At 41.4% G+C, this 71,388-nt stretch overlaps 5 protein-coding genes and 1 non-coding gene across 6 annotated transcripts in view; 1 reads left to right on the top strand and 5 right to left on the bottom strand.

Annotated features, from left to right (window-relative positions):
• Positions 1-19,720: 19,720 nt before the first annotated feature.
• LOC113130756 (serine/threonine-protein kinase WNK2-like) lies at positions 19,721-41,669 on the bottom strand. Its single transcript, XM_026307595.1, is given in 30 exon segments — positions 19,721-21,777; positions 22,509-22,813; positions 22,934-22,978; positions 23,864-23,962; positions 24,113-24,331; positions 24,427-24,659; positions 24,765-25,354; positions 25,483-25,547; positions 25,673-25,730; positions 26,159-26,479; positions 26,481-27,031; positions 27,181-27,342; positions 27,434-27,476; positions 27,671-27,841; positions 27,935-28,051; positions 28,143-28,305; positions 28,398-28,447; positions 28,759-29,454; positions 29,631-30,050; positions 30,207-30,323; positions 30,549-30,581; positions 31,096-31,218; positions 32,692-32,948; positions 33,227-33,494; positions 34,030-34,249; positions 34,488-34,576; positions 34,966-35,123; positions 35,608-35,828; positions 36,297-36,469; positions 40,330-41,669. Coding segments are annotated over 30 exon segments (6,945 nt in total). The 5' UTR covers positions 41,005-41,669; the 3' UTR covers positions 19,721-21,474.
• Positions 41,670-43,787: 2,118 nt separating this feature from the next.
• LOC113131035 (ninjurin-1-like) lies at positions 43,788-50,223 on the top strand. The gene is made up of 3 exons (XM_026308072.2): positions 43,788-44,110; positions 46,860-47,097; positions 49,362-50,223. Exons 1-3 carry the CDS (start codon positions 44,054-44,056, stop codon positions 49,502-49,504), a joined length of 438 nt encoding a protein of 145 aa, XP_026163857.1. The 5' UTR covers positions 43,788-44,053; the 3' UTR covers positions 49,505-50,223.
• A 96-nt stretch (positions 50,224-50,319) lies between these two features.
• Positions 50,320-54,169, bottom strand: card19 (caspase recruitment domain family, member 19). The gene is made up of 6 exons (XM_026306346.2): positions 54,074-54,169; positions 53,493-53,632; positions 52,662-52,818; positions 52,476-52,538; positions 52,285-52,350; positions 50,320-52,098 (listed from the first exon to the last, which is right to left on the bottom strand). Exons 1-6 carry the CDS (start codon positions 54,078-54,080, stop codon positions 51,989-51,991), a joined length of 543 nt encoding a protein of 180 aa, XP_026162131.1. The 5' UTR covers positions 54,081-54,169; the 3' UTR covers positions 50,320-51,988.
• On the bottom strand, positions 50,944-51,071 carry LOC113131089 (U6atac minor spliceosomal RNA). The gene has a single exon (XR_003295757.1). It is a non-coding gene; the product is annotated as a U6atac minor spliceosomal RNA (small nuclear RNA).
• A 578-nt stretch (positions 54,170-54,747) lies between the features above and the next one.
• LOC113130057 (protein bicaudal D homolog 2-like) lies at positions 54,748-65,100 on the bottom strand. Its single transcript, XM_026306345.1, has 8 exons — positions 64,618-65,100; positions 61,495-61,707; positions 60,702-60,854; positions 59,968-60,429; positions 58,288-59,280; positions 57,744-57,895; positions 57,021-57,252; positions 54,748-56,035 (listed from the first exon to the last, which is right to left on the bottom strand). Exons 1-8 carry the CDS (start codon positions 64,849-64,851, stop codon positions 56,033-56,035), a joined length of 2,442 nt encoding a protein of 813 aa, XP_026162130.1. The 5' UTR covers positions 64,852-65,100; the 3' UTR covers positions 54,748-56,032.
• A 3,682-nt stretch (positions 65,101-68,782) lies between these two features.
• LOC113130839 (transketolase-like) overlaps positions 68,783-71,388 on the bottom strand; it is an 8,434-nt gene continuing 5,828 nt past the window's right edge. The window contains exons 10-14 of the mRNA XM_026307767.2: positions 70,800-70,930; positions 70,593-70,676; positions 70,358-70,451; positions 69,736-69,858; positions 68,783-69,054 (exon numbers count right to left, since the gene is read on the bottom strand). Of these exons, the coding sequence (XP_026163552.1) occupies positions 68,867-69,054; positions 69,736-69,858; positions 70,358-70,451; positions 70,593-70,676; positions 70,800-70,930 (620 nt within the window). The 3' untranslated portion in view covers positions 68,783-68,866. The remainder of the gene's footprint in view (positions 69,055-69,735; positions 69,859-70,357; positions 70,452-70,592; positions 70,677-70,799; positions 70,931-71,388) is intronic.

Raw genomic sequence — 71,388 nt, 5'->3', positions numbered from 1 at the left:
CACTCACATACAAGCAGTCATTACCAGCCTTGTAGACAGCAGCACCAGCAAGCTCTCAGCCTAATGGTCAACCGGCAGCAAGCCTCCACAGTCAGGCTTACCCAGCAGTCAGCAGTCCACTGCTCTGCGCTCACCCAGCCAGAAGCATCTACAGCCACCCTTGCACAGCGGCAATCTTCATCCTAGAGCACCATGATCACTCAGGTACAAGCAGTCATTACCAGCCTTGTAGACAGCAGCACCAACCAGCCTACAGCTCAATGCTCAACCTTTAGCAGGTCTCCACAGGCAGGCTTACCCAGCAGTCAGCAGTCCACTGCTCTACGCTCTCCCAGCCCCAATTATCCACAGCTAGCTTTACACAGTAGCAATCTACATCCTAGAGCACCATGGGCACTCAGGTACAAGCATCAATTACCAGAGTACCATGGCCACTTAGGTACAAACAGTTATTACCAGCCTTGTAGACAGCAGCACCAATCAGTCTGCAGCCCAATGTTCAACCGGCAGCAGGCCTCCACAGGCAGGCTTACCCAGCAGCCAGCAGTCTACTGCTCCACACTCTCCCAGCCACAAGCATCCACAGCCAACCTTGCACAGTAGCAATCTACATCCTAGAGCACCATGTGCACTCGGGTACAAGCATCTATTACCAGAGTACGTACAAGCAGTCATTACCAGCCTTGTAGACAGCAGCACCAATCAGTCTGCAGCCCAATGCTCAACCGGCAGCAGGCCTCCACAGGCAGGCTTACCCAGCAGCCAGCAGTCTACTGCTCCACGCTCTCCCAGCCACAAGCATCGACAGCCAGCTTTACACAGTAGCAAACTTCATCCTAGAGCGCCATGGTCACTCAGGTACAAGCATTTATTACCAACCTTGTAGATAGCAGCACCAACTAGTCTACAGCCCAATGCTCAACCGGCACCAGGCCTCCACAGGCAGGCTTACCCAGCAGTCAGCAGTCCACTGCTCTGTGCTCTCCCAGCCCCAAGCATCCACAGCCACCCTTGCACAGCAGCAATCTTCATGCTAGAGCACCGTGGTCACTCGTACAAGCATCTATTAACAGCTTTATTGGCAGCAGCACCAACCACTGTACAGCCCAATGCTCATCCTGCAGCAGGCCTCCACAGGCATGCTTATCCAGCAGTCAGCAGTCCTTTGCTCTGTGCTCACCCAGCCCCAAGCATCCACAGCCAACCTTACACAGCAGCAGTCTTCAGCCTGTAGCCCCATGCTCAACCAGCAGCAGGCCTCCACAGGCAGGCTTACCCAACAGCCACCAGTCCACTGCTCCATGCTCACCCAGGCACAAGCATCCACAGCAGTAATCTTGATCCTAGAACACTATGGTCATTCAGGTACAAGCATCCATTACCAGTCTTTTATACAGCAGCAATAATCAGCCTATGGACCTGTGGTCACTCCTCCACAGTTCAGAAGTTGCTTGGAATTCCATCTTCATACAGACAGAAATATTTGTTATTTCACGTAAACACCAGCAACAAGTAGCCAAGAGATTCGTGATCACCCAGTAGCAGATCTCCACAACCAGGCTCACCCAGCAGTCATCGGTCCACTGCTCCATGCTCACCCAACCACCAATAATCACAGCAGCAATCTTTGTCCTAGAGCAGCATGTTCACTCAGGTACAAATATCCATTAACACCCTTGTACACAGCAGCAATTACCAGCCTATGGACCCTTGGTCACTGAGGTACAAACATCCATTCCCATCCTTGTACATAGCGGCAACAATCAATCTATTGACTAATGTTCAGTCAAGTACCAACATCCATTACTTGCGTTGTACACAACAGAAACAATCCATTTGTACACTAATGGTCAGTCATTTACAAGGATGTATTACCAATTTTGTACAAGTAACAATTTGTCATAATCGTCACTCTGGTACAAACATCCATTACCAGCCTTGTCTACAGCAGCAACAATCAGCCTGTGGAGTATTGTGCACTCAAGTAGAAACATTCATTACCATCCTTGTACAGAGCAGCAATAAGAAGCCTATGGACCCATCGTCACTCGTCCACAAGTTGCCTGGAGTTCTATGTTCATAGACCGAAGTATCCATAATGCTCCATGCTCACCTAGCCACAAGCATCGACAGCCAGCCTTACAGAGCAGCAATCTTCATCCAAGATCACTATGGTCACTCAGATACAATCATCCATTACCAGCCTTATACACATCAGAAACAATCAACCTATGGAGTAATGGTCACTGAGGTACAAACAACTATAACCAGGCTTTTATATAACAGCAACAGTCTATGCAGTAATGGTCACTCAGGTATAAATATCCATTACCAGTGTTTTACACAGCAGCAACAATGAGCCTATGGATCCATGGTGACTGAGGTAGAAACATCCATTCCCATCCTTGTACACAGCAGCAACGATCATTTTATGGACTAATAATCACTCAGATTTGAGCATCCATTACCAGCCTGTATACAGCAGCAACAATCAGCCTATGCACCCATGGTGACTGAAGTACAAACATTCATTACCATCCTTGTACAGAGCAGCAACAAGAAGCCTATGCACCCATCGTCACTCATCCACAATTTGCCTAGAGTTCTATGTTCATAGACAGAAGAATCCATTATGCTCCACGCTCACCCAGCCACAAGCATCGACAGCCAGCCTTACAGAGCAGCAATCTTCATCCAAGATCACCATTGTCACTCAGGTACAAACATCCAGGTACAAACATCCAATACCAGCCTTGTACACATCAGAAACAATCAACCTATGGAGTAATGGTCACTCAGGTACAAACATCTATTACCAGCCTTGTACTGATCATCATCAACAATCAACCTATTGAGTAACACCTAGTCAAGTAAAACCTTCCATTTCCAGCCTTGTACACAGCAGCAACAAGCAGCCTATGGACCTATGGTCAGTTACAAACATCTATTACCAGCCTTCTACTCAGCAGCAACAGTCAGTCTTTGGGATAATGACTACTTAGGTACCAACATTCACTTCCAGCCTTGCACTCAGAAGCAACAATCAACCAATGTAGTAATACTCACTCAAATAACAATTTTTACCAGTGTTGTACACACCAGCAACAGTTAATCTATGGAGTAATAGTCAGTCAAGCAAAAATATCAATTACCAGCTTTGTACTCAGCAGCAACATGCAATCTATGTACTAATGGTCACTCAGGTACAAACATCCATTACAAGCCTTGTACTCAGCAGCAATTCGGCCTTTGGACTAATATTTACTCAGGTACAAATATCCATTACAAGTCTTGTACACAGCAGCAACAAGCAGCCTATGGACCTAATTTCACTCAGGTAGAAACATCCATTACAAGCCTTGTACTAGACTTGTATACAGCAGAAACAAGTAGTCTATGGAACCATGGACACTGAAGTACAAGCATTCATTACCAGCCTTTTACACAGCAGCAACAATCAGCCTATGGACCCAGGGTCACTCCTCCACAAGTCAGAAGTTGCTTGGAGTTCAATCTTCATACAGACACAAGTATCCATTATCACACATACACAGCAGCAACAAGCAGCCAAGAGGTCTGTGCTCACCCAGTAGCAGATCTCCACAACCAGGCTCACCCAACAGCCACCAACCCACTGCTCCATGCTCACCCAGCCACAAGCATCCACAGCCAGCCTTACACAGCAGCAACAAGCAACCTACAGCCAAATGCTCAACCAGCAGCAGGCCTCCACAGGCAGGCTTACCCAGCAGCCACCGGTCCACTATTCCACGCTCACCCAGCCACAAGTAATCACAGCCGCAATCTTGATCCTAGAGCAGCATGGTCACTCAGGTACAAGTATCCATTAGCAGCCTTGTACACAGCAGCAACAGTCAACTTATGGACTAATGGTCACTCGGGTACAAATGTTCATTACCAGCTTTGTAGACAGCAGCACCAATCAGCCTACAGCCCAATGCTTAACCTGCTGCAGGTCTCCACAGGCACAGGCTTACCCAGCAGCCAGCAGTCCACTGCTCCACTCTCACCCAGCCACAAGAATCCACAGCCAGTTTTACACAGCAGCATGCTCACCTAACCACAAGAATGAACAGCCAGCTTTACAGAGTAGCAATATTCATCCTAGATTACTACAGCCACTCAGGTACAAGCATCTATTACCAGAGCACCATGATCACTCATATACAAGCATTCATTATCAGCCTTTTAGACAGCAGCAACAACCAGTCTGCAGCCCAATGTTCAACCGGCAGCAGGCCTCCACAGGCAGGCTTACCCAGCAGCCAGCAGTCTACTGCTCCACGCTCACCCAGCCAGAAGCATCCACAGCCACCCTTGCACAGCAGCATTCTTCATCCTAGAGCACCATGGTTACTCATGTACAAGCATTCATTACCAGCCTTGTAGACAGCAGCACCAACCAGTCTACAGCCCAATGCTCAACCGGCAGCAGGCCTCCACAGACAGTCTTACCCAGCAATCAACAGTCAGAAACAATCAATGGAGTAATTTTCAGTCAAGTAGAAAAATTTATTACCAGCCTCACACACAACAGCAACAATTGACTTATGAACTAATGATCAGTCAGGTGCAAATGTTCATTACCAGCCTTGTATTCAATAGCAAGTCAGTATTTGTACTAATGGTCACTCAGTTACAAACATCAATTACCAGGTTTTTATGTAGCAACAACAATCAGCCTATTGACCCAATGTCACTCATCCACAAGTCAAAAAGTGCTTGAAGCTCCATCTTCATACAGACAGCTGTCATACTATACAACTGTTTATTATCAGCCTGTCCCTCACCAGCCTTGTATTCAAGAGGCAACAGTCAGTGTTTGGACTAATGCTGACTGAGGTACTAACATCAATTACCAGCCCTTCTACTCAGCAGCAACAAGCAGCCAATGGATTAATGGTGAGTCAAGCACAAACATTTATTACCAGCCTTGTACTCAGCAGCAACAAGCAGCCTATGGACCCATGGTCACTCAGCTACAAACATTCATTGCCAGCCTTGTACTCAGCAGCAACAAATAGCCTATGGACTAATGTTGAGTCATGCACAAACACCCATTACCAGCCTTGTACTCAGTAGCAACAAATTATGTAGTAGTTAATCAAGTAAAAATATATATTAGCAGTTTTGTATACAGCAGCAACAATTAACGTACAGGGTGATAGTCAAGTAAATACATTCATTACCAGCCTTCTTCACAGCAGCAACAAGCAGCCCTTGGATTAATAGTGAGTCAAGCACAAAAATATATTACCAGCTTTGTACTCACTACAAACAATCAACCTATGGATTAATGCTCAATAAAGTACAAACATCCATTACCAGCCCTGTACACAACAGAAATAATCTATTTGTACACTAATAATCAGTCAAATGCAAGGATCTATTATCAGTTCTGTACACATCAATAGCAATCTATGCTATAATGGTCACCCAAATACAAAAATTCATTATCAGCCTTATATACAGCAGCCACAATCAGTCTTTGGAGTTTTGGGCACTCAAGTAAAAACATCCATTACCAGCCTTGTACACAGCAGGAACAATCAGCCTTTAGACCCATGGTCACTGAAATTCAAACATCTATTACCAGCCTTGTACACAGCAGGACCGATCAATCTATGGACCCATGGTCACTCTGATATAAACACTCAATACCAGCCTCATGCACAGCAGCAGCAATCTATATTAATGCTCACTAAGGTACAAGCTTTGTCTACAGCAGCAACAGCTATGATATAGATTAATGCTCACTCAGGTACAAAGATCCATTACTAGCCTTTTACACAGTAGCATCAATGAGCCTATGGACCCATGGTGACTAACATACAAACATCCATTACCATCCTAGTTCACAGCATCAACAATCAACTTATGGACAAATAATCACAGAAGTTCAAGCATCCATTACCAGTCTTGTACACAGCGACAACAATCAGCCTATGGAGTAATGGTTATTCAGTACAAACATCCATTAGCAGTTTTGTACACAGCAGCAACAAACAATCTTTGGAGTAATCATGACTCAGGTACAAACATCCATTATCAGCCTTGTGCACAGCAGCAACAAGAAGCCTACAGACCCATGGTCACTCATCAACAATTTGCCTGTATTTCTAAGTTAATAAGGACACAAATATTCATTATGCTACATGCTCACCCAGGTGATTCCAGCACCAGATGAAAGCTTATTGGTTGTTGAATCAACACAGGGCATTTGCATCACTGTAGATGCAAATAATGAGGATCTATAAGGGAACTAAGAAAAGGGCTCATATTTCAACAAGGGTGTGAGGTGTGCGGGTGATTCCAGGACCAGATGAAAGCTTATTTGTTGTTGAATCAACACAGGGCAGTTGCATCAGTGTAGATTCAAGTAATGAGGAGCTATAAGGCAAGCAACTAAAAACAGGTTATAGGTGAAAAATAACTTGAGGTGAGAGTGTGATTCTTGGAATAAATGTAAGGTTGTAGATTGTTTGATAAATGGAGTATTAGCACTAGCGTTAATAAAGTTGATAAAGACATATATATATATATATATATAGTAAAAAGGAAATTCAAAGAATTTCCAGTTTGATATGAATGACAGAAGCAAACATAACATTGAAATGTTGATTTTAAGTTCTGTATTGTAACTTATGAAATGAAAATGTAGAATTTGGTACTGGTAATTGGAATTTCCAGATTGTGAGTTATGAAATGCAAATATGGAATCTGGCAGCAGTCATTGTAAGGTCTGTATTGTAAGTTATTAAATGAAAGTGTGGAATCTGGTAGCTATAATTAGAATTTCCAGATTGAGTTATTAAAACAAAAATATGGAATCTTGCAGCAGTCATTGTAATTTCCAGATTGTGATTTATTAAATGATAATTTGGAATTTGGTAGCTGTATTTGGAATATCCGGATTGTAAGTCATGAAATGAAAATGTGGAATTCTTAAGCAGTAATTGGAAGTTCCAGATTGTAGTTTTGTAATTGGCAAATTGGAATTTGGCAGCGGTAAATCAGATTTCTGGATTGTGAGTTACGAAATGAAAATGTAAAGAAAAGGTGGATTAGATAAAAGCTGATGATATCATTCAGTACATCTTTTTTACAGTAGTCATTTTGACTATTCATAAGAGGATTAGTAGTTTCCTATGGTCATAGTAGGGAACGTGAGCTGGAATTAGACCATGAGGAGACAGGTTAGTTATATTCTACTGATGATGTGTTGTTGCAATATTAATGCTTATGGGCCGAACAACAGTGCAGAGTACCTGGCCTTTTTGGAGTCTCTTGTGGGGCTGCTGAAAGGTGCTCCTACCGAGGACTCCATAATTCTGTTGGGGGACTTCAATGCTCACGTGGGGCAGCGACAGTGAAACCTGGAGGGGCGTGATTGGGAGGAATGGCCTCCCCAATACGAACCCGAGTGGTGTTCTGTTGCTGGACTTCTGTGCTAGTCACAGTTTGTCCATAACAAACACCATGTTCAAGCATAAGGGTGTCCATCAGCACACATGGCACCAGGATGCCCAAGGCCGGCCGGAAGTCAATGATCAACTTTGTAGTTGTGTCATCTGGCCTTTGGCTGTAAGTTTTGGACACTCAGATGAGGAGGAGCAGCGCTGTCAACTGATCACCACTTGATGGTGAGTTGAATCCACTGACAGAGAAGGTAGCGGGACAGACTTGGCAGGCCCAAACATACTGAGGGTTTGTTGGTAATGTTTGGCTAAACCCACTGTCAGGCAGGACGTTAACTCATACTTCTGAGAAAGCTTCTATCTATTTCCTGGGGGAGGCTGGGGACATTGAGTCCAAATGAACCATGTTTTCCATTTCCATTGTCAATGTGATGGCTAAGAGCTGTGGCCATAAGGTTTTGGGTGCCTGTCGTGGCGGCAATCCCCGAACCCGGTGGTGTACACCAGTGGTAAGGGATGCCATCAAGCTGAAGGGGTCCTACCGAGCTTGGTTGGATTGTGGGACTCCTGAAGCAGCTGACATGTACCGCAGGGCCAATCGTGCTGCGGGCCAAGCGTGCTGCAGCCCAGGTGGTGACGGCAGCCAAACCTCGGGTATGGGAGGAGTTCGGTGAGGCCACGGAGAAGGACTATCTGTTGGCTTGAAAGAAATTCTGGCAAATCGTCCAGCACTTCAGGAGGAGACAGCAGTGCTGTACCAACACTGTTTACAGTAAAAGTTGGGAGTTGCTGACCTTGACTTGGTATGTTGCTGGATGGTGGAATGAATACTTCGAGGATCTCCTTGATCCCATCAACACATCTTCCATAATGGAAGCAGGTGCCGGGGATTTCGAGGCTGAGCCATCCATCACCCAAGCTGAAGTCACTGAGGTAGTTTGGCAGCTCCTCAGTGGCAAAGCACCAGGGGCGGATGAGATCCGCCCTGAGTACCTTAGGGTTAGGTTTAGAGTTGGGGTTGGGGTTTAAAATGCCTCTCTGGGCCTTGTGGCACAGGCCTATGGAGGTTCATCAGATCCAGCTTTAAAATAGATGAAAACTAAGATATGAAAGAGAGTGAATAAGAGGAGAACTGTTATCCCAATCCTGAGTAAACCAAATAGAACCATGTACCCTTAATCCTGTTTGGATGGAAATAATTACAATTCTGGTGCTGACCCTGCCTGGGATCGAACCCTATAATGCTGTGTGCCAGTCCCAGGTCCCAACCTGTTCGCCACGGCCTGTGTATTTGGGTGTAGTGTCTAAAACAAAAACTTGAAAAGAAAGGGGGGTGGGAAGTGGTTAAAACTATGTACCTGTAGAAGGCTCTCTTCAGCCCTAATATTGAACTGGGTCACCGCCTATACCAGGATCATTAATTTAATCCAAAATTAAAATTTAAAATCACACACATAGTTAATTAAATAAATAAGTTATTGAATATTATAAGTGCTTGAATGTATGGAGGGGGCGCCACCATTTTGTGGTGACCCCCTTATCTTAGTGCTCAAAATTACAAACAAGAAAAAGCAATCTCACAAAATGCAAACCAGCATGCCAGATCAAGCAATTCATAAACCAAGTTAGAAGGTTAGTAATTAAAGAGTGCCTTTATAATTTTTTTTATTTATTTATTATTTTATAGATATATATTTTTTTATTGTTTTTTATTCCACATCTGGGCAATAACAGCCTGAAACATCAAAAAAAATTTTTATAAAAAAAGATGGCTGCATTCCCTTATGTTTGATCCTGGGAGAGGTGGGTCAGCTTCCAACCTGGGAGACTAGATTAGAGTCCAAAATTAGGGTTAGCAGAGAGACAGGTAAAAATTGAAGTTAAAATAGAACTATGGTTAGGGTTAGGCATGGGGTAGGAGTTAAAAATAAGTGAAAATAAGGGTTAGGGTTAGGGTTAGGGTTAGGGTTAGGGTTAGGGTTAGGGTTAGGGTTAGGGTCAGGGTTAGGGTTAGGGTTAGGGTTAGGGTTAGGGTTAGGGTTAGGGTTAGGGTTAGGGTTAGGGGTTAGGAGTTAGGGGAATTCCTATCCCAGACCACATTGTAGCCCAGGACAAGGATGGGCACTGTCCTAACCTGGCTAAGGAGCCCCTCCTCCCTCGGCCCACCCAGGCACCCAGGTGATTTTTTGGGTTAGGGTTAGGGTTAGGGTTAGGGTTAGGGTTAGGGTTAGGGTTAGGGTTCGGGGGTTTATGGGTCGGGTTAGGGTTCGGGTTCGGTTAGGGTTGGGATTCGGGTTAGGGTGTCGGGTTAGGGATTCGGGTTCGGGTTTCGGTTTAGGTTAGAGGTGCGGTTCGGGTTTAGGGTTCGGGTTAGGGTTAGGTTCGGGTTCGGGTTCGGGTTCGGGTTAGGGTTCGGATGGTGCTCTAGGATGAAGATTGCTACTGTGTAAAGCTGGCTGTTGATTCTTGTGGCTAGGTGAGCATGCTGCTGTGTAAAGCTGGCTGTGGATTCTTGTGGCTGGGTGAGCGTGGAGCAGTGAACTGCTGGCTGCTGGGTAAGCCTGTGCCTGTGGACGCCTGCTGCCGGTTGAGCATTTGGCTATAGAGTGGTTGGTGCTGATGTCTACAAGGTTAGTAATGAATGTTTGTACCTGAGTGACAATGGTGCTCTGATAATGGATGCTTGTACCTGAGTAAACATGGTGATCTAGGATGAAGACTGCTGCTGTGGAAAGCTGGCTGTCGATGTTTGTGGCTGGGACAGCGTGGAGCAGTAGACTGCTGGCTGCTGGGTAAGCCTGCCTGTGGAGGCCTGCTGCCGGTTGAACATTGGGCTGCAGACTGGTTGGTGCTGCTGTCTACAAAGCTGGTAATGACTGCTTGTACCCAAGTAGCCATGAGGCTCTGGTAATTGATGCTTGTACCTGAGTGACCATGGTGCTCTAGGATGAAGATTGCCGCTGTGCAAGGGTGGCTGTAGATGCTTGTGGCTGGGTGAGCGCAAAGCAGTGGATTGCTGACTGCTGGGTAAGCCTGCCTGTGGAGGCCTGCTGCCGGTTGAGCATTGGGCTGTAGGCTTGCTGGTGCTACTGTCTAAAAGGCTGATAATGAATGCTTGTACCTGAGTGGCCATGGTTCTCTGGTAATGGATGCTTGTACCTGAGTGGCTGTAGTGCTCTAGGATGAATATTGCTACTGTGTAAAGCTGGCTGTTGATTCTTGTGGCTAGGTGAGCATGCTGCTGTGCTAGGCTCGCTGTGGATTCTTGTGGCTGGGTGAGCATGGAGCAATGGACTGCTGGCTGTTGGGTAAGCCTGTGCCTGTGGAGGCCTGCTGCCGGTTGAGCATTGGGCTATAGAGTGGTTGGTGCTGCTGTCTACAAGGCTGGTAATGAATGCTTGTACCTGAGTGGCCATGGTGCTCTGGTAATGGATGCTTGTACCTCAGTGCCCATGGTGCTCTAGGATGTAGATTCCTACTGTGTAAAAGCTGGCTGTGGATGCTTGGGGCTGGGAGAGCGTGGAGCAGTGGACTGCTGACTGCTGGGTAAGCCTGCCTGTGGAGGCCTGCTGAAGGTTGAGCATTGGGCTGTACAGTGGTTGGTAATGCTGTCTATAAAGCTGTTAATAGATGCTTGTACATGAGTGCCCATGGTGCTCTAGGTTGAAGATTGCTGCTGTGCAAGGGTGGCTGTGGATGCTTCTGGCTGCGTGAGCGCAGAGCAGTGGACTGCTGACTGCTGGGTAAGCCTGCCTGTGGAAGCCTGCTGCCGGTTGAGCATTGGGCTGCAGACTGGTTGGTGCTGCTGTCTACAAGGCTGGTAATGAATGCTTGTACCTGATTGACCATGGTGATCTAGGATGTAGATTGCTACTGTGTAAAGCTGGCTGTGGATGCTTGTGGCTAGGTGAGTGTGGAGCAGTGGACTGCTGGCTGCTGGGTAAGCCTGCCTGTAGAAGACTCTCGCTGGGTGAGCATTGAGCTCCAGGCTATTTGTGGCTGTAGGTGTGGCTGGTTGTTGCTGCTGTATAAGGCTGGCTGTGGATGCTTGTGGATGGGTGAGCACAGGGCTGTAGGCTGGTTTTTGCTCTTGTGTAAGCCTGGCTGTGGAGATTTGTGCCTGGGTGAGCATGGAGCTCCAGGCTATTTGTGGCTGTAGGTGTGGTTGGTTGTTGCTGCTGTATAAGGCTGGCTGTGGATGCTTGTGCCTCAAAAATCCTTCTTCTCACATACAAATCCCTTCATAATCAAGCTCCTTCATACCTTAAAGACCTCATAGTACCATATTATCCCAATAGACCACTTCGCTCTCAGAGTGCAGGCCTACTTGTGGTTCCCAGAGTTCTCAAAAGCAGAATGGGAGGCAGAGCCTTTAGCTATCAAGCTCCTCTCCTGTGGAACCAGCTCTCAGCCTGGGTTCAGGAGGCAGACACTCTCTGTACTTTTAAGGCTAGACTTAAAACCTTCCTCTTTGACAAAGCATATAGTTAGGGCTGGCTTCAGGCAACCCTGAACCATCCCTTAGTTAGTTATGCTGCTATAGGCCTAGACTGTCCGAGGACCATCGGTGCACTGAGCTCCCCTACCCTACCCCCCCCCCCTTCTCTCCCACCTCATGTATATTCCACCATTGAATGTTACTAACCTTGTGCTCTCTCTCTCCCCTAGTTTGTGCTCTCTCCCTCCCTCTCTCTCTCTCTCTCTCTGTACCTTCTGCAGGTGTCCCTGGTCCTGGAGCTGTTTATCGCTGATGTGCAGTTACTGGCCCCACCAACTTGCAGTGTCTATTTGTTGTTTATTGTTGCTGTTCTTTTCTCTCTGCTCTATCCACTCACCCCAACCGGTCGAGGCAGATGGCCGCCCAAACTGAGCCCGGTTCTGCTGGAGGTTTTTTTCTTCCGTTAAAGGGAGTTTTTTCCTCTCCACTGTCGCCAAGTGCTTGCTCATAAGGGAATTGTTGGGTTTTTAGTTTTAGTTTTTGTAAAGTGCCTTGAGATGATTTGTATTGTGATTTGGCGCTATACAAATAAAATTGAATTGAATTGAATTGGGTGAGCATGGAGCACCAGGCTGGTTGTGTCTGCTCTGTACTTTCAAGGCTAGACTTAAAACCTTCTTCTTTAACAAAGCATATAGCTATGGCTGGCTTCAGGTAATCCTGAACCATCCCCAGTTATGCTGCTATAGGCCTAGACTGCCCGAGGACCATCAGTCCACCAAGCTCCCTTCCCCTCCTTTTTGTTTCTGTAAAGTGCCTGGAGATTATTTGTATTGTGATTTGGTGCTATACAAATAAAAGCTGGCAGTGGACGCTTGTGTCTGGGTGAGCATGATTGTGGAGACCTGCTGCTGGGTGAACCTGGATCTCTGGGCTGCTGGCTGCTGCGTGAGCCTGGTTGTAGAGGCATGCTCCTGGGTGAACCTGGAGCTCTAGGATGCTGGATGAACCTGGTTGTGGAAGCCTGCTGCTGGGTGAGCATACAGTGGAGTTAATCAAAATTCACAGAAATCAAAATACTTGCACAATATCTATTAATCCTAATTTTTCATTTGATGTCACCACACTTAAATGCCAAGGAAAGAAATACCAACAGAAATAGCACAAAACCAAACTACAGTGGATGTTCTTTCATCCACTTATGTCAAGCAAGTACCTCTAGCTCTGTGCTGGACACACATTTTTAAAACAAAAAACAACTTTAGCAATTCTGTTTATGTTACTCAATGTATTTAAAAAATGCAAATATAATGCAACATGGTGTTTCTCATACAACTCAATTTAAAGAAGATGCACAATTGGATAATTTCCATGTTCCACCACAGTGCATCTAGCTTGGACAACTCATGACGAAGGTCCTACATTCCTGTTTTTGAAAGAAGTGGAAATAATTAAAAAACATCACATGGAGAGAAAAACGAGACCAAAAAAACATTAGAATAGTAGTTTTAGATACTTATGCAATACCTTTACATCAACCTAGGTCCCATCTATTTGACATTGACATACCTCTGCATCCATTCTGGTCTTGCCCTCAGCCATTTACCACACCTCTACATGTTAATGGCATTCCTCCTTAAATAGCCAGGGGAAAAAAAGCATCAAGCAAGAAATACAAATACACACTGCTTTAAAAAAGAAAAGCAGTAGAGTTCAAAATAACCTACAGAAATCAAACAAAAGAGCAGAACAGTTAATACACTGAAGTTATACTTTCTATACATTTGCAGTGGAGTTAAAAAGTCATAGAACTCAAAATCCTTGCACTACATCTATTAATCCTAATTTTTCATTTGAGGTCACCACACTTAAATGCCAAGGAATAAAATACACAGAAAGACCACAAAACCAAACTACAGTGGATGTTCTTTCATCCACTTATGTCAATCAGAAATACCTTTGGCTCCCGTGGATCATGTCCTTCGCCAGTACCTTTCTATCTGAGAGACACTTTGCTTAAACTGCACAAGAGATAAATTTCCATTAAAATAAAAAATTGAACAGTAAATCAGAATTTTTAATTTCATGGGTCAGTTTATTTAGGTGTGCTGAAACAAAATTTAGGTGTGTTTGAGCACACCCCCTGGCAATATTTGCACAGGTTTTCTGTTTAAATTTGCACTGTTATATACTGTATATTGTATATAATTTATATATTCTATCTTTTTAAGTAACTTCTTATACTGTTTTCTTTTTCTTGTGAAATTTGTGTTTATGTCAAGTGCCTGTAAATTAGTGCTGCAACAGTGGAATTTCCCAGTTCGGGATGAATAAAGTATTTCTATCTACATCTAAAAAGGGTCTAAAATCACCCCTGCTAAGAAACTGTAGTCACTGTGATAATTCAATCCTATATAGCTTTATACCATTTGAATCGTGAGACTTTAAGGTTATATTTGGTATAAGTTTTGTCAGATGTTATTCAAATTATCCAGGCGATCTTTGGTGATTTATCTGGAAATACAATTATTAGTTTGAAGCATAATGTTTCATCTCATATTTTTCTAAAGTTAGTTAGCCTCCACTTGTCATTTTACAATGTGATTGTCAAGGGGCAGCATCCCACAGGTCCCACAACAACACTGGGCTGCCCACACATGAGCCTGTCTGTTAATCAGCTTAATATGCTCAGCAATAGGCTGATCCATGTTAAAAATGGCTATCAGCCAATTGATTAATCAGTCGACATCTGCTTGTGAACATGCTCAAATACCTAAAAGTTCATAAAGCTACTGAATGTTATTAGTTTGAGTAAAACAGTAATTCAGTTTGTCTTGTCAGTGTACATCGTATGTACAACTACTTTTTAAAGTACCTGTTCATCAAGTCACTCAAGGTAAAACGTCCTGTGCTCCCCAACAATGCCTCCATTTAAATGATGCTGCTTGAACTCAACTATAGTAATACATTTTATTTATACTGCACTTTACATTGATGATAAAATCTCAAAGAGCTACAACTTGATTAAAACCACACATACAGTAAAACAATACAACATTCAAACTAAAATGCTTTTTGAAATAAAAACGTTTCAAGATGCTTTTTGAAAGACTCCATGGTCTGGCACATTTCCATCCTTCTGCTTCACTGCTAGTACCCATTCCATTTTCATCATACAACACGTGGTTTGGGACAAAAACTTCAACATAATTTTGAAGAATATTGTTTGGGGGGAAAATATTCTATAGTTTTCCACTTACTGGTTTGTGCTATAAGCAACATGACGTTGCTGACGTCCAGGCTGCACCTGGTGCTACTACACAGGCTAAAAGCTATTATATTTAAAAAAACAAAAAACAGCTTTTCTACCAGCACTACTCGGCTCGACCAGACTGTTTATCTTTGGTTTTCCATTATGGGACAGTACCTGGGAGCAGGTACGTCACCAGACTGCGGGTCACCGATTGGACAGGGAGTGGCGTCACTGTACGAGTCCTGAGCGCCACGCCCGAGTCAAACCCGCCATTTTAAAAACTAGCGTTTGTTTTCCATTTAGCGTCGTTAGCAAATGGCTAACGCTGCTCCAAAAACACTGCGGCCCTAAAGGAAGCATCTCACCGCCCCGCTATGACGGTCCAGTACTCAATTGTACTGGAAAATGATCTAACACGAGCCGAGCTGAGAAGGGATAAAACTGTGTAATGGAAAAGCGTCATAAAATAAATAATAGGACACTGATGATGTGCCAAATGAATTTGGTGACAACACAGGCTAAAAGGTGACTCAATAAAGGCTGAACTATAAAAATTCACAAAAGTTAGGAAACCAAACGAACATTATTACTATTGAATCACAATTAATTTAACAATTATAGCTCCTTGTCTTACCTTGCTACAGCTGGAAACAGGCGTCGTCAGTGCTTTGAAGTATCGCTTCGGACTTATTGATGCTAACCCGGCCACATTAGCCTGTCCCGCTTCAGACACGATACTAATGCTTGTAAAAATGTCCAACAACACGGTAACCTAAACAAACACGACACTAACCTTCTTACAAATGTCCAAACACAGCATCTTCTCGGCAAACAGCAAACTTCTCTTTCTAACGTCAACATCTCTGCCCCAGCGTCTCCGTCACTCAAAGTGTCACAGCGCTGCGCTGTGATTGGCTGGAACCTGAGGGGGCGGGGCCTCCCTCGTTGCTGGGTGAAGTTCACCGCCAGACTCCACGCCTTTCAACGTTTTTTTTTTTTAAATTTATTTTCTGAAATAACAGACAAAAACATATGCATGTTTGTGTAGCCAAGTTCCGTTAATTTACTTAGCATATACAAGAAATAAAAATCTCTAGGGTCTAAGATCACAACTGTTAACAGCTATGTCTCGGTTCTTGATGCAAGAGAAAATATATACCTGTCTCTTAGGCTGAAGGAACCATTGATCCCACTCAGAGATGACAAATACACACTTTTCAGTTATCAAGTTCCAACTTATTATTTAAGCATATTTCTCTTAGCAAAACTCAATCTAGCTATACAGTTCGAATATCCCACAAAAAAAATCCAAACCAAAATAAAATTAATTAACTAAATCTGGCCAGAAAAAGAAAACTACAATCAACTGCTGCAGCTGTATTCAGTTTTGAAGCTGTTGTGCACAACCAGAGTGAGCTCAGTTAAAAGAAAAATATGTCTGTTGATGTTGTCTTATGTCCCTGGAAAGATCTTACTTGCTGAATCTGTAGAGACAACTCCAGTTCAGAATCCTCAACTCAGCAGAGTTCCTCTTCATAAGAACAACAATGGCATCAATGCAGACACGCTCTTCGCCTCATATGTCCGCCGTCAGTCTGAGTATGGCCGCCCGCACTGCTCCTTCACTGCTCCTTCACTTCTCCGAATCCTGCTGTCAGGCTCTGTTTCAACAAACAGTTTTAGACAATGTTCAGGAATCCCAGCTCCGGTTGGCACCACACGCAGAAGAGAGCACGCTAACTCTGTTTTTTTTTCCTCTCCACACAGCTCAAAAAAAAAATTAAATACTATTTCCAAAGTTTGAAAAGTTCCTCATTTGAAAAATACATTCAGCTCTACGACAGGTTAACAGTAACATGTAGAACATATTTATTGTGGAAAATTTAATAACAGAAGTCAAAGAAGTACACTAAAATAATTTACATTTCATATTAGCAGTACAGATTAGCTAGCATAGGCGTTAGCCACCCAACAACAACATGTCTTTCTCACATTTTACTATCACTTAGCAACATTTAGCAGCTGATACTCTGTTGTTTTGTACGTTATACAATACATATTGATTACCTATTTCAACAAATAACAGTTTTAGACACAATGTTCAGGAATCCCAGCTCCTGTTGGCACCACACGCAGAGGAGAGCACGCATTTTTTTCCTCTCCACACAGCTCAAAGAAAATTTACACTTTCACAGTGAGTCACATCAACTAGGGGGTTGCTGCCACCAAGTGGTTGCCAACCGACATTATCTGATATAGAATAAATAAAGTAAATAAAACATCCTAACTGGGATGACTGCGTCTAATTCACTCCAAGAAAATATAGTAAAGTCCAGAATTTTCATGAGATTTTATGTTGTTGGATGACAGTAACAGTTCTATACTGCATAGTACATATTTGGCAATTTCTTATAATGACAAGGTGACTAACTGTAACTTAACCAACATTTTGGGTAGGGTTACATCTGCTTTCGGGGAAGAATAAAGTTTATCGCATATTTTACTGAAAATTACTGTTGATGCTCATTTGGCCTGTACCATGACTGACTCCACATTTATCTGTATATTTTTACAAATAAACAAACTTAGTATTAATTTAACACTGGAGATTTTGCTGTGGGGCATATACATTTACAAAGTGCAACTATCATGTTGACCTGTTGTTAAAATGTTTCCAGCCAACGTATTTCATTCTGCCAAAATATATGATCCTCCAGCACAAAAGCTGACTATAACTTACATTTTGAAACAAGGCTTTATTATGTGCCAAGTCTCACAGAGAAAAATAAAAAACTCACATCTCCTGCATGAAAGCAGTGTTGTTCACCTCTGCCTAGCCTTCCCTGTCATACCTGGGTGTTGCCGTACAAAATAGCAGTGTTATTCATTCGAAAAATGCATTATGTAAGAATATAAAAAAACAAAATATGTTTTTTACAAAACATATTTGCATGTGTAGCTCATGACCATAGTTGAGAGTAGGAGCATAGATTTAGTGGTAAGTCGAGAGCTTCGCCTTTCGGCTCAGCTCCTTCGTCGCTACAACGGACTGATGCATCGACTGCATTGCTGCTGCCGATGCGGCGATCCATCTGTCAATCTCACGTTCTATCCTTCCCTCACTTGTGAACAAGATCCCAAGATACTGAAACTCCTCCACCTGAGGCAGGCAGGCTAACCTGACCTGGAGATGGCAAGACACCTTTTTCCGGTTGAGAACCATGGCCTCGGACTTAGAAGTGCTAATTCTCATCCCAGCCACTTCACACTATGGTTGCAAACTGCCCCAGTGGACGCTGAAGGTCCTGGCTAGATGGAACTAACAGGACAACATCATCTGCAAAAAGCAAAGATGAAATTCTGTGGTCCCCAAACTGGACTCCTTCTGGCCCCTGGCTGTGCCTAGAAATTCTGTTCATAAAAATAATGAACAGAACTGGTGGCAAAAACCCAGGTCTTGGAATAGTTTGGTGAGGCTATGAAGGAAGACTATCAGTTGGCCTCAATGAAATTCTGGCAAACCGTCCGGTGCTTCAGGAGGGGGAAACCGTGCTCTGTCAATACTGTTTACAGTGGAGGTGGGGAGCTGCTGACCTCGACTGGGGATATTGTCGGACAGTGGAAGGAATACTTTGAAGATCTCAACTTCACTGACCTAGCTTCCAGAAACGAAGCAAAAGCTGAGTCAGAGGCTAATCTGCATATCACCCAGGCTCATGTCACTGACGTAGTTCAGCAGCTCCTCAGTGGCAAGGCACCGGGGGTGGATGACATCCACCCCAAATATCTCAAGGCTCTGGATGTTATTGGGCTGTCATGGCTGACACGCCTCTGCAACATTGCCTGGTGATCAGGGACAGTACCCCTGGATTGGTAGACCGGGGTGGTGGGCCCTCTTTTTAAGAAGGGGGACTGGAGGATGTGTTCCAACTATAGAGGGCTCACACTCCTCAGCCTCCCTGGGAAGGGTTGTTACTCGTTTTTGTGGCTAATTCACATACCTATGACTTTCATTGGCTCTAATTTGCTTGCTCTGGCATTATCAAGTTCAAACTTTTGTTTGATTGTCCATTGTATTGTAGGGACATGGGCAGATTTTCTGGATTTAAGCTCTCTATACCCATAGCTATACTTCTGCACTGTCAGAATTATGAGGACACTGGGCCTGTCCTCATATTTTCAAATGTCCCCATAGTATGGCGTGTATTCAGACGAAATGTCCTTACAATACATAAAAACCAACACACAAACACACTATTATGCTAAAATGGTCCTAACAAAGATAGAAATACAGTACAAGTACACCCACTCACCCACACATGAAAAACTCCCACCCAAACATAACCTCCCCTCTGTGTTCTGCAGGCAATCACACAGAGAGCTAACGGAAATCAGATAAAGCAGCCATTTACCAGAAATTCCACTGCATGTGTGAACTTTTCCGTTGATCCGATGGGTCCAGCCAGAACATTTTGAAAGGACTTTGTTACTACACTGAAACCTCTTCATGCAGTCAGAGAAAGGGAAAAGAGATACACAGTGTCTTGATATGTTCAATATGCACTGTTAATGAAACAAGCACGTGTGGTGTCAAGCGAAAATGAATTTATTATTTCTGTCTTCAAGTATGTACAGTTTTTGTGAAAGAGTACTGATTTGACAAGGCGGGGGAAACAGGTGGTAAAGCAGGCAAAAGCAATCATACAACTAGCTTTCACTGCAAGCATTAAAGAGATTAGAGACAGGTTATTGTGTAAGCACAAAAAATAGCTGCATAGCCAATGTTCTCAAGTAAAATATAAAAACGAATCTACATGTCATCATTGAAGCAACTCTGGCTGTAAGACAAATGATCAGTCCTTATCAAAATATTGTCATGATGCGCAATCACAGAAGGCAGAATCTGAAAAATAACCCTAATGACGTGAAACATGAGCCGTATTATTTTTCTTGTGACTCCCATATGTGCAATACTAAAATTGCCTGATTGCCCCTTTAACTGTAAAAACCATGCTAATTTTAACAGGGATATAACTTGGAAAATAAAACAAAAAAAAGATGAAAATAACTTCTCTGTTGGGTTTAGTGTGCACTGAGAAATTCGTCAAAGAAAGCTCTAAGTTTTGTAGAGCTTTCTGACCAATTAAACAGTGTAATATGTCTTAGAGAGCTCTGACTCAGCTATAATGACATACAGTGCTGTATGATGGAGGTAACTGTGTGGGGCCAGCGTCTAAAGAACATCATCTAGAAAACCTATGAATTGCACAAATAGTACGTCAAACAGTGTGGCTTCTCAGTAACTCACATTCTTAACATCATCATTTCATCAGTATTTAATCACACAACCGACCACACAGTGATCTCTTAAAAACCACAAAGGCAACGATATGTAAAGCTACAGACTGCGTTTGTAGAGGTATGGGATGATTATGATTATGACTCGTATGTTGAGTCCTTCAGCCCTCCTTGTTGTATGGTTTCAAAGCCAGTTTCTCCAAACAACATCTTCATATAACTCACCAAGTTAACCTGTGGACATTCAGAATATCAGTGTACTCATGCAGGCCATGATGCAGGCGGTAGAGCAGTCCCACAAGAACATTACTTCAGTGAAGAAGGAAAAACCTACAGTAAATATATTAAAAAAATCTAACTCAGTTTTGTATATTTTTAAACAATCTCTGATATCTTATGAACAGCAACACAACCAGATTATAGTGTTTAAGTATGTTATGTTGCTAAATTACATATGTTTCAATCCACATTCATTACTTAAATCTTGTAATTTACCTTTGAAGGTTATAGCATATATAGAAGGCCTAATGTCTACTGTGAACCTAAATGCTTTTCTTCAGAAAACTAAAACTGCAATTCAAGGCACTCTCACAGGTGTTTTTTTTTTTTTTTCACCCTAAGGATAAAATTCAAGTTCGTTCAAATCTCTTAAGGATATTTCAAGCTCTTGTGCTGGAAGCATTTCATCAATGAGGAATGAAACGTGTCCTTGGACTAAGAGAGAGCGGGGTAAAGCAACTGGTCCTAGTGGCCAGGATGTCAAGTCTTCACAGTGACGGCTTGATGGTGGCTAATAACGTGTTGCATTAAGACACATAGCTGCAGCACCAACCTATGGATTACCTAATGTTAACTGTACAAACACGGGAGCTATGTACAGACTAACAAGAATTCATATATACACACGGCAGCTGATACACATAGGGGTGATATGAGCAACACAAACATGAACTATTTATATGAACACAGTACGATAATAAGACTGACTAAAACTATAATGATATTTCTTTTTGGTAACTGAGTTGGAAGACATAATGCTACTCAGGTTAGAGAGTCCTGGCTTTAGGGTCAGGCGGCTGACATGATGGAGCTGGAATTGGGCTGTGGGCGTCTTGGGCTGAGGGCACAGCAGGAAAGGCAAAAACTCCTGACGTGAGAGGGAAGAGCAACCCAGACCATTGGCTAACAGAGAGGGGTGAGGACAAGGCCTTGAAAGGCGCAGAGGACTGTAGCTGATAGCTGGGATGTGGCCCTGTGGACGGGCTGGTTCTCATTGTTGACCCAGGGCTGTCAGGCCATGACAGGGTCAGGCTGCAGGCTTCTAGATTTGGAGTTGTCCATGATGACACCTACAAGGATTGGATAATGACCAGATATCCAACTTTACAACAACGATTAACTACAATTATACAATGCTGTCAATTAATGCCATCATTATATGTATGGGCATGTATTTGTGTTTTTTCTCTGTATCTGTAAGATTCCTCATTGTGGGTACATAGATTTTTGTTTCACCATTTTTTTTTTGTACTGCAGCATTTTCTTGTATTCCATCAGTGCATGTCACTTGTTGATGTACTGTAAACATTACTTAGAATGCATTATTCTATATGAACATAGTTTCCCTGAGACAAACCATGTTTGAGAAGTGGGCACAAAGCCTTTTTGTTATGTGAATAGTTGTGAGTGTGTGATATTAGTGCAGCGTAGGTATAGATTAGTAAACTTACAGTATGTGCAAATATGTATTTAAAGTAATTTACCATCAGCAAGTAAGAATGCAACTTATCACAAAATAATAGCAAATTACTGTATTTCTGCAAAGTGCTGTCGTCTGACAGGGTATAGTTGTGTGTAGCATTACCTAATTCTACTTTATTTATTGGTAATCTCACCTAATTTTCATGATCTGATTAAGAAGCCCTGCAAACCATGCAACCTTAGATAGTTGGGTGCAAAACTGTCACTTTTTATCAATTAAACATTAAAAACAATTTTCAGATTTGAATCATTTTGATTCTTATGACCACAGGACTAACTGAAACCGGACCAGTTAAGGTTAGAGTTAGCTTAAACTCACGTCTGAAGCACTTCGAGGTACAACCTGATCCCACAGCTTCTGTCCACTGATGCTCAGAGAGTTAGTGCGTGGCCTGTGGGTGACAATAAGGACCTCCTGGGCCCAGTCGTCCATCAGCCACTGCAAGTTTTCAGGCAGGTTGTTTTCATTGGCACTCATTGATTTACCAGTGTATGTGCCTTTCTTATTGTTGCTGTTATTGGCCTGGGCTTGGGCCAGTCCCATCACTGGCTGATGAGGAGGAGGTGTGGCACCATTAGGCTGCTGCTGTGACTGAGTGAAAGCCCCTGATCCGGCTGCAGACCCTGAAAGGACACACATATACACATAACCTGACACTAAGTTTATAGCGATGTTTAGACTGATATAAATAAACATGGCACTGAATTACTTAATTTTAGTGAGACAGTGTTAATTCTACATACTGCTGCCACGCTCTTTGCCAAGACACAGTCTCTTCAGTGTTGACCCTATAAGATAAAAAAAAGACCTTAAACAAATCATCTTTCCCTTAACTGGTAATAATAATCATTAACAGGATGCAGTGAAAACGAACCTGCTGATTACTGCCACAAAAAATTAAAAAAAATAAAAAAAAACAACCAAACAAAACCCAAAAAAGCCTAAGCCAAATTAAAAAGTAAAAAGTTCCCTGAAACAAAACAGTACATTTATTAGGAAAATCATGCAGGTGGCTCAGGTAAGTGCCATATCAAGTGCTGTACTAGATTGGCAGAAAAACTAAAATAATAAAGAGAGAGGTTAATAGTTAATAAAAAAATTGAAATTTCATAGCAGATTGGGGTGCATGTGGCATGCAGAAGTCCATTGCCTAATAATGCAGGATGAATAATTCACAAAAAGGAGGTGGTGCATGTTATAAGGTGGATAAAGGACATAATCATCAGTAAGAGACACTGAGATATAATGTTTATTATCATTTTAATGAACCTTGACTACACAGACCTATGGACTTAAATAAATAGAAAATAAGTAAAAATGAGCAAAAAATATATTGGGAAAAAACTATGGTCTTTTTCTTCTGGTCTTTTTATAGAAATAATTGTGTAAATTCATGATTAACATTTGAAAATAACCATTTGCTCAATCAAAATGTTTACTTCTTCGGAACAAACTAAGTGGTTTAATAAACAATATATCCCTTTTTAAGCAGAAATACTAGATAAACGCAAGCGAGAAAGCTGAGATGAAGCAGAACAGAAAACCCAAAAGTGTTGTAGAAAAGTTTGGCAAAAAAAAAAAAAAAAAAAAAAAAGACATCACTGAGCTAAAAAAGTGAAACTAAATATTTCTAAGAAAAAGTGAAGATATGTGAGAAGAGAAGAGATACAAACAGATAGACAAAGACACAGGTCCACTGAGAAATCTAGCTCGTGGCTTGCTACTGGATTTATAGGTCACTCTCTCAGATGGTTGAGGATAATTAGACCAGCCTGTAGAGGAGTATAGTCAAAGATACCGGGGTAAGAATGGCACACAGTGAAATACTTAACCAAGTGTTTAATAATTCTCTGGTACATCTAGATATTTACAGGAAAAGACCATTCAACTTAGACTTTCTGTTGTGTTTTGCTAGAGGTTACCTTGTCTGGTTGGAGCATGTGTGCCTGTGTTGTCTCCAGTGTAAATATTATCAGAAGACAAAGAGCCCTTGAGGGAACAGGGCTGAGTCTGCACAGGCTCTGAAGTTGAGCTGGGAAGGTGGCTGGTGCATGATCGCGCCCTGCCATGTGTGGGGAAAGTCCGTTTGGCGGGAGAGCCATTTAAACTCACTGTGGGCTCACCTGCACCTACAGCAGCACCTGAACACACACGCACAGGCATCAGGATGATGCATTCTTTTCACATGCTGTAAATATTCAACTTATAATACTGGAGTTTCTGAAAAGATACTCACTGACTCTGCTGGATTCACTAGTTTTGGTGGTGACATTTCTAAATTGTTGAACAAGTGGGCTGAGGAGTTTGCCAGGCTTCAGCCTATGCCTGCTAGACCTCTTTCTACGGCCAGCATGTGGTGCAATGTGTGAGAGACCCAGGCCAGGAGGAGGGACCTTGCCAAGCCGACGATATAGCAATTCCACTTCTCCCCGCTGATGGGCCTGTAGCTCAGAGATCTCCCTAAGATGTCTGAGGAGATGGAGTCAAGAATATGCTGGTCACTTAAAAACTAAATGGAAAACTATTTTCAAGTAAAACAATTGAGGCTAAATGTAAACCACCAGCTATGCTTACTTCTCCCTGAGTCTTTGTAGTTCCCTCTTCATGTCTGAGTCTTCCAACTCTGAGTCATTATCGCTGCTGGCATAGGCTGAGCCGTGCACACCTCCATGCCTACCTGGTGAATCAGAGCTCTGCACACTGCTGCTACGCCCTGAACGACGTAGGAAAGCCACTGCCCTCTTCATGAGATCGCTTCCTCTGCGCTCTGAGCGAGTATGTTGAGATGGAGTGGGGGGAGCCAGCTTTGCAGGGCTGCTCTCAGCCCCTGAGTCCGAGGACAGGAAGCGAGCATGGACTGTGACATCTACAGGGACAGAGGTTGAGGTAAGGGCGCGAGGCAGAGAACCCCGTTTGGCCATGGAAGGAGGTGTGTCTAAGTAGAAATCAGGTGGGGCGGAGTAGCGGCTGCATCGTGTCCTCTGTGTAATGTCATCTTCAGTGCTGATCACAGAGAAACGGCCGATTGTGGTGGAGGCAGTCATGGCCTCTGCTTGAACATGGTCCCCATTGTATCCTACAGGATGTGCCGGTGAAGCAGCGCTGCTCCAACTCCTTTGTTTAACATCTCGTTTGTTGGCCACTTCAGGAGGAACAGAGATTATCTGCAAAAACAGGAAGAGGCTGGGTACTCACACAGAATCATGATGCTCCTGCAATACAAAACAGCCTAACTACTCTGTCCCACAGCTCTATTGGTCCATTAAATATGAGGAAACTCTCTCTTCCGTACCTTAAATCGACCTCTTGTTCCAGAGCAGGAAGCAGAGTGGGGGACATGTCTTCGCGACAGAGTACCTGAAAAAATGTTCACAACACTGAAGACAGTGGAACCACAGGGATGAACAGTAACACATAACATATTGTAGTTAGACGTTAATGATCCCAGTCATTTTAGACTGGCCAGTGTGTATGGTACATACCACACACAGCTGAGTCACTCAGTGTGCTCAAACTATCCATTCTCTCTGGAATTTGAGGCTAGTGCATGAAACAAGATCACAGATAGAAAGAACAGAAATGAGAAAACTAAAACGCAAACAATTTGTCATTTCCCCCTCATATAACTGTTAATATTGCCTAAAAGCCTGAGAATCTTGACGATGATGTTTGGAAAATTAGAAAGCACAGTTTTTGTCTGAATTTCCATACATCCAAATTAGATACAGTTCAGACAGTTAAGTTAATAATATAATTGGAATTTATCACAGCAAAATATTTGAAATATATTTGCAGATTGTAGACGTAGATGCAAATTAATGCTGCTTTTCATGCAAATCCAATAGCAGACAGATAAAAATAAATGTAAGAAAAACTTGTGGAAACACTTAAATATTTTTATAATCATTTCATAGAAAAAACCAGTGTCAAAACTGGTTGACAGTTATTGTTGAGTGTGTTGCACTTACCAGATGTTCTCCTGCCCTGTAACGTCCCTCTCCTATTGGCCCTGGTGTGCTGTTTCCTGACCCGGCTGTGGCGCTGTCTGGACCAGGAGGAGACTGGATGTACTCTGTGCCGGATCCTGGAGTCTCTGCAGCACTGCCTGATGGATACATGGGAGCATACTCCTGGTAGAGTAAGTTCCTTAGTTTCTCGTCCAGTGTTTTTATGGTGCTGTCCACAAAGCCCCCACGACCCAGCCGTCCTTCACAGTCCGACTCACCAGGCCCTGCACCATGCTGGGATGGTGCAGGGCTCTGGGGCAGTGAGGACACTTTGCCCCCCCCCCACACTAGAATAAGGCTGGTGGAGTACTACAGGCTGCTGAGGCCGCTCACTATGTGCTGCAGGGGCATATGAGACAGAAAGAGGTTCTTTGGCTGGACATGGCTCCTGGAGTGGCAGTGGGGTGAGGGGAGACCCACCCTGTGAACCACTCACATCCAGAGACAGGGGCATGACCAGAGGGCAGCAGGGCACCTCTTCAGCCATAGAAACTGGACATGTGATTCCGGGCATCTGCTGAGAGGCATGAATTGGGGACATGGACCCCAGGGGAGATCCCTGTAACTCATCCACTGGAAAAGATGTATGCGTGGATGATGGGGGCAATGTCTGAGTCCTGGCTGGCTGAACCTGATGGACACTGGGTGGCACTGAGCTGCCCACAGGCTCCACTGATGATACAGACTGAAGAGTTGGGGGAGCTGACACAGGAGGTGACAGACTGGCCAAGAGGAGTGGGTCTGTGTTGGACATTATTGGAGGACTGCAGAATCCATACACATCATAGGAGAAGCCTCCACTTCCACCAGACATTGTGGAAGATGACCCCTCCTCTGTAGGGAGAGAAAAAAATAAATCTGTAAATGATTAGGAGACTCACAAATATGTAAACTATTATACTGGATATTTTAATAGTCAAATGTGTTTCATTAAGCTGCCACCAGGTAGTGCTGCTGTTAAATGAAACTGGAAACAAAGTCACCTCTGGATGCAGACGGCCTTGCAGTGCCACTGTCAGCAGGCTGGGTAGTGGCTGAACTCCCAGGTGACTGTGTGGTTGTGCCCTCTGATGGGGTATCATGGCTGGATGTCGGCATCTCCTCTACAGGGCAAATTATGAACCATCTCTTTCCTGTGTGAAGAACTGCAATTGAAGAGTTTATACATTTACCACCAATTGTGTTTTAATTATGACATATGAAAATGACTGTACATGGTTATATCTTTGATTTTACCATTCTGCTGATAAACAGGCTGAGGTGCCCCAGATTGTTGATTCTGCAGAGAAATAGACAGACGTGCTAACTCAGTGTGGTGCTTGCCACTTGGTATTTATTTGCATGTATCAATGTCTGTGAATATGTCTCTGACCATGTCTAAATCGTTGCATAAGCATACGTACTGTATATATTTATGTATATACTAATTATAACTACTAACTAGTCTATATATCTGTATCTGCACCCTCTTACCTCTCCTACTAGGCCTTCAGAAATTTGGCCTTTTTGAGGACTGCAACTCAAAGTGGAGGCCCTCTCACCCACGATGTCTTCATTCAACATGTCCTCAGCTTTATCAACAATGTCCTTGAGCTGGTCAATGAAGATCTCCTTCTCTAACAATAAGATAAAGCCGTTCTCTACCTGTTGGCATACAGATTCAAAAAAGTTACACAATGCCACAAACATAACCAATAGATAAGTTGAAAACTAGAAACTATAAAAAGCTCAACTAACCATGTAAGTGGCAATTTCCTCAGGAGCATCTCCATCAAGATCAAATTTAAACGTCACCATTTTGTGGTTGTGAGTTTCCAGCTGACACTCAACCATTTTATCACCAGTGTTGCAAACCTGTGGGGACAGGGGTTACACTTTACAGTTGGAAACACTAGAATTTCAGGCATCTGTGACATCACCTGCCGTAACATACACCATGACCCACATTGAGCATGCTCAGTTTGGGTTTGCTGGTCTTTTCCTGGCGGGAACGTGTGCGAGCAGACTTGCGGTGGTGTTTCCTTGGTCTTCCGTCACCCTTTCCCCCACTAACCAAGCTGTCATAACCATCACTTGTTTCCTTTCCAGATGCCACATCAGAATTGAGACTTCAAAATAAGCAAATAAATAAACATTAGGTAATTTCTAGGTCTGGACACATTTTCATTACTTTGACTACAGAATCTGTAAAGCCACACACCTGTCATAAGTATAGCTAGGTAAAGATACTGGTTTGTCCTGAGGTACATCCTGAAGACAGAAAAATAGGCAGGTAAAAAGTTTATTTTCCTCACAGTGGAGCACTGCAGGACACAATGGATGACTACGAGACAACAGAGAATTTGTATTAATGTAAATGTGAGCTATCAGCATTTGACTTTAGAGGGTAATCCTAATCCCAGATTGAGACACTGGTTTCTAGATGAGGGTATAAAACTGATGTGCATGTAATTAGAACGGCAGCCAGTTTGAATGTGCTTTCTGAGTAACAACCAGATTTCAGTATCAAATGTATTTTTCTAATTAACTGGTATATGTGCTAACTTTGTCTTTATTCCTACCTCTAAACAAGGCTCTTGTTGAAGGGTGCTAGATGCAGATGTCATTTCAAGGTTTTGCTGAGTTGTGGTCAGGCTGGCACACTCAGGCACTGAGACTGCTGTCTGGATGCCAGCAGGCTGCAGAACTGGAGCTGGGCCTGATGTTACAACAGGAGCTAGAGCAGGAGTGGGGAGTGGAGCTGGCAGAGTGAAAGGGACGGGGGCTGAGACCAAACCTGGGACTTGGGGTTTACAGATGGAAGATGTGTCTGAGCTTGTAGATGAGACTTTTGGTGGTTGAAAAGTAGCATCTGATACAGAGACTGGTGATTGAACTGAAGCTGAGGCTGAAACTGGCACTCCTGTTGAAACTTGTATTGAGCCTGAAGTTGGGGCTTTAACAAGGGATGAAGCTAGACTTTGAGGCATGGCTGCAGGTTGTGCTGGTACTGGGACAGGTGGTTGATTTTGTGCTGGAATCAGAGCTAGAATTTGTGGTGTGGGTTGGGTTTCAGCTTTGACTGTAACTGGGACTGGGATTGAGGCTGCGGCAGGGACTGGGGCTAGAACTGTGGAAGCTACAGTTAAGTCGTGGCCCAGTGCTGCAGGTTCAGCATTTACTCTGCTTCCCCAGAGAGGAGTCTCAGCAGCAGGCAAGACAGGGTGGACTGGAGCCAAAGGATGAACATCTCCAAAATTCCCCTGTGAAACAATCGTCTGGAAGAAAAAGCACATTTAGGGAATTGTTCATCAGTTAAGATAAACACTGTTCACTTTAAGTCCCCAAACACATGCCGTGCATGTAAAACAATAATAGTTAAGACAATGATACCTTAGTATCATAGATTTGACAGGACCCAATTATTACAGTAAAAACTGAGTTAAATATTCACCTGGACAGGCTGCTCAGCCAGTTCTTGCTCAGAGTGGGGGGTGGGGTATGGGGTAGGTTGTACCTGGGAGAGAGGTAAGGAACGAGTGGGATGGAAGCTACAAAGGTTTGACCGAGATGTGGGAGGGCCACCGTGCTGCTGGGGCACTGCAGGGGGCATGGTCATGGCAAGGGGTGAAATAGGTAGTGCCACATTAGGCAACTGCTGAGGTGCGCACAGAGGCGTCTGAGGGGTGCCAAGACTAGGTGTAGAGTGCAATGCGGCATGAGCTGTCAGAGAAAGAGAGGGATGGTGGGGTGAAGGTGAGTAGTAGGGGCTAGATACAGATGGGCCACTGCTGCTGTAGGCAGAGGGCAGATGAGCTGAGGAGAAGGGAGGGGGCTTTTGGCCCCCTGTTAGAACAGGATATGGTGAGGGAAACTGGGAGAAAAAAGGGAAAATGGATATAAAATGAACAAAGACAACCAGCTGATAAAAAGAACATTCACATAGGCCCTTCATGAATTATGCCACCCTGTAACATACTGTATTTTAACTTTTGAAGCATGTTCATCTTGTGTTTCTACCACAACACACCTGTGTGTTGATCTGCAGGGGCAGGAGTGGTGGAGGAGCACTGGTGACTGACTGTAGAAAACTGATAGATATGTCAGGTGGACTCAGGTGAGATGCAGTCTGGTCAGCAGGTAACAGCTAAGGAAGAACAACCAAATATTTCCTTTTTACTTATAAGTATAAGTATAAGTATAACTTTACTAACAAATTTTCTATTGAACAGACAAGACATTTTGATGTAAAAGCTTTAAAAAAAAAAGGTTAGCTGCAGGTAAGGTAGGGGATGTATGATCCAACTATCCTGTGTGGTCTGCAGTGTATGTACTGGAACCTCCAGTAAATAATAAAATCTGGAGGCTTTACCTGGGGCAGGACACCAGCTGGTTGGAGATTACACTACAGGAAGAAAAGACAAATGAGAAGAAAAGACAATCCACATGATAGAGTCAGTCACATACACACACACAGACATACAGTATATGATGACTTATTTAAATAGGGAAATCGCCTGTTACCAACCCCACACAGATGTCCTTCGTTGTCTGATAGGGCAGCGAAATTACATATTAATTTGCTGTAAAGTTTGCATGTTTTAGTTAACTAGCATACCTCACATTACTAATTTTGGTTAACAGAGTAGCTTGTACGCATACAGCTTGTCCACATTCAAACCTGCTAAGTCACTGGGGAAAAAAATCTGCTCATTGTTTAGATAAGATGGCAATACAAACTCAATTACATTACTCTGACTCTGTCCCTACAGATACAGTAGGAGTAGCTGTTGTAACAGGGGATCCAAACAAATAAATATATGTTTCAGCCATGCAGCAAACTCTTGCACCCCAATTCTGCTTTTTGCATCTCACTACAGCTGCTGCCTGTGCCTGTCGCAGTAAGATATATGCAGTACCTGCTCCTGGCTGGGTTGGACAGTTAGCTGCGTCTGTAAAGTGGGGGCTGCGGCTGGGAAGCTCTGTGCTGTCTGTCTACTTTGGTGCGCAGTAGCAGCTGGTGTAGCTGGAGCAGAAACTGTCTGTGAGAAACACATAAGAGACAGGGTATGTATTAGGCCCTGATTTTACACATACTATGCAATGTCTCACTATGCAACAGAAGGTCGTGTTAGTGTTACAACAAATCAAGCTCAGGGTTAAAATGGTCAGTTTATCAAAGCAGGGACAAGAAAGCAGAAGGATATTTGTAGCTGGCAATGTTAAAAAAAGTAAAGCTGAAACAGAAAAGGGGAAATTACAGGATTAATCTATCATTAACGACCCATCATGTTCAATGCCACGCACTCTGCTAACATATTATTGTGTAAGCTGTCACACTCTCCTCTAACCTTATCTAAAACAGGAACTTACTGTTGATTAGGCAGAAGCAGAGACTGGCTAGCTGAAGGAGCGAAGCAGCTGGCAGAATCATGAAAAATATAGCACGATGCTGCTATGGCAACATTTAGCCTAAATGAACTCTCCTTCTCTAACCTACCAATGGTTTGCCTTTGCTGTCATGTGGTGATAACAGGTTGTTCATGTCCAGATTCGGATTACAGAAGAGTGGGACCTCCAGGCTTTGACTCTTGCTTATATGCTCAACTATTGAAGACGCAGTACTGCCAAAACCCTGACTCTGCAGTGAATGAATAGTTGCTCGCTCAGAGAGGGTGGGTGAACTGGTCCTGCGACTGACGATGTGCTGGAGACAGTGGTTGAGAAAAGCGAGATCTCCACCTTCATAAAAACTCTGTGGGAGCACAACTTGTGAGGGTGGGGAAAGATGTAAAGGTGAAGTCAACTGGGTCGTTTCTCTGTCTGACAATGCGGGATCAGATGCACCCAAAACATGGGGCTGACTTACTGGAGGAGACTTTGACAGATAGAGAAATGTGGGTGATCTTGGCTTAGAGAGTGGAGTAAACTGGGTGTATGTGGGGAAAGCGTGCATGTGTGTGTGTCCCAGAGATCGGGCTCCCTCTGGCCAGTCCCTCAGGAGGACAGACATGCAAGCCCTGCAGTGGCGATGAAGCTGTGGGCTATGAGAGACACTCTAACTCAGCTTTGAGGGAGACTGTATATCCTGGGGAAGGTGAAATGAATTCAGATGATGTGCTGAGTCATGATGAGAGTGTTGATGGGGGGACAAGAGAGATGATAATAATGATGCATTCTGGGCAGATTTAGAGCACAGGTTGTCTGGGGTATCCACTGAGCTCTCTGTGCTATCTGCTGAAGCCGGATCCTGTGATGGATATAGGCAGGAGCTTGCATTGGCTATCTTACTGAAAGAATGTCTCCTACACCGCAACATGTCAACGAGGGAGGTGCTTCCATGCCTGAAACACACTACGCTCTGACTGTCGAGCAGGTTGTCATGGCATACAAATGGATCACTGTAGTGGCGCTGATCAGGTATCATTGCAAAAAAGAAAATAAATATCAATGAATGATAACAAAAAGAAAGATTTAACAAAGTTGCTAGACAAATAAGAAATGCTTTCACTCACTGTCTGACAAAGCCCCTGGTGCCGTTGTGCTGCAGGTTGTTGATAGGCCCCGGGATGCGGCTGACCTGTAGTTTGCTGGTAGGCTCCCTGTCCTGTGGATTGCTGGTAGGGCCCCTGGTGCAGTTGAGGGTCAGCCTGTGCAGGAGGACTATAGATCATCTGAGCTGTGGAAATGGGTTCTGGAAGTGACTGGCAGGGGCCATTTTGCTGATTGTTCAAATCATCTAATTGCACGGTAGAGCTCACTCCACTGTCAGCTGTAATAACGGAGTGAATAAATATAACTTATCACAATGCCCTCTGCAAGAAGGATGGACACTGAGGAAGGGCAGGGGAGAAGTAGTACTATCTAATTAAAATTCAAAAGCTGGTATGTTACTCTGACATTGCAGTTGCTTTTTCTCTGTCACTCATATTCACACATACACATTTAAATATTTTAGTGACAGTCAGTTTCATAACAATGGCCAGATTTGTAACTAAAAACTGTACCTCTATAAGTTGTGTGCTTATAATTATAACTAACATGTCTCACATGTGGTAGATGTGACGGCTGGCACAGTGCAGATCAAGGTCTGCTGCTCCATCTCTTGGTCTTCGTAATCTGTTGTAGCTAATGTAGCACCCTCTGGTAGACCGGTACTGGGTACCTGCAGTAGGTTCTGTTGCATTTTTTTCTCAGCTACTTCACTATTTCCTGGCGAGACAGTCCGCTCCCTCCTCCATTTGATGAGAGCCACGCGATCCCGGATGGACTTTCCAACAATCTTCACATCACAGTCCAGGAAAAAACCTGATTCCACCTACAGGACACAAATACTCATTGCAGATCAGAACAAACTAAGACACGCTTGCAATTCAATATCTTCACTAAGAAATCAACAAATCTACATTCTCTTTTCCCCTTAAAACATGAAGAATAGATACCTTGGCCTCTACTAAGTCATTATGTATTATTGAGCTTGCACCACTGCCACTTCCAACAAGCAAGAAAAGACACTGACACCACCCAAGTTTTTCAGGTTGTTTATGCCTAATTTAAAGGTGCAATGCGTAAAATGTGAAAGATTTAAGGGCATTTGGTGGTGATATTGAAAAATGCAACTATCTGAGCACCACCTCACATATCACCCCACCCGTTTCCAGGCACGAAGGAGGGTACAGTGACCATCATCTAAAACAAAATGATTCCCGGTCCAGTGTTTGGTTTGTCAGTTTGGGGCTACTGTAGAAACATGGCTTCAGACCTTTAATTGCTATTAAATATATTAATGAACTGGACACCCAATCTATACAAATATTGTTTATATTCACAAAATACAATTATTATTTCTTTACCATTTCTTGTGCAACAACCTCTGGAACTTCATTCACCAAATCAAAGGTAAACTCAATGGCTCCAGTGTCCTTATATTTCCCCTTCAGCTTTTTTGGATCCTCGACCCACAACTTTAGAGCAATGGATGATTTCTTCCCATCATCTTCTTCATTGAGCTCCACTCTCACACCTGTATCCTCTGCAAAGAAGGCATGATTCAGGAGGTCTTTGATAGAGTACCTGCAGGAAATGCACAAACATCAGCTAATGACCCACACTATAGGTCACTGTGACAATAAAACCTAATGATGCACAACACACAAAAAAAGCCACTGTATCACTGTATCAGAGCTAAACATTGGCATTAATATCAGGAATAAAAACAAAACAACACAACAATAAGGTAAGAATGAACTGATGTGTAAATACAAAAATGCATCATGAGCCCAGAGTCTATCCAAGGTACTGGTCCACTTACCTTTCTTCCCATCTATGACAGATACACTCCCCAATTATTTCTTTGATTTCTGGGTCACTGACTTTACTATAGCTGGCAGGTTTCACCCCCTGAAAAACAAACCAGCAATAACATGCTTCAGCTTTTAAACTGCTTAGTGTATGACTGCATAACGGACTGTCTGCAATGTCAAGAAATTTTAATTGCATCTACCCCAAAACACTTTGTCTCCAAGATGTCAGCTATGGCAAGTAAGGAGCTACTGCTGTATGGGAGGACTATTAAAGTGCTATAATGATTAGCTAAAGGCTTAGTCAAAAACTATTTAAAAACCGATTAGTTCATAAAATAAAAATAAAATTCACACATTGAAGTAGGACTTACTAGCTTTTGAACACCTTCTCCTTCTTACAGATGAAAAGTTTAATTCATTAAAAATAAAATGTACTGTTTCTACATTCAGTACACTAAGGGGATTTACTTCTGCAGCCTTACTCACACTGGTGACTTTCCGGTAGATCTGTGCAGCATTTTGACACTCAGAGTAGGGATATTCTGATGTGGCCATCTCCAGCATACACATCCCAAAGGCATAGACATCCACAGCCTCGTCATAGTGCTCCTCATACATCTCGGGGGCCATGAACTCTGGAGTGCCTGAAGAATTAATACAAGAGACTGTAATAAATTCTAAAACGTACGAGTCGTCATCAGGGTTTCGTCCTATTTTATGAGGATCAACAGCGGTGGCAAAGGCTAAAATTCAGTAAGAATCCTAAATTATGATCCTAAAACATTTCCATTTACAATAGACAATTTACAATAGACAATAGAAAATTAAAAAATCTAACATTCAAATACTGCATAAAGCAACTTGAACACAAATGACAGGAGGTTACTGTTAATTTGAAATTACTTGAGATATAATGGCCAAACTATGGCGAGCTTATAATAGACACTACACCAGTTTTAATGAGGTTAAACACTACATAAAAAATAAAATACTGTATGTCTTAAAGGTGCAATGTGCAAAATGTGAAGGATTTAGCTGCACTGAGTGGTGAGGTTGCAGAGTGCAACCTTTTTTTCTTTGTCACAATTCAATGAAACTGTATTTTTTTCAAGCTAGCTGATGACTAACCAATAACACTTTTAGCAAAGGAGGCCCTCTTTAGTGTTGCCAAGCCCAGGTCTCCTATTTTGACAGAGCCTGTAGGACCAGTGATGAAGATGTTGTCACATTTGAGGTCTCTATGGATGATTGGAGGAGTCCTTGTGTGGAGGAAGTGGAGGCCTTTGAGGATCTGTCTGCACCAGCTCCTAAGAACTTTAGGCTTCATTACCTTAAAGCGCTTCAGATACCTGTGAGAAGATACAAAAAAACATTACCAGCAGGACAGAGATGTTCCTGTTGACACCAGGAAAAGAGATGCGCTTTTCTAAACATATTGCAAGGTTATACGATAATAAAATATCAAGATCTGTCCAAAATCTCTGATACCTTTTCTCTTCCCAAAATAATCTTTCTATGTTTTGTGAGTTTTCAGCTCAAATCACAAATATTCTATATTAACATGAACAATATCTTGGTCTAGCAATAATTTGAGCGTAATGCTATCATTTAGTTCATACTTGAGAGACATGATGTAGGCAGTCTAATGACCATTACTGTAAGGTTCATTAAAAATAGGAGCAGTAATGTTTGTATATCTTACAATAATTGTTTTACAGTCAAGTATTAGGCTGAAAAGGAGATGAACTAAGAGTTTATGGAGGGCATATCAAGGCATCCCAAACATATATAAAAATGTATATTTTTTGTTGACTCACGTTTTTAGAGTCCCTGAGGTCATTAGCTCTGTCACCAGAACGATACATTTCTTCCCTTTCACCGGTGATTCCCAGAAGTCATAGAACCGCACGATGTTGGGATGCTGCAGAGCCTTTAACATCTCTGCCTCCTCTTTGAACCTCTGTCTCTCAGCTTTGGACAGTTTCCGTTCCTAGGGGAAAATTGAGAAAGACTGTTAATTTTTAAAAATGAGAAATAATTTCCAAGTCTGCCCAGTCATTTTGTGCCAGTATTCAGGAGCCTTATCGGGGAACAGGCTCCAGCAGTGATCAATTTGTCTGAATTTTATAGGTTTGAAGGGTGGTGGAGAAAAAAGGAGGGGAAGAATCATTGTCATTTTGAGTTTTTCTTACATAAAGCAGTAATGAAAGAGATGCAATCATTTTTAAACCTCCTTTAGAAAGTCTGCTGTTGCTTCAGGGACATGGGGATCTGAATAGTTTCATTATATAAAACATACAACAGTGAAACAACTCTGACCTCTGAGTAGAATCTATTTTCAGAAAACAAATGAGTGCAAGCCATATTTAATCTGGTGCTGTGATACAGACGAACACATCTGTCAGGACAGATAAACATAACAGTGTAATCTTTAATCTCTATCTGTCACATGCTGCAGGTAAATAATGAAACAAAAACGACCATTAAGCATCATAATAGCACACTGGATATAAGTTGTTTTCCCTTACAAAGCCATTTAATGTATTTACTGTGTAGAATTGCTCAAAGTTGAAAACTTACATCTTTGAGATACAAGTCTGAGTAAACCTGTGTATCCTGATCAATACTTTGGCCCCTGCCTTCCCTGAACTGTTGTATAAATAGTAAAACAGCTGACAGCGAGCATCCTCCACATTTCTGTTTCTTTCCAGTCAGCACGACAGATAGAACACAAATGGCTTTAGCCACAGCAGATGCTACCTGACCTCCACATTTTCTCTCCAGCTGTGTTCATGGCTACAGGGTGTTTGGTGTTTGAAATGCACAGTAGCCTACTGTATAAACTCTGGCATTAAATGTTGACTGATGGGGAATCAGATTTCATCTACAGTTCATAGTCACCTATGCAGTGCACAGCCTAATGCGTCTTAAGATTACATACAGCATTGTGAAGGATATGTCTCCTTCTTCAGCTACCTTCATAATGGTGATTCTTACTGAAAACACACACATTAAACCTAGCCTTAACTTACTGTCTGTGTTGCCTAATTCTTATGGAAGTTTCCAAACAAATTATTAAAGAAGCTATGCAGGGATGAGATTTTAGCAAGATGTGGTATTTACGGCTCAAAATGTGCTTTGGTTACACTTGAAAGTACATAAAAAACGGCACAAATATTTGTATCTACAGAGCCCAGGGTGGTCAGGATACAGCACTGCAATTAATATAGATGTAGAACTTTTTCTGTGTCTACGACACATATTACACTCTGTTAGCTGAACCCACCCTTTCTCTTTCCCTCTCTCTCTTGGTGCAGAGAGCTGCATCAGCAGGATTCACTCTCCAGACGCATCTGTGTGGTAACACCACAGGGGTATAAATCCATGTTTAGTATTCATTACTTAGCCATCAAACAGGACCAATAAAAACATACAACAGTCGGATTGTTCTCAATGCAGTACATTTTTTTCACTTTTTATTAAAGTATGCTAAATTATTTGCACATTTTTGGTAAACAATTAGCTGTTTGTTTATTATTTAGTGGATAAATATGTAACAAGACTAGCTGTCTGGTCTGCTCAATACCAGGCACCAGCTCAACTTTAAATCTGATTTATAAATCTTTTTACGAGCATCAAGTTTTCTGCTGTCTCATTCTTCGTTTTGCCGCCAAACACACACACACAGCATAAAGGCAGTGTGTGTGAGTTACAGCAGCTTTCTGTGAGTGAGACACACAGGCACAAAAGCTCTGAAGGGCAAGGCCTCATCTCCAGGGACAGAATGGTTGAATCATGCATATACAAGTACTGTAGGATTCATGATTCATGTCTTATCTGATAGACATTCAAAAAGTGCTCTTCTTCTTTAGGTTTTCAGTTAATAATGTAGATGTATTTTAAAATATAACCTCTAGTTTGTTAAAGAAACACTGATAAACTATATGAACTCTTAATAAAGACTCAAAAACTGAATTTAATGTACTATTCAACTATGAGCAATACTGTGTAGACTATCCTTAATCAATTCAAGTTCCAAGAATAGACAATGACATTTTAAACCTGCAATGTCACAAGGGCCCTTACTTTACGTTACCCTCAGGCCTGTTCAGGGCCGCTTCTTCCGCTGCATGTTTCAGACACAATGGATGAGACAGTCCTAAACAGAGCTACATCACCATGTGCACAATCAACTGGAGGCTGACTTTGTGGACTTCTAGATGGATTGATTGAGGTGTCACATCCAAATGAGCCTCGTTGTGTGTATATTACAGTGCTAACATCTGTGCTAACACGGAACAACCCTCCTGATCTGTCCCTCACTAGAAGCTAAACCTGTGTAGTTTCCAATGGGAGCTGTGAGATAAGCACAACTGTGATTTAACTCTCTTTCTAAACCTTGATTGATTTGGGCTGTTATTTTTATTGCTTATTCCTGCAGGCCTGACAGGGTGAATCTGGATTCTGCAAGAACAGGTAAGAAAAAAAAAAAAAAGCATCAGCTTTGTTCACCTTGAAGGCCCAAGCAAATGAATGAAGTCATTCAGCTTGGCTGTGCCTCACCAAATTTATTCTCATCATGATATTTTGGTGTAAATTAAAGCTTCATTAAATGAGGCTGAGGCCGACTCTGTATGTATAGTGTCTGATTATCAGCCAGTGCCATTGATTAAAACAAAACACAACAACAAGCAGCTTATCAAAGATTGGTAACATGACAGCTACTTTTTCCAGAAAAAAAATGGGTGGATTACAGTACAATGAATGGGTCTTTCTTGGAATTCATAAGAAAAAATGTTTCATACACTTCTAGGACAACAGCAGTAAAGTAAAACTATAGCAATATGTGAGAAAGAATACGGTTAGAAATCAGAATATAAAGGTAGTAATTGTTGTGGCAGTATAATACTCAATTTAGTGCTTTCACATGTAATGCTGGAAATTGTTCCGCACAGAATGTACAAGCTTTGTGGCCTGAAAGCACATCCCCTGACTACTGGTCTGTCTACAGGCTAATCTGTACGTGTATGTCGCCTGGACTGTGTCTAAACTGATCATTAGATTATCACATACACAGCTTAGTGCTACAGCAAGCTGTCACTGCTATGAAGCTACTGCATGTGTTTGCTGTATATTAATTAGCCTCTGCTGATTGCGTATAAATGGCTGAATACTGTTTAGATGCAAGAGCATAATGATTTCAGTTCAATTCATGTCAAGAAATTATGCAAATGACAAAAAGAATCCAAACTTTACTGAAACGCCTTTGTGAACTCCTGAGATTAGTGTCTGCTCTGAACCCTCTCGTAGGTTTCACAGAGTTAAGAAATGATTGTTGTAAATCTCCTGGATGACAGAAAACTACAAGATCACAACATTTTGGCAAGAATTATGAGAGAAATCTGTGAGAACTGATAAAAAACACTACATGAATGATGGACAGTCTCATCCTCTTCAATCTGCACTGTAACAGATGCTTTGCCCATTTCCCCTATGAAAACACATATTTCAGATATAACAAAAACATGACGAAAACAGAATGTTATCTCTTCTGTGTGCTGTACAGCACTTCAACAATATGAGGTTAGAAAAGCTTAGAGCAGATAAAAAATCCTCTCATCAGTAATAAAGCATGTACGGTTTTATATGAAGCTGAATGACGTATCCCAGATTAGAGGAGGGGAGAAACAAATAATACACTGAATGCCCAACAATAACCCACTAACCCTGTTAGATATAACCTGGTTGATGTGGTTAGGTGGGACCAATAACAAAGACCTCCGGTTGTCACCTGGACCAAATGTTGGTATTGTCTCAGGCTGCACATTAAAGGCAGTTTTGGACACTTACCTGCAGCTCGCACCATGCCACTTCCACCCAGGTGTCGGTGTCAAGGCCTTTATAGACCGTCTTGAAGGACCCTCTACCCAGTTCAATGTCAAATTTGAGAAATCGCCCCCCAGGTGAGGTAGACACCGCCTTCATTCCGGGCTCCTCTTCGTTCTCGTCACTTCCTGCTTTACCTGTGACATCCGAGGGCACAACCTCTCCCTTGGGCTCTCTTTTATTCCTGTCTCCCTTCCCATCGTCAATGCTGGTTTCTTCTGTGGCGCCGTCCTTTAGCCCCACCTGGCTCTCCGTGCCGGAAGTCTCCTGGAGGCCCAGGCGGGGTCCGTGCAGAGTACGGGTCCGATTCCGATCTACGATGCTCCTCAGGTCAATGTTTAGTACCGGGCTGCTGGTGACACACTCCGGTGTATCCAGCGGATGCTCCTCGGAGTCTGACACCCACAAACTCCGGCGGATGAACCTCTGGCGGACCAACCCCCGATAGTCTGTGGAGGGGTATGCGCTAGGGTCACTGGCTCCTCGCAGGGCTGCGCTTTGTGTGTTGACATTGTGGTCTGTCCCGTTCTCATAAACAGGCCTACAGGCATTTGCATTAATGTCCGAGTCTAAGTTGGGTGCTGAGGAAAATGTGGATCCCAGTGGCGGATCTTTGCTGGAATCGTCCGCCGACTCCATCCCTGGTGAATCGTTAAACACTTACCGGCGACATGGTGTTGGGCGGCGGATGAGCATGCGCCTCTCCCGGCAGTGGGAGAGCTTGCTGCCTATCTGCAACGCTCGCATTCAGTGACGCAGTTCGCCAGCTCAGGGTGTATGGCCTTACGCCTCGGACTGGTTTAGGACACAGAACATCCCAACAAAATGTCCAGTTCTGAGGATGCGCGCATTGCTCCTCTCGCCGCGGTCCACCTTGCGGCAGTAGCTGCAGCACGGAGCTCTTCGAGTTAATCCTGGTGTCACTGCCAGTTCAACCTATGAGCTCACATCGCATGAGGGCCTCGCTCCAGCGCACACTATCAAAATGTGACTTGTTCCGCAGACAGCTCACTGGCCTGCGGTGGGCCAGCCAGGATGCTGAGCCTGTGCTACGCACTAATCCCTCCAGAGACGCATCACGGGAAGATCGAGTGCGCAGCTGCCATCCGCCGTGAACGCTCATCGACCCGGGTTCTGGTCGATGCAAATAAATAGGAGGTGTTCTGGGTGAAAAACTGAATCAGCTTCGGGAATTGTGACCTCAGCATCTCAGTATTGATGCTTGAACTATCCGAGCGGACTTTCTTCTCTCCGGGACGTTTTGTTTTGATGCTCACGGCGGGTCTTAGCGCATCTCTCCCCTATAACTCAAACAACTATTGTCTTCTCAAATTTGTTATTTCAGGGCAAACTAGAATATTTCACGGGACAACCCACGCCCCTAGCAACAACACGTATCCAATAAGTACGCACGCTTTAGGCGGCACCCTCAGGCTCCCCTCACACAGGCTGTGTGGACCACGGCATTGTCCGCCCTCAGCGTGACGCGCTAAACCTCCAATGAAAAGGGACACTGCTCGGAATTATGGGCTACTGGATGAGACTCATGTTGATGTTATACTCTTCCACATACATAACATCTGTGCAGGGAGAATGGAAGATTAGACTTTCTCTGGCAAGGAAACCACATAAGTTAATATATGCTGTGCTTTACATAGTTTTCATGTCATTTAATCCTAAAATACACTGTCACCATGTGTTTCACAGTATTTGCATCTATAGGCCCAGGTCTGTGTGGCTTACCTTCAAATCTGGGAAAACAATTAAGTCTATTAAAATAGGTGGGACAGACTGCCTCTTTTTCTGAAGCATTTCATATGTATATATAGGTATGAAGTTGATTTATTTTAAATTCTCACTAACACAGTGGTCAGAGATATAGCAACATATCGTTGGCTCATTTATATTTTTTAAGCTAGTTTTATACAATAGAAACATAACATTTGAAACCAAGTTTATATAATACTAAGGACAAGAACTAAGAGGTTAAAACTCTCACTTAAGGCAACAAAAGTATTTTTTCTTAGTAGCCTTAGACAGTAGGCTATTAAATTTATTAGGGGCACTACTAAGGAACAAATCTGCCCACATCACCAGGGAAACAGTGAATACAATGGGACCTTGGTTGTTAGTTGGGTCAAGCCCACAGAAGGCTCAGTTTACAACGAGAAACTAAGTGACGATTGACGTGGTGTCCGGCCATCCTATTCCTATTCGGTGGTTGTGAGTGCCTGTGGTCACACATGGTCACATGTTTCTTTGGATAAAGGTCCGAGCTGGATCTAGATCTAGCCAACCTAACTTATCTTAGTGGATCTGACTAAAAACACCTGATCTCAGGAACAGGCAGAGCCATTACCACTCATGCGAGAATTTTTCTGAAGTATGAGACGCATTACAAAAATGACATGATGTCTTCCATGTGGTTGAGTTGCTTTAATTCTACAAATCTCCTGGTTTTCAAGTAAGAATTTTTAATTTGACTTGCCATTGTCTTTAAAACAAATGTATCTTATAATATTTTCCCATACTTAGGCTATTTCCCTTTATTCCACTAAATTTTAGGCAAACTGTCTGTGATAATTTATTTCTTGAATTTGTTTGGTAATGTAGAAGGGTTATGCTGTGTTGTGTTATATTCTAACAACACAGGGCCTAATTTAACATAACATTAGTTCCTTTAATATCTTTATCTAATATTATGCTTCAGGCTTAATCATATTCACTAAATTCAACTGTTACTTTAATCCTGGCAGCATCCTAATAGGACAAAGATGCAAGACGACTGGACAAACTGGTGCAAAAAGCTGGTTCGGTGACTGGAATCAGGCTGGACTCACTGGAGGCTGTGGTGGAGAGATGCTCACAGACAAAGGTCAAGAGTCCATCTTGGAACACACTGACCATCCCCTTCACAAGATCCTGATGGAGCAGCTGCAGGACTGAGCGATACAGGGGACCTTTCATCTCTACCACACCTTAGCCAATGGCTGACCAACATGAACTGGACTGTTCCTGACCACTTTTATTACTGATTGCTTATTAATTTAACTACAAGACTACCTGAATTTACCTTCAGGGATTAATAAAGTTTATCTAATCTCATCCTAGTGCACCTACTTACTTCCATTTCTTGCAATTTTAATTATCTAACATGTATATATTCTAATTCTACTGTAAGATTGTACTTTTTAAACTGTTGTGGTTTTTCCTTTATCCCTAGAGTTGAGAGCAACAGTGAAAAGTAAACGATGTCCCTTTGGGATCAGCAAATATGTCTCAGTTGGACTCTCCAGAGTTGAGCCTCCAGGGTGCAATAATGCGTAAATGCGCATGGTGGCACTAAAGAGTCATTAATGCTTGTGTCTCATCTGCCATTCCAGTCCAAACAAAAGCACTGCCTGGTCATTAACATTACATCGAGAGTTCAGGTCGACTGTGGGAACTGAAGTGTCACCAGCTGGTGACCCGTTGAGCGTGACCTGCCCCAGTACTTCCCCAAACAGACCGGAGATATCTGGGGACAACCTCCCGTCGCTGGAGGGGCGGTAGTCTCTTGTCTGCCCTCCTGTCGTCACGGCTCTTTATATACAGCCTGTGTGTGTCCGCCGGCTGGACCTGCGACTTATCTGGAACACACACTATAACACGACCGAGTCATTCGGGGCTAAGTCAGTTCATTACCAACATGGCCACAGAAAACTTTGAAATGAACGGCGATGCTGACCGAAACGGCGACACCGAGGTAAGTGAAGGCAGCGCCGGTTATTGAAGGACCGCAGAGGCTCTTTTTCCAGTAACCACTCACATCCTGCTCAGGCTGAGCCAAAGGGCAAATTCCCACACAAACACCCCCGGTCTGTCGGTGACACAGGTAATGATTGGCTAACGGGTTTCCGTTCACCTCTCCCGTAGGCGTTTGACGGCAGCAACGCAAATACAAAGTCCGTGGTTCATGTAGCCATTTAGCCGCAGCAGCTGGGCATTGGAGTGGCTCTAATTTCAACGCTGATCTGAACATTTCAGTAATTTACAAGGCGACTTTGGCCTTTCAGCTGTTTTTTTTTATAGCAAAGGCTTGATTACACATAATGACAGACGATACAAAAGCCCGTGTGGGTACACTAAAGGAATCCAGCTGCTGCCACTGACCCAAATGAGGAGATCAACTGGACCAAACTGGAGAGAACTTTTTCTCCTGTGTCCTTTTCTGCGCACACTCGATGCAGTTATCCTAATTGTTTGACATTACATCTTAGTGCTGATCAACTCTCACAACAGGTTTCACCAACAAATCTGGTACTTTTGTGGCTGATAATAAACACCAGTGCATAACAAGTTGTCTATTACTAACAATACTGTTACTGTTCAAGGGGATCTTTATGTCGATCTGATCCAAACTTTAATTTGCAAGTGGTTTTACAGTAAAACTTTAAATGGGAAGTGGTCTCTACCAAAAACAAATAATGTGTAACTGCAGGTTAATTAACGCAGAGCTTGTGTTGCAATATGTAGTAAGCGTAAGTACTTCTGTTTCAGTTTTGATCCATTGTTAATTACAACTATTTTAAAAGCAAGTGAGTTTTTAAAGTCATTTATTGAGGCAGTTCTAACATATTTGAGCATTGACCCAAGCTTAATTGCAGCACGGTGGATTAGTGGTTAGCACTGTTGCCTCACAGTAAGAAGGTTCCTGGTCTGAAACCCATCAGTGGCCTTTCCGTGTGGAGTCTGCATGTTCTCCCTGTGCTTGTGTGGGTTTTCTCCAGGTACTCTGGTTTCCTCCCACAGTCCAAAAACATGTATGTCAGGTTGATTGGTGACTCTAAATTGCCCATAGGAGTGAGTGTGAGTGTGTGAGGTTGTTTGTCTCTATGTGGCCCTGTGATGGACTGGGGACCTGTCCAGGGTGGACCCCTGCCTTTCACCCAAAGAGAGCTGGGATAGGCTCCAGCAGATCCCTGGGACCCTGGTTAGGACTAAGGGGGTACAGATGATGGATGGATGAATATAACAGGTGACACCGAGTGACTGTCATGCTCATCTGCTGGTCCACCACAAGAACATAGTTTCCTCTGTGGCCCAGCATGTTTTCAGAGTTGAAGAGGAAGTAACAGCTCGCGTACAAAGTGGGGCATTGTTGGGCTGCTAAAATACACTCCACCCAGATGAGACCCTGAGTGCTGCACTAAAACTAGGGGTCTCTGCACTGTCTGTAATGTAATGTTTATATTGTGTTCCTATATGAACTATTTACCAAACAGTTATTTTACTTGTTAAAACAACTCATTTAATTGCTGTTAGACAAGAAGGAAGGAAATGGATTCCCTGACAGGAACTCTTCCTGGACACATTAGTGTTAGAGCAAAATTAAACTGCTTTCTTTGACTTTCCACAGCAAGTCAAAGAAAGTTCCACTACATATTTCATATCTAGTTTTATTTCTTTAAGATATTAATGTATATTTAATAATAATTGTATAACAATATGTGTGAGCTTATGATTACTGTGTGATTCTTACTATAATAATAATCCATGCTTTCACATATACTACATGATCTTTGTAATATTATATATTATCATTATACCATTAAAGACCTGAAACCTGGACTGAAACCAAGTCAGTGTCCACTGAATACTTTCACTTCTGTAAATATCTTCGACAGCAAAGAGGCTACGGTTTCACAATTTTGGGTCTTATTATTTGTCATCATACTGACCATTTTTCTACTTGAATTCTTATATGTTTTTGTAGGTTTGGGTTTTGATTTTAAAAGGTCTAACCTAAATAATCACAGTGTGTCATTCAAATGTAATGCTTCTTGTCATCTCTATAGTAAAATAGTGCTAATTTTGATTGATCACTCTTAAGAATTATTTTGACTTTTATTATTCTGGACTGTGAGTGTTGATGGCAGCAAAAAACACTGTCCCTGCTGACATAGTTTTGTAATTTGTGAGGTCATTTGGGAGATTTTAAAACCTGAAAAAATTTCCACATAACAAGCTTCACATTTCCTTAGGAAGAGAAAATGTACTTTCCAGTCAGCCAGTCGTGTTTTTAATAAGAATGAAAGTATGACAGAATATCCACAACATGGACTCTTTCTTCTTTTCCATGTTAAAGTAACTTTTTAAATACCATGTTTAACCAAGTTTCAGCATGTGTTCTGTAATATGATGAAACTTGAGCTACAAAATGTAGGTTCTCTATCAGTTTTCTATCGCCACTGATGGCTTAAGGTTTATTTCTCAGGTGTATTTAGATGATGGCTACTGATTTGAACATACCTGAGAGACTACTTCACGAAATCCAGTGAGTCTGTTTTTAATGTTAACGGAATTAACCGTAACAGAAACATTAATAACAGCTTATTAAAGATAAATCTAAAATCCTCCCCTAGCTAAAAACGGCAAGTCAAGCTTTTTGTCAAATATTATACTGCCAGAAGTAATTCATGTGTCATTCTCAGTGGGTTTGTTTTTGTTTTCAGGCTCCACTGCGACACCCTGTGAGGGAGCATGTGGGACCCCTGAACATGAACAATTATGCCAATAAGAAGAGTGCAGCAGAAAGCATGCTGGATGTGGCTCTACTGATGGCTAATGCCTCCCAGCTGAAGGCTGTGCTAGCAGAAGGACCTGACTTCACCTACTATGTGCCCATCATCACACTGATTAGCATTTCTATCATCCTACAAATCTTGGTGGGAATAATGCTCATTTTCATAGGTAAGTTTGAAGGTCATTTCCTAATTTATATTTGCCAAATTTTGTTAGCATTTACATATAAAGATTAAAGGAAATTCAAATGAATCTTATTTCAGCTGTAAACCATTAATTAGCTTGAAAGGCACAGCATACAACAAACTATACCCTGACTTTAATACTACAAAATACTGAAAACAACATAAAATGCATTTTTATAATACACCTGTGAAAACAAAAATCACTTTGTTGACTTACATTTGTATAAATAATAAATAAATGCAAACCTCTTACAGTGTGAAAAACTGGGAAATTATCGACCTCCAATGTGCTAATTTTTACATATTTTAATTAGATTAATTAAAATAGAAAACAGGTGATAAAAATGCTGGTTGTTTTAAAGCTATTTCACGATAAAGATTTATAATTATCTATACGCAGGCGAGTATATTTGCCTACAAGGGAAGGGAGGGTCTGATGATCACAATGCCTCGTAACGTCCTGACAAAGTAGACAATGAAAATGACAGCAGAAGAAGGTTTATAAAGTTATCTTCACTGTGATACTAAAGATTATTACCTAACTGTAATTCATTGGTCTTTTATTAGCAAATGTCAAGGTTTTGGTATTGATTTTCGTGAATAACTAGTCCAGGTGTGGGTGTGGTTATCCACTTTGCTTTCTAGGTTTGAATTCTCAGACGATTAGGACTCAGCAGCCGTTGTTAAACCCTATGGAAGCTTATAAACATGTGATGAATAATACAAGATAATACAGTTACTGAATAATCAAATCGATGTTTGATTGTTTTTTTTATGTGTCAAAAGCCTAAATGTGAGAATAGGTACTCTTTAAAGGGTGCTGTTTATCTCTAAACTTCTATTTTAGTGAAAAGAATTTCTGCTATGCAGAATACATTTGTCCTGGCCAGATAATGCCTTTTTGACATACCAGCAGTAATCTGTGTCCTGACAGTGTGCAAGCCAAAAAGCATTGTTTAGATACCAAATAAAGATGGAACCTTGTTGTTTAATCTGATGTTAGAGCTTGTATTCTGTAATTATCTGATATCATTCACATTATATTTTGTGAGCGTTAAAACTGTATAATTTTGGGGTTGTGTCTTAATAGTGTGGGAAGCTACACAGCAAAGGGACCAACCTATCCACAATTTGGTCAGTTTCTCATGAAAAACCAATAAATGAATGGAAAGTAACATATTGGTATCAATAAAAAGATAAATTTATAATGAGTGTGTGCTATATCACATTTTTCATAAAAGTTATGGAGCATAATCTCACATCCTCCTCTTAATTTTGAATTATTTTGATGTAATTCTGACCTGCAGCTGTATCTTGGAAGCTGGAGCCAGTTAACACAGGACTTTCATTTATTAGCGACCCAATTCGGGTAAAATTTAGCTACTTTCATTTCTGAGGCTTTCTCCTTGTAGACCAGTGTTACTCATCCACACAGGCGCCCAAACATTCGTTTAAGTTACAATTATGACTTTTGGCATGGTATTTCTAGCTTGTAACAATGTGCATTGTAGTCTTGCACATATTATTGGAACACAAGTTACAACTGCTTTAAACTGTACAACTGTACTCATGCATTCACAAAAGTTGTCAGTTATTTCTACTATATATATATATATATTTAAATACAGGCCTCTAAAATCATTTACACAGATCATTAACCTTTCTTGGGCAAATAACCCAAGGCACAGATCATTTTCAATATACATTCCTAATGGGTAGGACTTATTAATGTGAAGGACAAAGCACAACCTCACTTCCCATACATTCACATACATGCTCCCTGCCGCCCCTATTGACCGAATCCTTATCTAATCCTACCAGAAAATGCTATCATGATAAAAAGCTGAATTTAGAGAGCCACAGCAGGAAGAAATGCCTGTCAAGTTGCCTCGTTCTGTTTTCTAAAAAAAAAAAAAAAAAAAAAATCTTTTTGCTATTGGGAAAATACATTACATTACAGGAGATTTGTCAATACTAAGATGGTGCTTAAAAATGCAGAACCTTCTGTCTATAAAAGAAAAAAAGGTGTTCCTTTGTCAGACCAGAAACAGATGTAATGTCCTAATGAAAGGAGAAGCTAATTATTCACCCCAAGGGCAACCCTGTCAGATGCTGTTAATTTATATCAGTCTTCAGCAATGATTACTTCACTAATGTGACAAGAAATGCCATGCTGCCTCCTTGTGAAGGAAGGAGGTCACTCCAACTGACTGAGCAAAACTAACCTTGTCATTTTTCTCTCATCAGTTAAGTGGAATCTAAACGACGAACGCATGCACTACAGGCTAAACGTCATGGAGAACATCGCTACAGCATTTGTTTTTGTCATAGTCGTAGTCAACATCTTCATCACAGCCTTCGGTGTCCAGCGGCCTAACCCAGTTTCATAATCACAATTTATATGACTCTCCATGCCCGCTGATCAGTTCAGCAAGAATGGACCTCTATGTTATTTGAACAAATGGGCAAGATGTTTATTCATCACATGAAACAGCATGCAGTTGCATTTGATATTCTGTAATTCGACCCAACAGGCTGGAGGAGACCCATTGTACTTGGGGGGATCAAATAACATTGACTTTTATGGCGACTGTGTGTGTGTGTGTGTGTGTGTGTGTGTGTGTTAGACGAGTTCCCTTCTCTAACCATGTCTTTGGACAAACGTGTGGTCGGTTTTTATTTTGTGTAGCATTTCACTTTTTGCTTGCCTCTTATCTTAACTCAGGTTACTAATGCAAACAACTGTCTTTATGCATAAACAAACATATCAGGAGTTTGAATTGTGTCTGTCACCATAAGCCTGAGGTATGCCGTATTTATTTAAGGAAAAAAAAAAAAAAAAAAAAAATCACAACATAATGCAAATTAAATTCTTAAAGGCAACATGTAACAGCCTTATTATGAGGTAATGTGGTGTTTGTTTTTTTTTATTATTATTTTTACCTCAGCCAATTGCTTTAGTGGACCTTCTATGTTTTGTTGTGTTTTTCAACTGCAATATAAAGTTGATTGTGAATGTTTAAACTGATTTGCATTTGTTTATGTACATATTTTTGCATTGGAGTATATAGGTTTTTATCTTCTTTTTTTTTTTTTTTTAAAAGGACCAAAAATTACTTAGCAATTACTATATGATACTGTATAACACACTCTGACCGCTATTTTAAAATGAATTTATAAATAAAGCTACAAACATAACAAGAGGTGTTATTGTCTCGTTTATTATCACCATGCATAGCTTTTATTTTACAAAGATAAAAAGTCTCAATCATACAAATAGTGGCACTTATAAATTTAAGGCAAAATGCAACACACCTTTGGGTACTGGACCTTGATGAGCACATATTAATTGACAATCACCAGAAATAAAATATCCCTGGTTCCTTACAGAATCAGATTATAAACTTACAAGCAACAACAAATCCATGCAAGCTGCAAAATCTTATCTGATGTTTTAAAGTTTGGCTTTTTCAATCCATAAAACATAGAAATAAAGTCTAAGAACATACCATCATGAGAGGCACTGTAATATCAAGCCCTTTTCTATTTCAAACATTTTAATTTAGTTTATAAACTAAATAATATGTGAAATGCCACCAAATGTTTCATTGATTATTTATTTAAAATAGCTTTATCCAAAACTATCTCGGCAAGCAGGCACAGTGACAACATATAATATCCCACTGATTAGAGAATATAGTATCACTCACTCCAGTTTACTTTCTGTGTCACACTCCAGACCAAATGTAAAATATATGTCATCAGCAGTGGGCTAACAATGCTCAAGCTTAACAAAGTAAAACAAGACACGGAAAATATCCGGGAGATGGCAAAAACATGGTTAGAGATGCCACGAAGTAGGTGGCAATGCCTTAACCGTATATGTGTTGCAGGTCTCTAGGACCAATTCCATCCTTGTCAAGGGGAGTGCTAACCTTCTCTCCTTTCATACAACACAGCTAGTAAAACAGAGATGATCGCCTTATAAACAGGGCGTGCTAGAAGGTGCTTTTACTTATGGTGCAATATGAAATCATGATGAAATACATCCACCAGTACCATCTTTGTATGAGTTATTTTAAAAAGCGCTTCAACTGTATTTAAGATTTAATATTACAAATATTTATTCGACAATTGTATATTTTGTTTCGGTCTATCCCTGCCCACAATTCATTGCGTTGGCAGGCCGGATATGATTGGACTACACGATCACGTGTTTGGAAAATTCACTATGAAATCGTCTGCACCGCTGCTGCAGCCGCGCTCGACGCTGGTTCTAACTAATATATTTCCTGTATAATTACGAAGAGAAGAATTTCGAGGAGCTTTTGAGAAACCAACAAGCCTTACTACGTTTGCTGTAGCTCCTTTTTAGATCGCTAGGTGGCGGTCACGTTTAAGTCATGCTGACTAACCTGCTAAATAAAATTAAAAACAATTTTACTAGTTATCAGCAGACTGAGTAGAGGAGGCAATATAAATCTACACTGTCCAAATCAATACTTTAACCCAGCTAAGGCAGAAAATAAGTCTGGGATAAGTTAGAACGTCAACATATACTGAATGATTAATTTGAGGCTTATTCTTTTTGTAGTGACATCTACTGTGTGACAGTCCCATATAACCATGAATATACCTCCCTGTGTCATCCCTTTAATCAATTTAAGTAGACAAACATGAGAGGAAATAGGAGCAAGTGCCAAACGTTCCTCCGAATCTGTCCCCACCTCTTCGTTACAGATCACAAACAAAATAATATACCCCGTGTATAAAATTAGTATTGAACACTTGCGGAGATATAGTGTGCTGTGCTTAGGTACAAAAAGTATTCTTTAGTGCAGTACTGCTCAGGCACCTGGTGTGAGTGTCACCCCCTACTTCATGAAGCTTTCTTCAGTGTACCATATAAGAACCTCCTCAGCTTTTTTTTTCAGACCCAGAGCAGCCATCCCTAGGGCCTGACTGCCTCCCGTCACTTTTGCTTCTATAGAAAGAAGATACTTCTCAGTAAAACTGAATTACAAAGAATTCGATTTTAAACATGCATAAAATATATGTCATAAAATATATGTATGTCGTATGTAGCAGTACACATTCTCTAATCAGTAATACTGACAATATCTGGAGTACAATATTTGGTGATGTAAAAAAGAAAAGGAAAACAATTTACCACTGTAGTAATAGAGTAAAGCCATTCCCACAGCAATACCAAAACAGCCCAGAAAGAAGAGGGGGCCTGGAAAAGAGAGAGAAGTAAACAATAGCGTGAAAACATTTTCCATATGATAGCAATTTTTGAGGATTACCATTAAAGTACTAATTTCCAAATTTTTTTAACAGATGTACTGCTTTGCAACTTACTTCTGTCATTCATAACGTATCTCTGCTTGTTGATAGGTGCATATGTCAGTGGATCCAAGGAATCTGGAGGCAGAATAAATTATGTTTAGTTGGGACTGGAAACACTCAGAAATGTGTAATCCATTCTCTAAAATCCAAATAATGATAAGCATGATATGACAAAAAGAAAAGTTTTTAGGAACTAACCTCTGAGGCGCAGCCGAGTAGGCAAGCTGTAATATACCTCCTCTACATGCAAGTGGAGAGCCCTGTAAAACTCCCTGCATGCTTCCTCGCCTTTTCGCTGCAGGTGTGTTATGAGCTCACCAAGTCGAACACTAGTGGGCACATCCAAGTTTCTGAACTGGTTAGAAATAATTGCAATTATAAGAGGCTATATAAAGACAAACACACACACTCCTATCCACAGGGAATTTGAAGTCATCACTTAATAATCTAACCTGCATATCTTTGGACTGTATGAAGAAGCCAGAGCACCCAGAGAAAACACACACAAACACAGGGAGAACATGCAAACTCCACACATGGAGGCCTGTGGTCTAGTGGAGTCCAAACCCTGTACTTGCGAATTGACAGTGAAATGCACTGCATCAAAACACCAGCCAAACTGACATCAAATGGTTTGTTGTTTCATCTGTTTTTCCTGTTGTAAGTCATTTAGTTACTTTAGTTGAGATTAAGATTTTACAAAGAAGCCCTACAGTTAGTTTAAAGACCATAATTATAGATCAAACTTCACAACATCATATGAAGTATTTAAAATTTGGTGCACCTGCTCCAGCTCCAGCATTAAGGTGCTGCTTGTTAATCATAATCCAATAAAGTCATTAATATAACTAACTATAATGCATAGTATTTTCACTTTACATAAAAACATTTTGAAGATAATATTTGACAAGAAAATGTTAACGCAGCACTTGGAATATTTTTGCATTGTGGAACAACTGTTATTTAATGTCCTCCAGCTCTGCCTGCAGGCAACCAGGACAGAGAAGCCCTTTGGTTGCGAGGACTTACTTTGGTGGCCTCCTTGTCTGTGAGTATCTGCGGGTAGATCCTGTTGAGCTGCAGGATGACTTTGTCCACCAGCTCCGTGTCCAGCCTGCGGTCAGCTCTAAGGAAGGCGCTGTCCTCAGTCAGCTGTTTCTGAAAACTGTCTGTCCGTGTGGCAGGAGAGAAGATTTACGTTCACTCGCTACCCCAGAAAGTAACTTGGTGTCAGTTTGATAACAGGAAGCTTTAACTCAAGGGGACGGTAGATAGCAGCATATTAGCATACCCACACTGACTGGACAGAAATGGGACTATCGCTAGTCTTTTCTCCTGTCTGTGGCAGGACGTGGACTAGGGATGTTGCAAGAAATAGAAAACATTTAACTTTTATGGTGACAAAACCTTTCAAACACCTTCTGTCCAACGGGTGGTTAAAGTTTTCAGGAACCTTAACGGGACTAGACGATACACTATTTCTGGCGAAGTCAGCCATCCTGAATGACCATAGCTGCTGTGCTTGGTGTTCGTGGGCCTAAGGGGAAGGTGTCAAAGCGAAAGAGGAGCCGAACTAGATGAAAAATGATGTTTTAAACGAAGACACAAACCTTCCATCGCGGGATCGCCTGTCCTTGGCCACGCCCTCTGACGTCACAGCGCAGGCAGGGAGCGCCTTACGTCAACGTCTCAAAAGAGGACAAAACTCACCGGAAATGGAGAAGTAGCAGCTAAAAACCGACAACACGTATGCATTTATTTTATGGTTTATTCTTGTAACTTAATTTTATACTGCTATATTGAAACATATTTTAATAAGATATATACTGTAACTAAACTGTCATTTAATTTGAAGTGGTAAACTTTAAATAAGACCGTCATTTTTATTTATCAAAACACAACATTTTTACTTATTCATTGTCTAAATAGCGTCACATATGAGACCTATGTTTATTAAATTTATATATTTTATACAATTGGGGGATGTTTTTATGCATAATAATACCTCATGTATTTTATTGTAATCTCTCAATTTCTGAAAAGAAAAAGCTCAGTTACATGTTGAAAAAAAAAAAAAAATAGCAGTAACAACCCCATGGCAGGTTCCGTATTATACCACTGACAAATAATGTGCATTTACCTTTTATGGTTTGTTGTTATGCTTTGTTGTAGTAGGATGACATTAAAAATATAAGTGTTTTTAATTTACTAAAGCTTTATTGTGAATATTAGTCAATTCATAGCTAACTTGTTTACTGAAAAAATAAATGAATAAAACTCAGAATTGTGAACATTAAATTTATTTCTTCACCATCCTTAAGGGAAGAAGAGACAGCAGCCAACAGTCAGTTGCTAGTGTTTTACCACAGTTTAGTCTTTAAATTCTGACCAGCCAACTCCACTCAAACTCCCTTATGAAACCAAAAAAGTGATGGTATCATGTAGTCTTTAGAATGTCAAATAAATACAACCAAAGTTATTGTAAAAATATATAAAATCAATTAGGCCAAAGCAGGTAAAGAGCAATTTGTAAAGTATTTAAAATAGCATGAACTTTTTTGCCATGTTTGCAAATTGCACTTTGTATCAACAACACAAAATTGGACAGTACACAGTAGCCATACTGAAGACAATGGACTCAGTTTACAAAAACTGTATTAAAACAATGACATTAGAAATGCTCTTGTGTAAATAGTCCTTGAATACTATTAACATCTGACATTAACTTAAAAATCTTTAAATAAATTTTGCAATAATACTCTTCTTCAGCCATCCCATGCACAACTGAATTCATAACAGCTCTGTCTTATCTCCAGAGGAGTCCAATTACACAACATCTAGATCCTTAATCTTATGCAAATTTTGAAGCATTATACAAACAAAAAATACTGCATTATGCTTCACTGACCTAAACATGAGCCATGGTTATCAAACATCTTGCTTGTTGCTATGGGTTGTCAGAAAGGCACAAAAGGAAAACAGCGAAAGCAAAAAAGCTTATTTGTCTTTTGTTAGATTTCAACTCACAGGTTGAAAGTGCTGCATTTTAAGAATGACCACATAATCTCTTTTGTTCTTATGAAATAAATATGTTCAATCACCTGAAAATGTCAAGAACCTGGTAGATAAACATACAAATAGAGTAAACCATTATATAATACTTCAAAAATTAGTATGATCTTTTTAAGAAAATAGTAATCACTGAAGAGCAAATATGAGTTAAACAAAACATGCTCAGTCAGGATAACATAGACAATGAATAATCACCACAACACCCATTTTGCTTTTTCATTTCTTTCTGTAACAATAATGGTGCATACTGTTGGACTGAAGGACTCCAGTGGGCTGATGTGATGAATCATTTTTTGCAGTCAAGGCTGTTTGACAGAAAGTTAACATTTGTTGTGATCCTCTAAAAAGAGGCAATTGGCAAATACAGTTGGATAGATTCTTGTGTTGGCACCGACATGATTTGGATCATGATTAGAGACTGAAGAAACCAGGAGCACAGACGACTGGCAACTCTCAGACACTGACAGATCTCCTTAAGGACACTTGGCTTATTAGGTTTACTGCAAATGAAAAGATTAAAAAAAAAAAAAAAAATCTAATGAAATTGATTGCACAGCAAATCCACTTTTCACTATATTGGTGATATGAAGCTTATTGAAGTTAACAGTTATGAAAATTCACAGAAAACTAATGCAGAGCTAAAAAATGAGTAATACAGTTTAACCTTTCATTAGCTAGCACTAACACTACAATACTTCAAATGTCTGAAATTTAGATTATTTGAACCTTTCACCTGATACTTTAGTTGTATTCTTCTATTCTAACATGAACCTTTAAAAGTTTTACATACAGGAATTAGAAAATTACTATTGAATTTGTAATTGCAGAACATAAACACTTATATTTATGTATACTAAATTATCACAAGCTGCAAGTGAGAGAAAAGCTGAATTGTTTAGTATAGTACTATCTGACCACCCAAAAAACAACTCAACCGCAGATTAATATGTTAAAGAATCCAAATGGTGCTTTCCATTTCAAATTATACCTGCTTACACTTATGGCAATATAGTGGGAAGGGATGCAGCTTGTAGGTAAAGGTCAGCTAAATTAAAAATTAACATGGGGGTTCTAGTTGCATGGGGTTGACAAGCCAAATCAAGACAAAATATCAAAAAGAAATTGAGACCTATTATCCTTGTTTAGGGAATCTGTGCCTTTTTCACAGCAGCTGTATAGAGAATGTGCAGTAATTTAACCATGAACATTATAGTTATTTTCAACTTGTTTCAGTTAAACATTACAGCTTAACATTGCAAACACCATCACATATTGTTAACTGCAGAAAAGTATTAAATAGTAATATTATACTAGTATGTCATATAGTGTATTACAGATATAATGGCTACAACGGAGCTCAGGCTGGGAGATATACATGTCTTAGAAAAAAATGTCAATTTTTAAAGAAACCCTGCAGATGAGCCTAGGATCTTGTGTTATATTTTGTGACTCAGAGCTGATTGTGCAGTACAGCTTCTGACTTACATAATGACTGGAAGAGGCTCCCTTGCCCTTTGTTTTGCCCTTGCCTCCCACCGCTGTGGCACTGTTGCGACGTGCCTGTTCATGGTCAAACTCCAAGTCCTCCAGCCGCTGTGTTAAGGCCAGTTTCTGCTGAATGGCCATGCGTAACAGGGAATTCAGAGTCTTCTTCTCATCCTCAGCTGCAGCCAGCTGCCTTTGCATGTCATCCAGCTGGGTCACATACTCATCACATCTAAGAAAGGGGGGAGAGATGTAGCAAAGAACAGAAAAGAGGAAAAGAGAAAACAAGAAAAACCATTATTTCCAGCAGGTGGAGCCCTTTTCCTTAGATTGCTGCTACTGTCACATGTTTTCTCCATTCCTCAGGCAGCATTTTCCAGATGGAAGGATGAGGTCCTGGCTAGCTGACTCAAGTTGTTACATCAGACTGTTCCCACAATGCTTTCTGCTTTCTCACATACACACACATTCACACAAAACAGTTATGCAGAGCATTACATTTCAGATTTTTCTTTTTGTTAGAAGGAATTGTGTGTGAATTTGTGGGATATAAGGTTATATAGCATAAGTGTTACTGGTATTTTGTAATGTTTCCTGCAATAAGAATACAATAGATGCCATGTGTACAATGTGTGCTCTGGACCACTTGGACACCAGGGTCCCAATTTGTGCATAATTTTAAAAGGAACTGAAATGTAAATAGGAAATGAGGTAAAATTATACCTTGTAGCAAACATGGCTCGCAGAGAGGAGAATGTAGCAGCATCCTCTTTCAGAGCCTTGAGTTCGTTACGGAGTTTCATCATTGTCTCAGTCACCATGGCCTTCTCACTGTCATACTTACTCTTCAGATTTGCCAGAGCAACCTCAGCCGTCTAAAGGGAATAAAAAGTTTTATAATTCATTTCTCACACTTTCATAGAGTCAGAAAATAGTGGCAATTTTTAGTTTTGGCAAATTATCTATTTTGTGGTACAAGAAAGAAGAAAACATACACAAGAAACACATGCTCTCATTTTTGTCATTTATGCTGTCTTTATTTTATACTGTATTACCCTAACCCTCTTCTTGACACGTACCCTAACCACTACCATAACCTATACCTAATCATAACTTAACCCAACCTTAAACCAAGTCATCACCCTCAAATTCAATTATTTACTTTCTGGGGACCAGCATCCAGTCATCCGACAATGTTAGTGGGCTCCCAGTATTCGACAAGGCCACCCACACACCCACATACATACACTCAGAGTGGTGACCTGACCTGTTTATTGGCCTTTAGCACAGCTCTGAGAGTGGCGATCTGCTCCCTTTTGGTGCTTAGCAGGGACTTCAGTTTGAGGATTTCTTCCATACAAGCTTCTTTGTCTTTGTCTGCCACTGTGCTCAGCTCCAGGTTGGCAAGTCTCTGGCGTGATAGCTCTGTGGTGCGGTCCACTGCCTGCTGCAAGTGGCGGATCTGGTCCCTGATGATGGCTACAAGGTTATAGATGTTCATGGATTCTGAGCGGTGCTCTGGGGCAACTGTGGTGCTGCTGGAGTCTGACTTTCCAGGTTCAGTCTCTGTGATTAGCCCATTAGTGATAAGTACAGAAGACTGGTGCTCCTTCCCTTCATGCCCCCTTCTAATAATGGCCTTGCCTTCCTTGTAGTAATCAAGCATAACACGGTTAGGAGTCTCATTGTTGCACATGCACACATGGTTGTAGAGATTGGCCAGTTCTTCACTGAAAGCTATGAGCTCATCCTGGGCCACATTAAGGCTACCGAGTGATTCTCCTGCAGCCGCGCTGACCAGACGAAGCTCCTTCTCCAGACGAGCTACCTCCGCTTTATCTGCTTGGCTGATCTTCTCAAGTGACGCCAACCTCGACCTCAGATCCTGGACATCACTCTCCAGCTGCACGCGCTCTTCTTCATACTGGGTGTGACACTGCTGATACTGTGCCCTCAGTGTTTTCAGCTCCTGCCTCAGCTCCTCAGCTTCAGACACCGCCACAGTGTATTTACACTGCAGGATCTCTGGTCCATTGATGTCCAGCTCATAATAATCTCCATCATCATGGCTGTCCCTGTCTTTTTCACTGTCGAGGGCAGAGTGGCGCTCCTTACTGGCCTGAAGTTTTCTCATTGCGTTGAGGTTCTCAGTCAGCCTGTTAACAGTTTCTTTTTGCTCTGACACAGTCCCATAGGCCTGTTCTAGCTGCTTCTGGCTCTCCTGCAGTGAACTGATCAGGGCCACTTTCTCACGTTCCACCTAACATTTAAAAAAAAAAACAAAAAACATTTTATATGTATATTTCTCTCCTTTTCTCTTACAGTTTAAGGCAATTTGTCTTCAAATACAACAAAACTGATTTTAGTAAATATCCCCATCGAGATTTAACTCATGTCCAAATTTGTAATCAATCTATATATGTATAGACATCCATGTATTTATTCTCTTTAGATTCACTGTGCATTTATTTTGGTTTTTCTAGTCTGCTCGAGTCAACTGGATTACTGGGAACATGGAATTTAAGATGCATTAAAAACAAGAACAGCTCCTTCTGCTGACATTTCAGATAATGCACTGAAACTTAACCTGCCACTTAACCTGCAGTCTTTTTCCTATAAATATCTATGTCTGTAATAAATGCAGATGCTGTTGGATTACAAATATAATGTTCAACATAATTTAATTTTGTCACTTTTGGGATCTATTTAGGTAAAGTCACAATATCTGCTAAAGCGCCTGTATGAGCTTTCAGAGAGCATAATGGGGAAACTATAGGCTCAACAAATCTATTCAGGCAACCACTCAAATCTGTGTTGCGTATCTTTTTCGGAACATTAAACATACTCTATGATGTTCAGTATGCTTTAGCTAAATGTTAAATCAACTTTTGAGTCAATGGATGCAACAGTGGAACAGTTAAGGTAAAGGTGTATCTCATGGAATTACCTGTACAAGCTGCTGTTTAAGTTTTTGGATCTCAGAGATGTTGAGCTCACTGAGGAGGTCGTCCACCAGGCTAGGGGCCGGCTTAAAGGCCTCTCCTCTTTTGTTCACAGCACCTCTGTTGTCATCACCGTCACCTGTCTTAAACAAGCCGTTTTCAAAGCCTCTGATTAGATCGTTGTTGTCAGGCTCACCGATGGTGGATGGATCCTCATGGAGTTTCAGGTTGTCGATGGAGATACTAAAAGAGCTGTCATATACGGAGCCACCAATCGTCATATAGTGGGAGAGCTCCTTGCGCAGGGCGGCCTTCTGCTCACGCTCTGTTTTAATCGTCTCTAATGCTTCCGTCAGCTGTCGCTCAGCAATTTCTCTGAGGCGCATGGCTTCCTCCAGCTGACTGTGCAGACACTGGGAGTCCTCCTCCAGACGGCGGATCTCGTGCTTCAGACCTTCAAATTCCACCTGTGTAGACGGTCAAAAATATAAATAAGCTTGTCAATAATTTTTCTCGAGTAGTGTCTATAATTCTTCTATTGGACTGAAGCATCACAGATTTTGTCCAGTGACCATGAAATAAAACTAATGTCTTTTTAAATAATTTCTTACAAAAAGTACAAATAGGCTTTCTTTGAGTCATAAAGTACTATTTAAACGGGACTAATGTTTTTTTAAACATAACTGTAGTTGTGTATAAATAAAGGTTAATAAATTAAGTTCTATCTTCTTCATCTCACCTGGTTCTGTCTCAGCACAGACACTTGTTTCTGAAGAGAAATGTTCTCCTCCTCCAGCTCGCTGTAGTCCTGGAGCAGACGAGCTTCTCGCACCTTGTACTCTCGGATGTCATCACGCAGCTGACTGCGCTGCAGCTCCGCAAGCTCTGAATTCTGCACCCAGGCACAAATGTAAAAGAGACGGGTGATAAAATGGTATGGTAGGCTGCATGAGCTCTAATTTAAACTGCCACTGATTGTATGAAACTTCACACTTGCAGGGCAAACGACATCCTTGCAATGGTGTGTTCACTGCAAGTGAATTGAAGAGCAACATGTTGGCATATTTCAAATATCACAAGGGTAAGACGTCGGCCGGTGAACGTAAGGATGGAAGGGGGACATGGTCCATATACCATTGCATGGTACAGAGAGTCCTGACAGTGGACATCCGGTGTGTCACTCACATTGGACCATTTTATAATTTTTCCTGCTGGGCTCAGTGCAAACCTCCAAACTTATACTCGCCATAACAGGCAGAAAACCTCTTACAATTGCCACAGACAATAACTGATGAAATTGACATCTATCATTAAATAACTTTAATCCAGTTTTATTATAAACACCATACATTCATCTAACAGAAACACAAAACTCTACATTAAAGAAAAATCAAGATCCAGTTTTCACTGACATATATTGTATTCATAAGATAATGTAATGAATAAGATGTAATAAATTTACTATAACGTAAAATACATTCATATTGCTATCCTGCTTTTTACCATTTAGCAAATATTTAAAAAACAATCACCTCTCTCATCTCCAGGGCAACAGAGGACATGCGGTCATTTTCAGCCTGTGCACTGGTGAGGGAGGCTTTGGTCTGCCGCAGCTCATTCTGCAACTCTAGAACCTTCTGCTGGTAGAGAGCCTCCTTACTGGCAGATTCCAGGATCAGTGACTCTTCCCTGCTTTCCCCATCTGCTGCCACCTTCCTGTGAGTTGAGTAAGCTTGTCCAAAGGCCTGCGGACAGAAGGAAAGAATAAACATCAGAAGCAAGGAACTTGATTCATCAATTTACATTAAAGCTACATTTATTACTGGCTGTGCCACAGAAGACCATTTATTCAAATGTGGTGTATAAATTTGTCATCGTCATATGACAAGTTAGACCAAGTTGTTGCCTTCCAATCCACATTCAGAGAACAAAAAAAGGGAAACAAAAACCTAACTTGGTTTGGCCTGTCTGTAAAATTTAGAGGAAAAGATGAAATCATGACATTTCAAACCAAAGTGGTGCCAGAGACATTTTCATGTGCCATATGTGTGTTGTGAAATGAATTGAACCTTTTTGCATTAAAATACACCAGTCACTGCTACAAGTCCATGTCAACCTTCAAAATAACCTGCAAATACTTACACACTGCAGCAGTGACTCCAGACATGCTTCATCGTCAGCTATCTCTCAGAAGTCAGATCTCTGCAGAGGTGTCTCTGCCTAAACTTTACCCAAATTTAACATTCGATCTATGCACTCATTTTTGAATGGTTCACAGCCTGGGTCATGTTAATTCAGGGGTAATGCTGTACATATTTTGAGATAATCAGAGTTCGCCAAAACAATTTACATTTTATGACACACTTTAACCTATGTACCCTTAGGTTCATCATGCCATATCAAACAGAGGTGTGCAAAGCAGGGTTTTCTTCCACCCAATAAGGGGTGACCACTAATAAGTGTGAATGAAGTAATGGCTATACACCAATCAATAGTGTCTAGGCTTAGGTTAACAGTCAGGATAAGGTTATTAGCATGAATATGCTGGTGTCAGATTCCCACAGGGATCTGATTTAGAGGATTACAGATACCCAGCCAGCATATACTGACTGAGTGGTGATGTAACCGTTACTGCCCAAGAAAGTTATAAAACCCACCACTGAGCTGCAGCTCCTCTTCACACCCGCAGCTAACCCCACCCTTTCTTCTGGCAAACCAAATGATATGTGTAACACAGTGATGAGAACTTAAAAGGCACAGACGGATGAGTCCTTTTCCTAAATCAGCCTCAGTGACATATTCATATATATTCACTAAAAAGAGAAGCAACAGTCAGAATCACAAGATACTGAGAATATTTTGGTTGAAACAAGAGACTGGACTGTGATCTGTGCCATGAATAACATAATGTAGAAAAATCAATAAATCATCAATATACAATGAGAATCCAAAGTGACTCTTTATGTGAGGACTCAACTGAATGGACATGTTATATTTTATAGACCACAAAACCAATTAAAGCCACATTGGCCAATAATAAAAATATCAATTAGTTCAATATACCTGCCGTTATATTCAGCAATACCTCTAGTTGAACAAGACCTTTCACCCAGTATAAGACTGGTGTCTGTTAAAGTATATTGTGTAAACTACTCCCAGCAGTTATCTTTAGAGAGTATCATTTGTGGCTTTCTGGCTCACAGTAAAAACCACACAATGAAATATTGCTATCTTCTGTTAACTAACAAAACTGGCTGAGTGAACCTGGCTAAGATAAAGTTCAGTAAAAACAGATCTGATGTATTAAGTTATTAAACGATACAGACAATACTTTTGTAATTTCCTGTTTTTGTTACAGCTAAATTCCACATAGTTGCTCTAATTGATTTGGTGCTATACAAATAAACTGAATTGAAACTGAACTGAATTAACTGATGGCCATTCTTAGCCTTTGGGCTCTGTATTAAAAAAAAAAAAAAAAAAAAAAAAAAAGACATCCTTCACACTTTTCACGAGGAGGAAGCACATTGCTCAGTGCAGTGATGTGACTCGTGTGTTTTTAATAAACAGGTGGTCTACGGCACAGACAAACTAAAGACTTTACAGCGAATATATAAAACGCATTAATATTTTCAGTTTGTATGGGATTTGAGTGAAATAAAAATATAGAAACTCAGCCTTATTCCTAAAGGTGGAACAATGGAAACAAAGGTGGTGAATGCTGAAGTTCCCCTAAAGGTTGATAAACTGGCTGCAAGAAAACTATGACGATTCTATAAGGAAGTGAAAACCCCAACTTCTCTTATAATTTTCCCGCAAGTTGGGATATTGTGAGCAATTTAATGAAGTGAGAGGGGGAACAAACCCATCGCAGAATAAGGAATTTAGTCATGATGACTAGACATAGCTCTTTTCTGACAAATGGCATGAACATGGTGGCTAAGGAGAAATTTAAAGTGAAGCCAGAGAGTAGCACGGCTGTAGCTTCTCCAACGAGCCAATTAGGACACCAGGATGGGCGAGTTATGAAAATACCAACATCACCTTTCTCAGGAGTTACTTTGGCTGAACTGCAGAACCACATGAGGCCACATGTGGCTGTAAATTTGACAAGCACTGCAGCAGCACACATCTGGTCGGATCTACAGGCCTCAGCCTGACCAAAAAGTAAAATCCTTCAATGTGAAGAAACCCTTAGCATGAGTTCTGCCTAGAGACCAGTGAAAGCATTCGGAGACCATGTCATAACAATATGAGACACGTTCATCCAGTCAGCCTGCATGTTAGGATTCTGCTTCTAGGAGCCACAAAGTCAAGCTGCTGCCATTGCTATTACAAGACACCAGGGCCGAGACTCTACACCAGAACCAGAACGAGCTTTATTGTCATTTATATTTACACATACAAAGAATTTGTTTTTGTGACATAAGTTTCCACAGTGATGGAGAGAAAAAAAAAAGTGAAAATAAAAAACTGGGGAATTGACAATTGTATGCACAGGTCCATTACAATGTACAGGTCCATTTTAACCAATGGCCCTGTACATTGTAATGGACCCGTACATTACAATGGACTGTTATGTATGTACAGGTTGGGTTAGGGTATATGCTTTATGATGACGCACATCTGGCAAACAGCTGCCCAACCCTGGTTACCTCCTTCAGCTGATCCAGCTCCTGTCGAACCGCCTCGTGTTCTGTCTCCAGCTCATCAAGCTGCTGCTTCAGCTGTTGTTTCTCCTCCAGCACCGCCAGCCCGTACTCCGCCGCCTGGATCTTCTCTTGGGTCGTTTCTCGCAGCTCCCGGGTCAGACGCTCGACCTCTGCTCGGAGCCACTGCGGCCCGGCCTCTGTCACCAGAACCGCCTCGGCATATTCCTGCTCCTCCATGGACACCTCGGCGCCTCCACCTCACAAGTCGCTGAGCTATAACGGGACCAGCCCCGTTTGGAGCAGCGCAGCAAAAACCACCGAGGCCCCAAGTCACTGCCTTTTCTGCCTGAGCCGCATGTTGGGACTGAAACGCGCTTGGTTTCCTTTAGCCTTTTATCTTTCGGACCCGTTTTTCAGCCTCTTCGCGAAGCTGACAGGAAACTTCAGCTGAGATCATCGACTGGAAAAAGCCTTCCCAGCTCTGCATTCAAACCTGTGAGTGGGAAGGGAAATGTAGTTTTAAGTGTCGTCCCGGTGTGTTCAGAACAATGTCCCTCAGCCCCCATGTTGACTTCAAGTACCAAAATGCATTGGGCGGTCCTGGACGTGATCCATTCTTAACGTTGTCAATGCAACAGTGACACCTAGTGGTAAAATAAAACTACAACCACACATGAGCATTAAATTGTTTTGATTACTGATCCATTTCTAGTTTATAAAATATTAAATAAGTACTCATGAATTCCCAACGAAAAAAACATTTAGGCCCAATTTCTTAGGCCAAAAACTTTATAATATGCACAAAACAGGCGGGAACAGCAAATAATTAGCTTTTAATTGCTTACGATTATGATTATAGAGCAAGAACACCCTAAGCTTCGTCGCTCTTTTAAAAAACCAGAGTGTGTTTGTCAAGTGATATCTCAGATTTTGAGGTACTAAGTTTGCAGAAGTCTCTCACTTGAAAAAGACAGCCCACCATAAGAAGATTTTAACTGGATTTCACTCATTTTCCTTTCTTTATTTTTGAAAGTTCAATGCAACGTCAATCAGCCAGGTGAAAAACCTTTAACCACAAATACAAACACCACTTTAGCAGCAAGCACAAGTAGATACAAGCAAACAAGATTTAAATACTTGGTTTTTTAAATTACCATAGAATAGCATGTAACCATAGCAGATATTTCAACATTTATGCAATAAATACACTCTTTTTTAACTAGATGATTTAAAATGGTTTGATAATTTTAAACATGGTAATTTTAAACAGTTTCTAATCAGAAGATAATATATACACAATCACTGCCAAAATATAAATCTATTAACCAAACCAATCATATTGAGATATAAATATAAATGATTTACTTACAAACAAAAGTATAAAAGCTCACCAGCTACATCTCCATTCAATTATAGTAGGCTTACTTCTGCAGACAAGAGTAAGGCTGATGATACACTGGTTTCTCAGTGCTGCTTTCTGGTCTTGCTGCTCTACACTGAGTTTGTGTTTGCTCTACCAATTAGTAGATCAGCTTCACCTGGTGCACCTGGCCAGTGCATTCTGACTAGGAAGGGCGCCCCCTGCAGTCAGTTTGCCACAACAGTGTTCATGAATGTGAAAGCAAAACATTCTGCTCTGGGACTTTCCTTTTGCTCATGTTCTGGACCGGGCTCAGGAAGTTGTCTGAATATCTTCTTGTTGCTACACCTGTTTGGAAATTTGGTCAATTGGACTTCAATGGTATGTACATCTGTGTTTCCGACCCTCAGGGTCTTACACCTGTGGTAATGTTGTGTGGTTATGTGCGTAATGTGTGATGAGAGATCATAATAATGTTTCTTTTTCAGGAATATGGAAGAGACCTCACTTTTAAATATTACCAACATTGTATGTAGAACAATACAGCTTACATTTCGGTGATGGCACACAATGTCCTAAATGAAATTCACCTTTATTTAGGGAAGATTTTAACCTATATTTCTGAACATTTTCAGACAAATATTACCATTTCTATGCAATCTGCTTTGGTATCGGATGTGGAACAGCCCTCTATAGGCCATTTCGTTGTAAGTTGACACACATGTTCTTAAGAGTTGTGTGCATAAGTGTACACTTTGATGGGATGACACTGACTTTTGTGTTTGAATTAACAATTTGTGTTGCATTTCCAGCACTCATGCTTCCATCAGTTCTTGCTGTGTTTTTCATCATAGTGTTTGAGATTGTGGGCATAGTATCTGGTGAGCTGGAATTTGTTCAAAATGAAACTGAAATTTTAAAGACACATTATTTATGGCAGCAATTTATTTTACCAGAAGGTATTTCTTCTTTCAAATCCTAAACTTTTTAAATGACTACCTTGTATGTTTCCTCCCAGACCTGCCAGCTCATACTAAGAGATGTAAGGGCCCTCCTTATGACAGAAGAGGTATTTCACATATTTCATTTAAACCCCACTTGTGTAAACAGTTGTACATTTCTATACTTTCTTCCAATGGCTCATAATTAATTTACAACATATCATTATGAACACTGATCATTTGTAACTTATACAAATTATTTGTAAATATATTTTTTTTAGTGATTTGGGAAATATTTATGGTGGTTAGGGTTAGTTAACTAGTTAGCGTAGTGTTCAGACCTGTCCTTCATGAACACTAACATTACCTTCTAACTCTTAATAGATGCTTACTGGGGGTTTAGTTTTGCGCTTATTGTGGCTGTCCTGCACCTCAACTCGTATCACGGTAAAGCCAAACGAGTTTACAGTATGTAAACTATTCAAACACCTTGCAAAATACTATTTCTGTGGTTAAATGTTGTGCTTTATTCCAGTCTACACATTATCTTATGGATGGGGAATCATTGTGTTTGCTCTTTGGGGAGCAAAACGGAAACACAGCTCTTTAAGGTAGGCAGGTTTACAAACAATGCTATATTTAAAATAGTGAGCGTTCCTATAGATTAACCGCTACATCAGAAGTTGAATTCAGGACTTATGTTTTTGAAAATGGGTATTTTTTAATCTAAAAATGTTATTTATATTTTTGGACAGGCAACTGAGACAGAGACAACAACCCTGATGGTAGAAGCAGTTCACAGCTGCATTGGGTGATGTTGTATTTACAAGGTCAAAGAGCAGAGCTGTGTTTGACTCAGAACTGCAGTTTCTCAGAGATGCTGAATTCTTCATAGAAACAAGCACGTTTCAGAATCTTTTATGATCACATATTTAGTGTGTCACTTTAAATGCATTAAAAAGCTCAGGGATGTACAGCAAAGGAATAATTAATTTATGAAACATGATGCAGGCACATGCAAAAAAAGAATTGTGATTTGCTAATACTATATACAGTAGATACTATACAGGTTTCTGTGCATGTCTTGTTTGAACAGCACTTTAATATGTAAACACTTATTAGGAAAAAGAACAAGATATTGTGACGGCAAAGTCAAATGCAGAGGGCTTTAATAAATTAAAGTAAGGTACATACAAAATTTCAAGTAACAAAGAATGTGTTTGTTTTGGGGTTCACAGCAAACAATATTCTTTCAGGACCTTCAGTCCTCATCTTTATGTAAAACAGATGATGCCACTGACCACACACAGATGAACATTACACTGCTGGCATGGTCCAGATGCACAGGGAGCACAGACACTGAGGTGTGGAGGATTGTGGTCATTTTAAAACAGGTAGCAAAACAAGACGCTGAGGAGAAATGACAGAGTTTTAAATGTCTTAAGATGTGAATTGTAGTTTTGGGTGCCTGCTCTTAATGATGTACCTACATTTGTTGGATTTTTTTTCTCCCTTACCCTCTACAAACAATAACTTTCTCACAAAGTTGTCAACCAACACCAAAGTTAAAAAAGACATGAAACCATCAATAACAACATGTAATTATTATTTTCCATGGTGTATATCCACCGCAAATACAAAGTCAGATATGGCCACATTTGCACTAAAACTTTATTTATGACAATGCTGCTATCAGAAGTAAGGATATGTGTTGTTGTATTTGTGTCTTTCTGTTTTTGTGAGTGTAATTTGAGGGATGTATGAAATATAATAAATGTAGAACTCTATTTAAAAGTGTACAGCACAAAATCACATTAATTTGGTACACACTTAGGGATATCCACAGTGATAGATTGAAGAAGTGGGTGTAATGTGAATCAAAATCATATTTAGCTGTTTATCTTAATCTGAAGGGGGTGTGATTAAATAGGTGGTTGTGGCAGGGGGTTAGTTATTTCGCATTGGTAGAGCTGCTCAGCATCTTGCGAATTGCCTGAGCAATGGCATCACGGTCAATGCCATAGATCTTAAGCAGCTCGTGTGGTTTGCCACTCCGAGGAACGTGAGACACAGCCAAACGATGCAGATTGAAGCCAGATTCATTGACCATTGCTGAGCACACTGCCTCCCCGAGGCCACCTGTGGAACAACAAGTACATGAGATGCAGATGGAAGACAAATCCTCAAAGGATATGGTATTGTAGTGGCCTAATATGTTTGAAGTAAAAATCAGCCTTTGTATACACATCACAAAGAAGTAAATCATACAGAAAACTAAAAAAGACTATAAGTGAGTGTAAAGCATATCCCCCTTGGCCACTGAACCACAATTTTTCTTGGTCGCAAGGTAAAATGCGTGAGCTACCCAGCACTGACTGATTCCAGTTGCCAAATATTCCTTGTCCAGTCAGGTCCATGCCATCACACATCCCCTTCCTCTGAACAGGCGCAGGACATGGCTGGCTGTGGTATCTAGGTCACAGCGAGCCCCATGGGCACAGGCTCAGTTGAGGAAATCTGACAGCACTCTGCCTCTCTGACTCTAACACTTACAAAATGCACCACAATACCAATACCTTGCCTGCAATGAGTGCATACACAAGAGTCAGACTACCCTCAGCCAATGAGCAAATGCCATCACATCTTGTCTCTGTTGCTGCACCAATGGAAATGTGCCACCACAAAACACACGAGGATATGGACCAGTGACAGGGCTTTGGCTGCATTATGCTTAGAGGCTTGTTGCTGCAAGGTTGGTAGTAGTCATTCAATATGCAGAAGCTGAACAAGAGGTTATAAATAACTTTTATGGAGACCTACCTTCATAGTAATGGTCCTCTACGGTGAGGATTCGTCCTCTGGTGGCACGCGTGTGGTCAATGATGGTTTTGACATCCAGTGGTTTAATTGTGAAGGGGTCAATAACCCTGACTGAGATCCTCTCTGTAGGATGAATGTCAGTAGACAAGTGCAACACATAAAAAGACCTGAGTGATTAATGACATGTATATAACTGAGCCATAGATTGTATACAGTGGTTCTAGGGCCTGGAGTACTATATAAATGTCATAACTCTAATGCATGTAAGAGATAATATAGTGCTAAATGTATTGTAAGTGAATTAAATAATCTAAATAACAAAGGTAACTTGTACAGATGTAGTGTAATTTATTAGGCTGCCTGATTAATCAAGCATTGTTTATGCTTAATGACTAAGTCATGACTAAGACCAGGCTAATATTTATGAATTAATTCTAGTGCATACAAGCTCAGGGACATCTCAAAATGCATTTAAATTTGCTCTGAGAACAGACAAAGCTAAGATAAAGTGTTAATTATAGCATATATCTAAGTTAATCAATGTAAACAAAAATGAAATCATAATGAATTGTAACAGACACCAACCCTAATGAACAAACGTCAGTGTCTCACTATACTGTACCTTTCTTTAAATGTTCAGCTGCAGCCAGGGCCTCATGCAAAGTCACTCCAGCTGCCACCACAGTCACCTGGTCCTCCTTGCTCTGGTACACCACCTGGCAAAGGGAGAGGTAGCATGTGGTGTTTAAGGATTAAGTTTTAACAGTGCTTGGTTTGTTTATTTTGGAGCAATAGTTTGCTGTTTTCATTCTTTCCCCACTGTCTTACCAGCTATGGAAGCATAAAGACCACCTCACCTTAGCCTGTCCAACATGGAAGTCCTCGTTGCTGTTATAAATGATGGCATTATCTTGGCGGCTTGTTCGGATGTAGGAAACACCCTTTTTGAGAAGGGAAAACATGACAAACATATGACCACAGGGGACATTTTCACAGAAAACTTTTTCTTTTTTAAATAGAAAAGGGTTCAGATGATACTATAGGGAAGAAAGGCCTTTAACTACCTTCGTGATTGCAGCCAGTTCCACAGCCTTCTCTGTTGACACACCGTCACTGGGATAGAAAATGGTCGCTGTGGGAAGGGCCCTGATCATAGCAATGTCCTCTAGACTCATCAGAGAGGGGCCTTCCTCCCCTGTAACATACACAACTGTAGCTTATACATCCAACAATAAAAACTAAATCGAAAAAGTTACAGGTCAGGTGAGTTGATCCATGCAGACCCACAGACATAAAGGCAGATTTTGCATGCAGTGTACCTGCACTAACAGAGGGACACCTGGTTCCCTTCAGACAGCTTCCAGGGTAGACAGGAAGGGAGAAAACGGGAGGATTGAGTACTAGCTGAAAGGCCAGGGGGTAAATGGTAAGGAAAATAGAGGATTAGAAGGAAAACTGAAAGGACTGCAACAACATCACACTCACAAACACAGTGCGATCATTCTCAGATACATTTATCACCATCAGGAACCCTGTGAATGTGGCTGCTATGAAGTGTCTAGTTTTGGTGTGGGGGAGTAAAGGTGAATTCTGTGAAGGTGTGGGTGTTGGTGAGGTGTGTGAGGGGGGTTGAGGTGTGCATGGCTCATTAGC

This window comes from Mastacembelus armatus, chromosome 5, assembly GCF_900324485.2.
Source record: "Mastacembelus armatus chromosome 5, fMasArm1.2, whole genome shotgun sequence".
NCBI classification, from domain to species: Eukaryota; Metazoa; Chordata; class Actinopteri; order Synbranchiformes; family Mastacembelidae; genus Mastacembelus; species Mastacembelus armatus.
Note: the sequence above shows the minus strand (reverse complement) of the source record. Positions and strands in the feature narration are given on the sequence as shown.

Excerpts from the sequence above, each read along its gene's own strand:
- LOC113131035 (XM_026308072.2), top strand. The coding sequence starts at position 44,054 with ATGGCCACAGAAAACTTTGAAATGAACGGCGATGCTGACCGAAACGGC. Across the intron at positions 44,111-46,859 it reads ACCGAAACGGCGACACCGAG|GCTCCACTGCGACACCCTGT; the intron begins GTAAGTGAAGGC and ends TTTTGTTTTCAG. Across the intron at positions 47,098-49,361 it reads AATAATGCTCATTTTCATAG|TTAAGTGGAATCTAAACGAC; the intron begins GTAAGTTTGAAG and ends TTCTCTCATCAG.
- card19 (XM_026306346.2), bottom strand. Across the intron at positions 52,819-53,492 it reads CAGACAAGGAGGCCACCAAA|TTCAGAAACTTGGATGTGCC; the intron begins GTAAGTCCTCGC and ends ATTTCTAACCAG. Across the intron at positions 52,351-52,475 it reads ATACGTTATGAATGACAGAA|GCCCCCTCTTCTTTCTGGGC; the intron begins GTAAGTTGCAAA and ends TCTCTTTTCCAG.
- LOC113130057 (XM_026306345.1), bottom strand. The coding sequence starts at position 64,851 with ATGGAGGAGCAGGAATATGCCGAGGCGGTTCTGGTGACAGAGGCCGGG. Across the intron at positions 60,430-60,701 it reads CTGTGCTGAGACAGAACCAG|GTGGAATTTGAAGGTCTGAA; the intron begins GTGAGATGAAGA and ends CCGTCTACACAG. Across the intron at positions 59,281-59,967 it reads TTAAACAGCAGCTTGTACAG|GTGGAACGTGAGAAAGTGGC; the intron begins GTAATTCCATGA and ends TTTAAATGTTAG.